Below are 72,089 nucleotides of genomic sequence, written 5' to 3' on the forward strand. Positions count from 1 at the left end.
ATAAATGAACATTGGTACAATACAGTACTACAAAATATAGCAATAGTGAAAATCATTTTTGGAAAATATCATCAAACCAAAAATACAAAAAAAATGATAAAAAATTTTAAAATCAACTTTAAAATATAAGAAAATAACAAATATTAACTTTAAGAAAAAAATTAAGGGCATTTCCATAACATGGAGATATAATGAGCAAATGAAATAGAGTTAAACCCATGAGAGACAACAAAAGAACGTGACGAAAAATAGGAATAAATGCAACATTGGTACAATATAGTGTTACAAAATATAGCAATAGCAAAAATCTCTTGTACAAAAGACCGTCAAACCAAAAGTGTAGAAATTTTGACAATTTTGATAAAAAGTCAAAAAAAAAAAAAAAAAATCAAATTTAAAGAGCAAATGAAAGAGTTAAACCCATAAATAGTAAAAAATATAATCTTGTTTATATTCATATCATCTATCGAATTGTATTGCACACAACATACTTAATAATGGATAAATAATTACTATATGGTCACAATACACAAGGCTTCAATTACAATATAGTTTATACAAAGTCAACTTATATAACTTATTAACCAATACAAAGCCAACCTATAAACTAAGTACACAATTCTAAAAAATCATATACAACCAATGATTGTTGTTATTATAAATAAAGCTATGCTAGAGGTCTATTAGTGTTGATGATGAAGCTCCTAGTTTAGTGCCAACTCATTCAACCTCTGACTATCCATGTTTGCCTCCAAGATCTCAAAATCTTTAAGCTCAAAAAGGTAATTAATAACAAAATCTTCCAAGATCTCAAAATCTTCTCGTATCATTAATTGTAAAACAAAAATAAGCTTATTCATATTGTGATTTCATCGTACTTGCAATTTCTTGAACATTGTGAAAAGAAACTATACTAACAATGGGAAAATCGAAGTTATATGACAAAAAAGTAATTACAAAGTTTAACATAATAGAATTTGAATTGAATAGCTCAAGATATAGTAATTGAGAATGCTTTGGAAGTAGAAATTTCCATCTCAAAAGACCATAATCAATGTTGGAAAAATACCATAATTGATGCTGAATGTTCTTATTGATAATGATTTTAGCAAATTTATAAGACAATAAAGAGATTTTAAAGTATTTTTCTTTTAGGTCCGTTTGGTTCCTAGAATATGACAGGAATTGGCTTTTTCAAAATCTGGATTTAAAATTTTGTGTGTTTGTTTCAAAATTGGCAAAATGGAATTAGCATACTGGACTTCCAATTTTGCCTCTAAACCAGGTTTTCCAACTTCCTACTAGCAAGTAGGAATTGAAAATCAAAACCTAGTTATGTTTTTTAAGGACTGTAAAAACAATATATTGTACTACTTTTTGAAATTTGTCTTCAACTCCAAGCTTACGCATAAAAATGTGTCTTCACGCGCATTTTTCGAGTGAAACAAATTGTTCACGTAAAATCCTGAAAATTGGAATGAAGATTTGCAAAACCTTGATTTGGCTAAACCAAGGTTTGTAGAAATCCCAATTTTTTTAATTCCACTAATCAAACGGACCCTTAGATAATAAAAACTTGCTAGTAGCACACCTATTAGAACCACAATATTAACCATTATTAGTTAAAGTTTTCCTTGCTTTTTATGCTACTAGAGCCACGATATTAACCATTATTAGTTAAAGTTTTAGTTAAAGTTTTCCTTGCTTTTTAATTTAGGTGGTTGATGGACCTAAAAATATCAAGACTTTGAACTAATAATTTGAAAGATTACTAGTACAAATTTCAAGAACATTCTCTTCTCTCTTCAATGGGATAAATGTTTTTTTAATCTATTTAGATCATTAAAGAGAAAATGTAAAGGCAACTGTTGTTTTAATCTATTTAGATCTATTTAGATCATTAAAGAGAAAACATAAAGGCATGCTTTGGGTGGGACAAACAGAAGCCTATAAGACTAGATCATGACTTCTACCAAACCATGCATTAGTTTTCCTAGTACCTAAAGAGCATTAGTTTTCCTAATACCTAAATAACATATGCTATGCTATATCTCTAAAGCACTCGTGAACTACTATTCTATCTGGTAGGCTCTTTGACCCTATGCGATATAACAAGCGTAAATGGAATGTGGTTCCCTAACAATTGCAAGGCATGCATTAAGTAGCAAATTTTACCTATTAACAAAGCATTAAACATATATATTATAGAAGGAAATTCCAAATATGCACTAAATAATCCCTCATTTTGATATAAATATTAGTACAAAATTTTAGCACTACAAGTTGTTTTCTATTTTTCTAATAGGATCTATTTTGTTTTCGATTATATATGATAACATTTTTTCTTTGAGTTCCATTATGTGCATACATTGTTATGTAGATACTTTTGTTTCCCAATTGATTATGCAATAGTCACTATCCTAATTGCTTGTCTTTAAAACTTGATTATTAGTGTCGAATTTGAAGCTCCAAATTTATCACACTTCATCCACACCTTAAAAAAGAAATTTGTCTCAACTTAACCTTAATAATCTAAACAACCACCTTGGTATTATTGTTGACAGTTGAAATCTTGAAATTCTTTCAAATATTTGGGATCACAAGAATTTCAAGAAAACCAACTCTTTAGATTGATATCAAGACACTAGAGTTCTGTGTAATGCTTTCTATATTTAGAGATATGTTTAAAATAATCAGAAAGTATGCACTATTTCCCACTAGATATATATACATAGAAAGTATTACTATGAGCCCAAGGCATATGGCAATAATGTCGAATTCTGAAAAAAACAAAAGCTTGTTTAGAAAAGTAATGAATCTGTTGATGTTAAAGGCGATAAAATTAAGCAAAGTCACCGCAAGACATAACCCCGAACATGGTGTTAGAGCTGTAAACATTAGGACCAAAAAAAAAAACTCAATTCAAAACTCAAGATAATGGAGGGGGAACTGAAAGAAAGTGAAATTCTCTCAGGGCCTTATAATTTACAGCTAGATTTTCTCATGAAGGATTTCAAGAGCTTCCAAAGAAAACAATTAGAGCCATTGCAACATATTATTCACTCCAGAATTGAGGACTCCCTTGGCATAAGCCTTTAAAAAATTATAGTCACACAAATAGGCAAGTCATGGAACATTGACTACATGCATGACCATCCAGAAAAATATAAAGAGATAAAGGGAAAACAAGTGAACTCAATCTAGACCAGGGAACTACTTCTCTCTGCATCTGGAGCAATATACTAAAAGAAAATCTGCATGACAAGTGAATGAATTATTGAGGTTCCCGCTGTTAATGGTGGACAGATGACCATCATCTCAAATGATAATTGAATTTTGAAAATAAATGCAGGGATAAAAAATAAAAGCCTCCTAAAAGGAATGAAGCTTTTATGTAATGAATTTGAGCAATATTGTTATTGATCATGAATCTGAATCTGATGCTTCTTCATTAGATAGCTGCTTCAACTGTTGAGGTCCACGCCTATTGCAGTTGGCTTCAAGTGGGGGCAGTCCATCGTCACTAGATTCTTCACTTCTGTGATTCTCTTGTTCCTTCTCGTGCGGCAGATCATTCTTTACAGTAACCGAGTGCTGTTTATCAGCATTAAAGCCTTCAGGCCTACACATCACAGTTGAGTATTCCACAAAATGTAAGAAGATGCCCTTCACATTGTTAGTTAACAAGTTGCAGCTCTAAGTTCCATTTATGTCGCATAATCAGACATTTGTGGAACAGCATTATATAAAATGTATATATTAATCTCCAGCTACATGAGTATCCCTAGGTGTTGAGATACATAAAAATGGTACTTCTTGAAGCTTTAATTTAACTTCTCTGGAGCTTCAAATAAACAAATTGCTGTCAGGGCTCAAACTAAAGACATCTCAAGTTACCCAAAATTAAAGTATAAATTGGCAATAACCGTTTTTGAAGAGGGTTGAGACTAGAATTAATGGCCTCTCAAGGTGCAATATCTTTGCAAGCACCTTTTGACCAATATTCCACACAATTTATACATTTTCACATCCAATGAAACTGCACTCATTCATCACAGCATGGACCTTTTTCTAAGAGAAATGATTGGTCTTCGCAGGATAAAGGCAGGGCATGAATATTCAACACATATCATACTGCAATTGACCGCAGTGGAGCCCCAAATTGAATAGACACCATCTAGATTAGTAGTATAAATGGGCTGTGTCCCATTAGATAGATATTTGTATAAGAAAAGATGTAATGTAACAGAAGATGAGATGCATTGAGAGAAAATATAGATAGTTAGACATAAAGAATATAATGTACAAAGGAGATATAAGAATCTAGTAAAGTGGAAGCCCTGCATACATGTATATGAATGATCGATGATAATATAAATGTATTGGAGTTCTATATATTATGTGTTACTTCTGTCCCTTTACTCTTTGGTTAAATTACTTTTTCCATAAACTAATAGAGACACCTAGCAGAAATCTGCAAATTTCCCAAGTAACAGATCTACAAAAAGACACCACAACCATAATACTTTTGAGAAATATTTATCCAGACATCATTGCCAAAAATAGTTGAAAATAGTGCGTAATCCAAGATCTTCAAATTTCTTTGCATCTTTTAATATATACCAGAAAACAAGATCAGTATACCACCAGTGATGAGACTTCCGAAGCATGCGCACATTCTCATCAAAAAGAACTTATACAATCATGCAAGTCACCTTGCTACCTGCTTCCATTGCTCTTTCTCTATCACTTCCCTCTACCAGAACATAGCTTCCTGAGTGAAAGAGAAAATACATGACATATAATCTAGGCTGAATTCAACTTCAAACATATATGCTCATGGAACATATGATACTAGCACTTCTCTGTAACTTTAAGTATATCAGATAGCACCATTACTCAAAAGAAAAGGAACAACTCAGATGCATATAAATCATCAAAACAAGTTCAAGTGAAAGATTTACATCTGCGTGGCATCTTTACAGAAAATTTAAGTGCCAACATAACATGCAAGGAAAGCCCCAAACCTCGCTTTATCCAAAGACTCTTGTGAAATTTGGCTGGAAACAATGCCAAAGTTTTTGAACCCGTACTGTCCATTACCTATAAGTTACCCAATAATTTCAAACTTAATTTTATGTAATCACAGTTTCAAATTGAAAAATAAACACCACACCTGTATCACCACAGTTAACTAACATGCCTCTTTGGATAAATAGATTCTAGCAAAAATGTATCATAATTCCTTGGCCCTTAAAAAAACACAATAATCACATTACAAATAAATTTATGAAATACTCATTCAACAATGATGCAAGATAAATGCACAAAATTTTGGTTGTAAATCAATGATAACAGTAATATTCAGCAATTGTGTGATGCTGATAACCTAGAGAAAACACTCGGAGAATGCAAAGTGAAAAGAATGAGTTTCCTAAATAGGTGAGCAATGGCAAAATTTCACTCATTCACCATTACCATCATTTAAGGAGAACTATAATATGCTCTATGTCAGAGGAGAACCCATCAGAACCTTCCGAATTCTCTTCACCGAAGACCCAGCCGGTTTCTGGGCTGAGAGTGATGTCTACAGAAGGAACTTTTGCTTCCTTCTGCACTTCTGTTCTCTGATTGACCCTGTGGAGGATGATTGGCTGGACAAATATTTTGAAGAGGAAAACATTCTGCAGGATAAGTCTTCGTGGGTTGCCGTGGAAGACCTCCGAGAAGCTTTCAGAGCTGATTAGCTCTTATTGGCCTTACCTGAACTTTTAAATTTTGTGTTTAAAACTCCTTTTTACTAACGATAAACTAGTGGACTGATAGTTTTATCTAGTCTTAATCTGTATCTTTTAATATTAATATGAAACTCTTCAAACATTTTTCACATTAAAGTTGCTTGATGGGATTAGTTCCTTTCTGCGACACTGGTTATGTTGTTTGGTGATTATGAAGGTTAAATCTGGACAGTAATGGCTTGCAGGCATTTAACTTTGTTTTGTGACAGGATATTTATGGGAGGTAATAGAAACTGAACATTGTTTCCTTGCTCATTATACTTGGGGGCTGCTAGTAGTGTGTTCTTATGATATCCCTTAATTATTTGTGTGTTTTCTAATTTCTTCAGTAGGCAGTGTATTTCTAATGCTTATCAGGGTTATTTGAAGCTTTCACTCAAATTAATATTTTTTGATAAGTCTTTACCCTATCTCTTTCTCTGAATAAGAGATTCTTCGTTCTATGATGTTGGCTTTGATTTATCAACCAGCTCTTTCACTTGCTGGGATGAATACTCGAACATAATCCTGATGCTTAGCTGTTTTATGGTACTAACTTCTGTTTTGGAGCTAGTTGGTTTGGTGTTGGTTGTCCTTTTGTGACAGGTGGTGTGTGCTTCATAGCTCTGGTATATTGTCACTCTTTCAGTGGAACGCAAGTTCTTCTTCAGTTTCCCATCGGCTTTGCTTATTTAAGGCTTCTTCTTATCTATTTAAAATCTTTGTAATATGGGGTATGCCCCTATTCTTCATGTAAAAGAGGGAATGCCCTCTTTCAACCCCTCTGTGGAACTTTTTGTACGTATAGAGGACATTGGTCCTGGGCTATACTGAGGATTTTCTTAACCTAGTTCATTTCCCCTCGGTGCGAACACTTGAATGGGGTCATGTAAATATTTTTGAATATAATAAAATGGGCAATTGCCTCATATTGATAAAAAAACATTTAAGGATCAAATATCCCTGCAATAAAGCTAATTCCTTAAAAACTAGTTCAGGAGAATGCAAAGTGATCATAAACTTATCTTTGGCAGCCTGTCAAAGGGCAATCTAAGGAATGACCAAGGTAACCTTTGTGAAAGGTGGTTTATTTTTTATGTGGGCCTTCCAAATTTCATAGCAGCAAATAATCGTTTGGGAAAAAGTTCAGTAAATCAAAAATAAAATGTTCTTTGAAAAAGTAAGGAAAAAATCAGATATAAAAAGAGCAAAAAATTCTAGAAAAAGATACAAAGGATTTTTTCTTTATTAGAATATTATAATGTTTCTTTCATAGTCATCTTAGTTAATCTTTAATTTATTAGGTAGTTTCAACTTTTGTCTTCAGTTCACGATTGTTTCTATTAGAGATGTTAACTCTGTAAATCTATATAAAGAGTTTTCATATCCTTTGTTTAATACAACTAAACATTGATTTACCATAACATGGTATCAGAGCGGGTCGACGGGATTTCATAAAATTTGGCAAAGTTTTTAAGAAAAAATCAAGCCTCTTCTAATCTGGAATTTTTTCAGAAATTTGTGTTTTCAATTTTTTTTAATTAAAAACATTTTGAGGCTTTTTATGAAAATTCTATGGTTCGTCTTCAAAGATTTTAGCTAAACATAGCAAACCTGGTCGAGGGTTTTGACTGCGCAATTTCTTGGTTTGAGCAAAAGTCTCTAATTTTCAAGGGTTGCATGGGCTTGCATGTGGTTTTTATGAATTGCATGTTCTTAAATGTGTTGTTTTACCATGTGAACTCTCGTATTTTTCCACATTAAGGCTTCTTATATGGGTTTCCATTAATTTTTTCATTTGAAAAAATTGTGATGGGTTTTCATAATTTTTTACCTTAAAAAATTTATGATCGGTTTTAATAATTTTTTTCCTCAAAAATTATCCAGTAGATTTATAATTTTTTCCTCAAAAATCATTAGGTTTTAATCAATTTTTCACCTCAAAAATTGTGTTGGGTTTTCATTGATTTTCCTCATCAAATTTATGCTTTTAAAAACTTCAGTTTCTGGGTTATTTGGTTTTTTTTCACAAAAACTATGGCTTATTGTAATTTGTTTCGAGTCATAGTACTATTCAGCAAAATGTCTCTTTAATGGTCATCTTAGATATTCTTTAGCTTATTAGGTAGTTTTGGTTTTTTGTCTTTAGTTCACAATTGTTTATTTTAGAAACATCATCTTTGTATATCTATATAAGGAGCTTTCATAGCCTTTGTTCAATATGACAAAAACATCGATTTACCATAACATTGTTTAAAGCTTAAGTGCATTTCCATACCATAGTGATATAGAGAGCACGTAAAATAGAGGTTTTCCATAAATTGTAGAACATGAAATTTGTTGTTTATGCTCATAATGCTGATTACATAAGAAAATATTTAGTTAACTATTTAAGCGGGTAATCATTAAATATGCCAAATAGTTGTAAAGTGTACGATCGTATATTAGCTTAGTCTATGAAGTAACGGAGATCAAAATTTTATCAAACAGCGATCCAGCTCTAGTTTAGAAAAAGTGGAAGCCATTTTGAACTGATCCAAAACTTCATTGTGATTGAGGCAAGGAGTTTTGTAGGAATATCTAAATAATTAAAAAATCATATCAAGTCACATTCTACAAATGTAATGCTTTATATTCCATAATAGAGACTGGAAAGTCCTTTATATGGAGCAGAATTGAACAAAAGGGAATTCTTAAGGTGAATTAGAGGATTAGCAAGCCATTGATTTTGGCAATACCTAGCTTGCAACCACCATTTCAGGTAGAGACAAATGTTAATGATTATGTGTTGGAGGCTGTTCTATTTTGAGTATGTAATAAGGTTCTTAGTGATCATTCAGATTTATTTCACGGAGCACTTTAGACATATTTCTCATCTAATGAATTATATCTCTATGTATGAGCAAACTTATATGTAATAATTATAAATAAAAAATCATATATATATTAAATAAACTAGTTATATAATACATTATAATGTCTTTGGACGCGTCAGTCATTGTTTAAACACTTTGTTGGTGAAGCGGACACCAAGGTTCAAACCCCTATTGTGCCACCGTGCTCGTAGGTTGTTAAGCATTGTGGCCCACCAATTAATAGCTCCAGGTCAAAAGCATTTCACATGGAACGAAGGTTTATCATGCCAATGTCACTAGTAACATTAAAAATTTACGAGGCATTCATTTATTATATATATATATATATCATTATAAATTTTACTTTATATTCCCTGCCCATGTATATTGGTGCTGGTGTGTTTGGATGCTCAAGATGAGCACATTTTGTCCCTATGGACGCATCCAAGCGCACTCGGGCACATCCTAATGCCCAATGCTTAGAATTGTTTTGATAATCCTTATGATGATTGATAAATCTTGAACTGAATTTTGTAATTGTGATGATTTTCTGATTTTCATTGGAATTGTGAGAGTAGAAATACATGATATGGCTTGTTTAAATATTTGAGAACTATCTATTCGTATTTAATATTTATCTTTGGGCCTTTGGTATTGATCAATGATGAAGTATCATACTATCAAATGCTTTAATTTTGTATATTTCTTGCATTTTTTTGTATTTAAATTTATAATATATATTTTTTTTTGTATTTAAATTTATAATATATATATATATATATATATATATAGAGAGAGAGAGAGAGAGAGAGAGAGTTGTATCCCAAAACCCCAACAGAAAATTTCATGTATCAACATACCAAGTTCTCGTACCCACATCTGCATCTGGACTAGAACCATACATGCATATATATGTACGTATGTGTGCATACATACATACATACTAGTTTAAAATTTAAAACTACTTAATACATACATACTAGTTTAAAATTAAAAACTACTTTATACATACATACTAGTTTGAAATTAAAACTACTTTATAATACTCGTTATAAACTATAGGGTTTTGCTCCTTCCCTGTAAAGGTGTCATCCATAAGGATGTATAATAGTTATAATTTCAAAACTAGTGTATCATATTTTATTTATATACTTGTTCACATCAGAATCCAAGGGCAGTACACAGAAAGCTTGAGTTATATCGAAGCCACGATTTAGGAAAGACCTATCAACTGCTTCAATATTGTCTCACGTGCCCCCCATCATATAGGGTGATTGAGGCCCTAAATTCGGTTGACAACAACCTTTGCTCCTCCTCTTTTGTTTAGGATTTTTCTGCCACCAAAAAGAAAACTGGCAGATTTGAAAACTACTTCAACACTATCTCACATGCCCCCCCCCACCCTTGATTTACAATGATTGAGGCCCTTTCAAATTCAGTTAATAACTTGCATCACTCTTCTTGCTCTTTTGTTTAGGATTTCCTGGGGCTGGAAAGAAAACAAAGGTAAAACTACTTCCACACCAATTCCACGCTGATTTCCATCACAGAATACCCAATTTTTGAGCAATTCATAAATTTCACGAGTTTTTAAAGGGTTTTTGGGTTTTCACAATGATTTTTTCATGTTTTTTTGTCATTTTAGATGAATTCTAACATAATTTTAACATAGGTAAAGTACAAAAAATCTTTGAAAATTGAGTCAACAATTTTTTCTGTGAATCAAGATCTTTTCAAGGAAAAGTTTGGTTGGCTCCATGATTTGCATTAATCCGATATAATCATGATTTCTTGCAGAGTATTGCTTCTTTGGTTCCAATAATGAAGTGGAATGGCTAGCTGTATTGGAGGCTGTTAATTCTTCCTAGTTATCTATTGTAGATAATTAAAACTCAAATGACAAAGGTCGATAGGCCAATTTGACATTTGAGTTATTCTATTGCTTACATTATTAAACACTATTATTGTTCTGAATTATTTACTTTCTCTCAATTAAATTTTACATGCTAATCATTATCTTAATCGCAGGAAACAAGTTAACTGTTTCTAACTATGAATTAGTTATGCAGCTGTTTATATAAAGGGTTGCCAGTTTAACCAAGAGTCACACCCTTTCAGCCCCTGATCAATATATAATATCGACAATCTCATTGCAAGAGATATACGAAGACTATCAAAATATATTCCTGATCAAATCGTGAGCAAAGATGCAGGTTATACAAGAATATATAGAGGATATTTATATCCCAGAGCATTCATAAATTATTGATTATATTGCAGAAGATAAACCCCAAGGTCGTGGCAAATATTATATTGCAGAGCATCAATTGTGATTGCTGTTCATACAATATATATCACACAGATCATCTTGGCATCATATTGCACATATCATATTGACATTGCAGAGTACATATATTACTACAGATACAAATTATAACATATATTGAAGAATACATATGTATTTTCAGATTATGACTTTACAGTAGTTTGAGTTTAATTATAAAGGAAGATATTTAGATGACAGTATTATTGTATAACTGTGTTAAATTAGCGTGAATCTGACTTATTTTAATCTGATATTAAAAATTTACATGGTACCAGAGCAGGCTTAAAACAAGAGATCCTATATGTCATGTCCCCATTTTGGAGGCAATGGATTTAATTAATTTAATTAATTAGGTTGTCCAGAATAATGAATATTTTATGAGGATGACTAATTAATTATTTTAATTAAATAAATAAGTGATATTAAGTTAATTATTTATAAAGTTATCAAATAAATAAATATTAAAAAGTAACTTTATATTTAATTAATTTAATAAAGTGACTTGAATTATAAAATATTTTTTATAAAGTCACTTAATAGATAAAATAAAATAATGTTCTAGAAGTTTCTGGAGAAAGTGGAGAAAAAGAATAAATAGGCACCCCGGGCTTCATTCTAATCATCCAGTTTTTATTTCTCTCTTGACATCAAATTGTGATTTAGTCACATAGTCTATTGTGGAGCCAAGTGGTTTCTGATAGTCAGTTGATCTTTGGGAACGAAAACTCCCTTGGATTTGCATAACTGAGGAAGTGAAATATCTTCTGAAAGGTTGCACATTTGGAGGTGATACTTCAGTCACTTCAGCTAGGGCATCATTGGGCCTAAGGCCATTTTCAACATTTCAGCATTTCATGGGGCATTTTTAGCAGAGCCGAACTTATGGAAGCTCATTTCTAGCAGCTCCGAAAAAGCAATCCGAAAAAGCAGTTCAAAAAAGCAAATCCGAAAAAGCAATCCGAAAAAAAAGCGGATCTGAAAAAAGCAATTCGAAAAAGCAAAACGAAAAAAAGCAAATCCGGAAAAAGCAAGTGGAAAAAGCTAAACAGAAAAAAAGCAAAGCAGAAGGGGCAGCATTGAAGAAAATTATTACAGCCATCTACAATCAGGTTCTTCACTTCTCATTTGGCATATTTTCTGAGAAATGTAGATTTTCAGCTGAGTACAAATTATAACTTCAGCACTTCACGATTTCACATTGTACTTGTCTTTGTTTGCCCTTTGGCATTATTGGTATCAAAGAAAGGCTAGGATTTTGCAGTTAAAAGAGCGTTGTAATTTTTAGACTATCTATATTGCAAACTTAGAGTTTGATGATCAGCTTATTTGTTTGCATGCCAATTGTTTGACAAAATGTCAATTGGCTGTAAATTCTCTTTTTGGCATAAATAATGTTATAATTTTGCATACTGAGTGTTTATATTAATGACACTTGGTTGTAAATGCATTAATGCCATCTTAGGTTGCATCCAAAGTATTTGTCATAATTACTAGTTGCTGTAGCTGCATATTGCAAGTAGTTAAGTCACATATTTGCATTGAATATTGTCAAAATTAGTTGCACATTCATGTTAGATCATTGTTTAGACAATCTGGAGTCTTTTTGTAAGCATTCTCTTTAATGCAAATCGAAACAAGAGTCGTTGCAGCAATCTAAAAAGTTATATCAGTCATATGACCCCTTGTATGCAAAGTTTTTGACAAATTTTTCGAGCCTTCAATCAGCATTTTAAGGTCGGAATTGAGCAGGACTATCAGAGCTTGCTTGCAAAGCGTTTGACGACATGTCAAACAACTCAAGTATAAAGATTTTTGGTGTTTGAAGAAGTTATAACCTGTTGGGGTCATTACACTATACCAGATTCTTAAGCATATTGTCAAATTAATATATTTAAAACATTAAGATGGTGACTGGATTGAAAGTGGAAGATAGACTTGATGGTGTAATAAATTTCACCTTATGGAAATTCAAAGTGTTGCTTACCTTAGAAGAAAATGAATTAGCAGAATTCATAAAGAATGATATGCCTGAAACAAATGATGCCAACGAATTATCTCAATGAAGGATAAACAGTACCAAAGCCAAAAGGATTTTAGTATATTGAGTAAAAGATAGCATAGTTCCCATTATTTTCAAATTGTCAACAGCAAAAGAAATGTTCAAAACCTTGGAACAAACGTATGAAATCAATAACACTAGGCCAGTATTAGCTTTAAAACAGAAACTCTGTAATGTCCCTTGTAAGAACCTCACACAATTTACTTAGATTCCTCATACTGAAATTTTTTTGCAAACCAATTCAATATATCTAATATTCTCTTCTATATCTTTTAGGGTTATGAATATTTCTTTATATACCTTGATATGAGAAAAGATGTCTCTTTTCATTTAATTAATTATATTATTTGTTAATATTATTATTATTGTGTTATTATTTATTATTAAAAGGTATATTATCAATTTTAGTTTTAATTTAATATTAATATCATAATAAATATAATGCATAATATATACACTTCACTTTATATACTATGATTATTACTCTAGATATTATATTTTATCGTTTTATATAGTAGTATTTAATTCTCATACTTTAGTATTAATATATTATGCAATATTATAATATGATTATAATAATTTATAACTATATCATTATACTATCATTATTATATTATTTATTTATTATTTATCTATTCATTTATATTTTAATTATATAGATCTTATTTTGACAGGGATATCACAAACTTCATCAAATAAAAATGGCAAAGAAAGAATCTATTACTTCATACTTCCTAAAGATCACTGAATTAAGAGACCAACTATTGGCTATTGGATATGTCATTGACAGTAAGGAATTGACCATGTTAGCTCTGAATGGAATTCTTTTGTCATGGGAATCATTTATTCAAGGAGTTGGTGCAAGGTCCAAACTACCAAAATTTGATAGATTAAGAACAGACTACATTGAAGAAGAATCTAAACGGGCTGCCAGGGGAATTGATCCAAACACCTCTTATGAAGAATATCAAGCCCTAACATTTAAAACCTTAAGAAGAAAAGGAAGATTTAATCAAAGAAGAAACTTCAAAAGAAAGAGGGACCAAAGGACAGATTTAAATTCTAAATCTTATGAGAAGACAGATTTATCAAAAATCAAGTGTGCGCTTTAGATGTGAGAAATTAAGACATTATGCCAGGGACTGCAGAACCAAATTCAAACAGTAAGCATTTACTGCCAGTGTACATGAAGAAGCATCTGAAGACAATGAATTCTTATTTATTTCAGCACTATCAAGTAACACATCAAACAACAGCACTACCTGGTTAATCAATAGTGGAGCCTCTCAACACATGACAGGGTTCAGAAACAATCTCTCAAATCTGATTGCAACAATCTGATCCAGAAGCAACTATTGGAGATGATGCTGGTTATCATGTAAGAGATTCAGGTACTGCCCATTTAAAATTAGAATCCAGTATGCCACTCCAATTGAGTGATGTACTATATGTACCTGGGATTAAAAGAAATCTTGTATCAGTTTCTACATTAGAAGACAAAGTATATGGGATAGCTTTTACTAAAGGAAAAGTACTTGCTTGGCCAAAGAATTCTCATATCAAAAAAGCACGCGAAATTCGATATAGATATGAATGCTTGTACAAACTATCTACAATTTCTACTCAAGCCGTGCTGATGGAAACTTCATATCAAAATGAACTATACAGAAGACTCGCCCATTTACACTATAAGGAACTATTTTATATGGGAAAGATGGTATAAGGTATTCCTCATCTCGACCATGAAAGAGAAGGCACTTACAAAGGTTGTGCTTTAGAAAAGAATACAAAATGTCCTTTCCCTAGTAGTGAAAATGGATCTAAGGAAATCTTAAATATTGAGCATTCTGATTTATGTGGCCCAATGTCAATACCATCCCCAAGTGGATTTTCGTACTATATAACTTTCATTTATGATTACTCTAGGAAAACTTGGATCTACTTTCTTAAGTCTAAAGAGTCAGAAGAAGTCCTAAATAAGTTTAAAAAATTTAAAGCCCAAGTAGAAAATTTTATTGGGAAAAGAATTAAAATCCTAAGATCTCCTAGGATGGGTGACCTCCCCGGAAGTCCCGGTGCTTCACCTCTATGAGCATCACCTAGATCAAATGAGTGCTAAGTGTTCCATTTATTCTCATGAGAGATGGATTCATGTTGAATCACTACTCATGAAACATGGGTTAATGAGTTTGACTCAAAAACTAAACAGTTAAATCCTGATAGCAATATCATAATCCTAAAATCTGACAATGGGGGAGAATACACCTCTAATGACTTTCAATTTTTTTGTAATGAAGCAGGAATCGAGAGAGAATGTAGTGTGCCCAATAACCCTAAACAAAACAGAGTGGCAGAAAGAAAAAATGGAACAATTGTAGAAGCAGCGAGAGATATGTTACATGATCAAAATCTTCAAACCTTCCTATGGGCGTAAGCCTCGAAAACTGTTGTTTATATTCAAAACAGAAGCCCATATCATATCCTTCGAAACATGACTCCTAAAAAAGCCTTCACAGGTGTAAAACCTGAAGTAAGTCACCTTAGGATATTTGGATGTCCTGTCTATATCGATGTACTCAAAGACAAAAGAACTGAACTTGAGCCTTTGAGAAAACAGGAATTTTTGTAGGCTATAGTGAGTCATCCAAAGCCTATAGAATCTACATCCTTGGACAAAAGAAAATTAAGGTTAGTAGAGATGTCATCTTTAAGAGGACATTTGCCTTCAGAAGATCAAAGGGATATCATATAGAAGCTGAAAAGGAACATACTCAAGATATAGAAGTTGATCACCCTATCAAGTCTCAGAGGGAGATTATTGAGATACAAGAAGACAATGAACCATCTAAACTATTGGCCCCACAGATCGCTCTAGAGATATTGTGATAAACTGGAAGAGACCACCATGGGCCATAGAAACAATAAAAGAGGCTGAAAATTTGAGTGCTCCCAAAGGATGATAAAATCCATCTCAAGATGACTGCCATAATTAGTCATTTATGCTAATAACTTTTTAATTTTCACCCGTATGTTGATAATACTTACAAGGCATAGGAACCCATTTCTAACACACAGAAAGCTCTAAGCATTAAGGGTTTACAAGCCAAAATAATTTGATTTCCTTCTAGGTGGCATCAGGAGTGTTCTTCCTTCTCTCATTCGAAGTAGTATACTCAGGAGATAACCTTGTTTCAAGGGAAGTTCAATGATCTAAGTTCCCTTTGGCAGCATGGATACCTGGAGCAAGTTCACCTGGGAAAACAAATATCCTATCAATCTCGATTATGGTCTATGTTGAAACAAATTAGTTTTAATGCAAACAAATTGGTAGGTTGCCTTGTTCTAAATTTGGTTGCAAAAAGTAGCAGCCACACACACAATTACATAGTCAATAAACATTTACAACATGAACTCCAAATTTGCATACAGAATGTTTTCTCTAGGAACTATCTTATGCTTAGTCATGTCTGTAATTTCAGGCCTACAGCTGAGTTCAATAAACAGCTAAATAAGGATGGCCACCTACAGATTGAAATTTTAGCAATCAGTTATCACTAATTAGTGCATCAAGGAAAGACTACAAAAAGTTTCTTTCTCAAAATTAGCTACAAACTCAAAAAGAAAAATACTGTTGACTCAAAAAGAAAACAAATGCCACAGAATGGCTTAACATTGCAGCACCCTAAAATGGTATCATTCAATCAGACCTCAGGAACTGTAAAATATGCCTTAACAAACATATTGAATTGCCAATCTATAATATGTTTCAAAGCAAAAACAAATTTCACGTATAACAAATATGTTAGTGTGAAAAATCAATAATCTGGAAGCTACCTCAATGAGATTGGACCCTCGAAGGGAAACTACTTGCATTATAGTTTGGCCTGCCTGTGGTTCAGAGCAACCTTGGAGAGCTTCTTTCTTCAAATTTTTCCTACCTCCTTTCATGATCTTGATATAAACTCAAATGACAGCTTCGAACAATTAATGGCTGCACAAATTAACACCGTGTTCTGTTACCTCTTAAGCCTTGACTAACTAGTTTCTGATATGCCAGTCAGCTCTGTGCTCCCTACAAGTAGTTAAATCTTATATTCATTAGGCATCATTATCAAGGGAAAAGATAAAAACAAAATGTCAAACTACAGCTTTGAGTTTAACTTTGAAAGGAATCAACTTAAACAAAAGCTGCCTGTGTCATCAGAATATGTGCTACAAAAACGAAGTCTGGATAAACCAAAACTATTAAATACTAGGAACCAAATACACATACAATATGGTACCTTGTCATTGTCTCATCAAGCCTTTATTTTAGTGCTTATTGGTTATAGCCGCTTTTATATTTTTTTTCCTAAGGCTTAAAATAAATATATTGAAACAAATTTAAAGAATGCCTATATTACCTATTATTGGTCACAGCTGCATCAAAGTTTTATTAAAGTTCAACCAAAATTATCTACAAATTTCGAAAATGTGTTTAAAATTAGACCCAACTCTTCTTAGAATAGCTCTATTTTTATTCCTTTTGGTTGGCAGTTTGGTGGCATTGGAGACCACACATGATGGATGGCTTCCATGCTTGGAAACCCTCTAGTTCATGGCTCTTCGTACTGTTGTGAGGTTTTCACAACATTGCCCCATTGTATTAGAATAATATCACCTTAATATCCTGTTTAATAGTTTATTATCATTTCGATGGTCAATATTGTAAATCCTGTAAATATTAGAATGTTTCTAATGTTGTAAACACTCTTTCGTTATTAGAATGCTTCTAATGACACGTTTGTTTCATAATAAAATGAGTGTCATGCTCATTCACTGATATTTTACCAATTACCTTTGTAATATGGTACCAAGCTGGATTATAATTTTTTCCGAATAATTTCTAATGTTTTAATTGAAATTATTTTCTCTAAATATTTCAAATTGATTTCAGGGTTTGTTCTTCATTGATTGTAGACATTTTTCACAATTTTTTCCAGATCTATCTGTAAATTCAGATATATTACAGTGCCTGTCACTTCCAGATTTCGCTTTTATTTCAGATTCATAATTGCAGATCCAAATTACTTAAGGTTTAATTCCCAATTTTCTTCATGCGAATTGCTTAAATACCAGTTTGGAATTGATTGAATTAGATTGAAAGTTTGATCTGAACTCAAAACTAATAAGTCTAAATCGAATAGAAGAAGTGAATTATCCAATTGCAAAGGACATAATTGCAGAACTTTTTCAATTTTCTCTAGCTAAAGGAAATTACAAGTTCTTTACCAATTCAAGTAAAGAACATTTCCTGTTTCCAGTTTACTGAGCATGCTACTATGAATCGATTCTAGTTTCCATCAATAACAATTAAAATCGACACCACTGAAACAAAACCAATAGAAGTTTTTCTTCAAACCGATTATTAAATTGGTTATGGTTTTAACAGTCTGGTACCATTCTCACCAAATCCTTTTTTTTTAATTAGCTAACATATCAATTCTTGATTGGTCCCAATTTAGACAAACTTAGCATGCTATTATGATTTGAATTTGGATTTCGGTTCACCCAAAAAAATCAGACACTTAAGAACCTTGATTCATAAATATAAGTTATAACTATGAGAATGGATCAGATTTCAATTCAACCAATAGCAAGGGAACTCGATACCTTTAAAAAAAAATCAGAATTTTAACTTAAACCATCAATCTATGCAATGACGAATTCAAAGGGCTCAATGATAGAATCATTCTAAACCGGTTTGAATCGGCCAAATTCACCGGACCCAATATTGTTCAAGAAAATCAATTTTAACTTATTTCATAACTGGTTCTTAAATGTAAACAGAAGCCGATACAGGCTTTGATCAGTCTGATTAGATCCAAATAAATGACCAATCAAAATCGTTCAAAAGTTAAATGCATTTCAACATTCATACTATTGCCAACAAATCGCATTTACATAGTCATTTGTAATCTTACAAAAACTTTATTAGTCTAACTGTATATATTACAAAATTTCAAAACTTAACAAACCGGAATCCCATACCATACTGGTTCTATACTCCCTCCCACACATGGAGATCTCTGGACTAATATTCCCTGCAGGGTGAGAGTCAGAGGGCTGCAATTTCAATTAAATTTTCATCCACTCTCTCTACCATGTAGCCCTTTATAATATTGCATTGGCAGTTACAAACTTATCTTTTTTCGGTTACATGACTCTTTGAATTCTTCATGAGCATAATTACAAAATTCCCGACTTCCATTTTGGCACATCTTGCAAGTTTGTGCTTTTAAACATATTAATATGGACTTACACATTTGGACACAAATAGACATAATTTCCCAATGCTGGGGTGCCCCTGAACCACAAACACATGCTGCTGATGTATTACAACAGCTTACAGAGGCAATACATCAGTTAAATACAAAACTGAGAAGACCTCAAAGTCATCAGAGCGAAGGTGGTAGTGGTAGTGCAACGGGGTCACCAAAAGGAGTAAGAGCACCTACACATGCGACAGACAGACCATTAAAGCCCTTTTTTGTTGAGAATACCAATGAAGTAGAAGTGGGAAAAGCAAGGGCAGCAGTAGCTATTCCAAAGGATGTCATGACCATGCATGCAGAATAGGATTTATTTTCGGACAACGTAAAAGCAGACTTGAGCTTTGTTTAGTATATGGGGCAGCGAAGAGAAATGGCAAGAGCAAAGCAAAATAGAACAGCCAGAGCTCTAAGCAAGATTTAAAACAAGCTATGAATAAATCAACAGTTCCTATATTTGATGGCAGCAGGAAATCTTCAGCTAGGGGTTGGATACACAAGTTTGACACATTCTTGACACTTAAACCCATGTCAGAAACAAAAGTAATTAAGTTTGCTACCATGTGCTTAGACGGAGCAGCGTACGAATGGTGGCATCATGGACTTGTTATGCAGGACCTTGGCATGATTAACTATTATGAGTTAAGCAACAAACTGATCACTAGGTTTGACAGGATTGACATAGAAGTATACTATAGAGAGCTTGCTCAACTGAAGCAAGGTTGGTGCATTAAACACATACATTGAGGAGTCTCATTGGATCTCTATCATGGTTTCGGATATGACAGAAAATAGGAAGGTGATGTTGTTCGTGGAAGGGTTGAGTGAAAGCCAAAGGTTCAAACTCCAAACGCTTTGTGAAAGTGTTGAAACCAAATACTCTTCAGGATGCAAATAAGATGGCCACAAATTAAATAGTTCATCATCTACACTTCAGCCCACTAAGAAGCCTTTAAGAGGATCAAAAACTAATCTTAAACCTACAAACCAGATTCTAAATTGGATTTTGAGTCCTGAACTGAGAAGGAAGAAATTATGCTTCATGTGCAAAGAACCTTGGACCCCAAATCATAGATGTCTTGAGAATGGTAAACTTCATTATATAGATGTAGTGTTTGATGGCGAAAATAAGGACAACGGGTCTAATGGCAGGGATGATGAAGATAACCATGACGAATCCCAGGAAGAATCTGTTGAGGGATATGTTGGACAGCCTCCTAACCTTGCCACCCTTTGAGGGGTTCCTGCGACTAATCTTATCCACCTAAAGGGGGTAGTGAAAGGGCAGCAAATTGTTTGTCGAGTGGATACAGGAGCTACTCATAATTTTTAGTAGTGCATCCATTGTAGCAAAAACGGAATAGCAAATGTAAGCGGTAACTGAATTTGACGTTAAGGTTGCTGGTGGAGATCTACTTAATTGTTCAAGGAAGGTTTCACAACTTAGTATCCAGCTGGGAAATTACATTTTGGTTGCAGATTTTTATGTGATCGAATTAGGAGAGATGGATGCTATTTTGTCTATAGTGGCTTTACACAATTAGTATTGATCATGACCTGAAACAGATCGAGTTTATGAGAGGAGACCAGCAGATTATTCTCAGAGCCATGACAGACAGGGGACCTAGAATTATTTCAGCTCATCTGATGGAAGCCATATTGAGGCATGATGATATTGAGTGGGCATGATGATATTGAGTGGGCAGCCCAGTGCTTTGTATCCACCAAATCTACTTCAGACCTAGTTCGAGCATGTTTGCTTCTTCAATGGTGTTGATTAGGAAGAAAGATGGAACTATTCAGATGTGCATTGCCTACGGGGCTTTGAATAAGAGGACCATCAAGAACCAGTACCTGATTCCACAAATACATGAGTTATTGGATGAGTTGCATGGGGTTTATTTCTTGAAGATTGATCTTCGTTCAGAGTACCACAAGATTCGAGTTCGAGAGGATGTTCATAAGACAACGTTCATATGTCATTATGGCCATTATGAGTTTTTGGTGATGCCTTTCAATCTCACTTATACACTAGCTACATTTCAGTCGTGTATGAAACACATTTTTAAGAAGCAGTTGTGTAGGGTATGTCTTGGTGTTCTTTGATGATATTTTGATATTTAGCAAGTCATGGAAAGAGCATTTACAACACTAGGATGAGGTTTTGAGTATCATGGAGCAACATTCTTTATTTGCTACAGAATCCAAATGTAAATTTAGCTTCACAAAGATTTTATACCTTGGGCATGTTATAAGGGCCAATGGGGTCAAGGTCCATCAAGAAAAGATACAAGCAATATCAGATTGGTCACCACCTAGTTAAGTTTCTAATGGGAGAGAATTCCTCAATTTATGTTCTTATTATAGGAGTTTTGTTATGAAAGATTTTCTTAGCTTGCAGCACCGCACACCAATCTCACTAAAAAGGGTGTTTTCAGGTGGTCAGATGATGCAAAAGTAATATTGGACAAGATTAAGAGGGTTAGGGGTACATGTCCCATGCTAGCACTACCAAATTTATCTAGACCATTTGTCTTGGAGTGTGATGCCTCTAGGGAGGGAATACATGTCATGCTCGTGCAGAATAGGCATCCCATTGCTTATGAGAACAAGAAACTAAAGGAGCATGAGAGGTATTCCACCTACGATAAAGAGATGTTGGCAATTATGCACACTTTGGCAAAGTTCAGGCAGTACTTGGTAGGTGGGAGGATCGCAATGAGGACTAATCACAACAATTTGCAGTGCTTTTTGGTACAGAAGAAGCTCAATGAGAGGCAGCAAAAGTGCATTAGCAAGGTTCAAGCTTATGACTTTGACATGGAATATGTCAAAGGAAAAAATAGTGTTGTTGCGGACGCACTGTCTAGGAGGCCAACTAGTGCTACTTGTGCTATGTCAGAGATTTCCACTGATTGGAAATCTCCACTTCTAGTTGAGTATTCCAAAAACACTTTTGCTTGTGAGATTATGGATGGGCAGATTCGGGATGACAAGTACAAAGTCATTGATGACATAATTTATTATAAAAACAAAATCTATCTAGTTTCTGGGTCTAGGCTTCATGACAAGATTATGCAGGCAGTACATGATACACCACCAGCAAGCCATCCTGGGTACTTTAAGACTTACAGACATATTACATAGAGGTTCTCTTGGAGAGGCCTCAAAGATGACGTCCCTAAGCATATCAAAATGTGTGACCTGTCAGCAAAATAAGTCTGAAAATATGCTTCCAGCTGGGTTGTTACAACCATTGCCTATTTGAGAACAAAAATGAGAGAGTATCTATGAACTTCATCATTGATCTACCCCGAGCACAAGGAAATAATAGCATCTTTATTGTGGTTGACAAGTTAACTAAATATGCACATTTCTATGCCATTTCAGCTAATTGGACAGCCTCGCAAGTAGCCGAGATAATTTTCAAAGAGGTTTTCAGATTGCATGGCCTACCAAAAGCCATTCTAAGTGACCGGGACAGCAAGTTTCTCAGTGTGTTATGACAAGAATTATTTAGATTGGACGGGACAGAGTTGACTCCTTCCACCGACTATCATCCTCAGACAAATGGATAGACGAAGGTGATAAATAGATGGGTGGAAGGTTACCTCCAAAATTTTGTTTCAAGACAGTATTGAGTGTGGGTCAAACAACTGTATTTGGGTGAATATTGCTATAATTCTACATACCATATGACTATTTGCATGTTGTTGTTCCAGACACTATATATGGATATGAATCACTATCCTTCTTGGATTTAGCTCTAGTGGACAGCAGGGCCCCATTAGCGAGAGATTGGTTACAAGATCGGTAGGATAAACTTAGGGCTCTCAAGGAGAACATTCAACATGCTTAGAATCAGCAAAAGATTTACATCGATCACCACAACACAGAGATCTTTTGAGGTGGGAGATATGGTGTTTCTTCATCTTCAGCCCTACCACCAGAGCTCCTTGAAAAAGAAAGTCTCGAAAAAGCTCAGGCCCTAGTTTTATGGTTCATACAGGGTAATGAGGAGAGTGGGTGAAGTGGCGTACGAGTTGGAGCTGCTGGAAGATAGCAAGACTCATAATGTTTGCCACGTTTCTTGCCTAAAAAGGGCTACTGGACAGCAGATCACACCTTCTCTAGGGCTGCCTCCTCTGGATGGAGGAGAAAAAATTAATCATGGTACCTTCTAAGGAACTCAAGGAAAGAGAGAAGCATTTGAGAAATAGGATGATTAAGGAATACCTAGTGCAATGGAAAGACTTACCCATTGAAGATGCAGTGTAGGAGAATGAAAGTATACTGCAGCATCCAGCCTTGCAATTGCTTGAGGGCAAGCAATCCCAGGAAGGGATGACTGTCATGTGCCCTTCCATAGTTTAGCCAATGAGGTGCACAATTAGCCTGTTATCCATCCCGATATGCTAATTCACATTATAAGGGATGCTAATGTTGTAGCTTCAATCGTATTGAATTGACCTAGAGATAATCCTTCTATGGTTATTGGTTAATCATCAATTAGACAAGCTCTTATATCTATTTATATGTGTGTGTGTGTGTGTGTGTTAATATTGTCTAAATGGTTATTAACTTATAAATTACCAAAGAGACATGGCTCCTCTACTCATATTTATACATTCAAATCTGCATTTGGAACACACACATAAAATGGAAAATGTTATTACATTTGCAGAGATCCTTTCTCTACATGGTATCAGAGCAGGCTGCAATTGTAAGAAATGATAAAAGACAGTCAGCAATAAAACTTGTACGAAAATAATAATTGGAAAAACTCGTCGAGACCTCAATAAATTAAGAGGATATCCTTAAATGGTGGATCTCCTCATAGAAACCTATGATTATTGGAGTTGCTATTCAATGGAGGATGTAGTGAATCAAGAGGAATTTCTATGATACTACTGTAGTAAGGAGAAACATTTACAAGATAGACTGCGAGAATAAAACTTGCTCCTATGCATGAAGTTATGCTATAATTTATTTCTCGCAAGCAACATGTTGATCATCAAGAGATGAGGCAATCGAGACTCATAGATCTTAAACATCTATTCAAAAGACTAGACCTTACAGTAACTTGAGGCAAAAAGTAATGTTTTGTTGCCGTTGTTGATGAAGGTGCCATGATCGCTATCTTAAGAATACAGTCACCTCTACAGCAATGTCATCCAAAGAAGTGCTTAGCCTGAAATTGCAAAATTGAAGAGAAACTTCAGAAGTGATTTAGATTAGTTTAGATTAAAACAAAGATGAAGACCCACTGAGTCCATTTATTGAACATCATTTTTTTTTTGGTTGATGCACATCAAAGAGAATGGCATTTACTCTCTTGTTCAGGAATATGAGAAACTTGTTTGACAAGTAGCATTTAAGAAATCAATTCCATTAAATTGATAGCGATTTTCCATGTAATAGAAACAAAATGGTTCTTCCATTAACTTAGAAATATCAGCCAGATCGAGCCTGCGAAGGCCAAATTTTACAATCTTTGTGATTATGGATGATCTCCATGGCGTAGATAAATAGAGAGAACCCACAATATTATGAATAAACTCTGGCATAGCTTTGAGATACGTGATGTTATTATGTTAGACTGTGGCATTGTCTTGCAGATCACAAACAGTTCACAGGAATAAAGACAGTGCAAAAGAGGTATCCGCTAAGTATCGTGACTGCAATCGGAGCTGGTTCAAAATATATTTGAAGTTTGACACAAATAATATAGAATGTTTTTTTCTTGATGAATCCTCGGAGATACATGGGAATATGTTAGTAATTGACCAAAGTGAGGAACAAATACGAGTTCCCATATCTGGATCGTCAGTGCACTTTTCGCTTGTGCAAATCAATTAACCGAGACAATCGTCCAGAGTTCTACAAGCTTTCCCGCATCCATTCTTCTGCGATATGGAAAGGATTGCAAACAATACAAGCACCACGCTTATGAGAAGAAGAAATTACAGAAATAAATTTGAGCTTTCCATTGTAAGACTCGGAAACCTTATGTGAGAGCAAATAGTAAAAGGGAAAGGCAAGTGGGACTATTAAAGGCAAAAGATTAGGGTGTCCTCTACTCTGGATGTTTAGATTGACTTGACTCAAATAAAATATATATTGTCAACATTACCATGCCGTGTCATTTGGTTCCAAACTTACGACTGACTTTGTTTCCTTACCACCTTCCTCACTTGCAGGTCTCTGTAAAGACGAGATATGTTAACAAGACACCATGGAAGATTACAGTCAATAACATCCCTGAGTGCTCTCCATGCCTGTGCCAAATAGTGGAAACATAGACACGACATGTGAATTATCTTATAGAATGTCGCACTTGCCAAATGGGGATTCCCTTCACCAAATCTTGGTATAGAAATGAATTGAGAAAAGTGTACAGGTCGGCTAGATTAGAAAAATGCACTTGGCAGGTGAAAAATCCAAGGACCAATTTCATAGCTTTCAATGTATCTTGCTTGCCTTCAAACATGATGAAAGGAACCTAGTCATGCTTAGTAAGGGTTAGAGGCATTTCTTGAAACTTGGGAGCCATCATTCTTTAAGGTAAGTATTTACAATGTATTATTTAAATTTTCTTTTTATAATTACTATTATGAAATATAATTATAAACAAGGAAAACAATTAGTAATGAATAAGGGAGTCATCAAGAGAGTTTATTCTTTGACTTCATGAGATAAGTATAATTTCTTAGTATTGCATTCCTAATATTGTAAATCTCTCTTATATGTATTTCTATACATATTGTAAAAACTATTTGCCTTGATCTTTTCCTCTCTCCAAGGATGTTCTTGCAAGAAAAGGAAAATTGATATCAGATTCAGAGGGAGTATGACACTTCATCAGAGGCAGCTTTAGATGAGGAGCTCAAAAGATTGATAATGATAGTGGACATGCAGTAAGGAATATCCATTCAAATAAAAGCTCCCTAGACCAAGTCAAAGGTGGAGGTGTGGCTTCACTAGTTGGAAAAAGCGAATGCGATTTAATGATGGACTTCCTGAAAGATGTTTTGGGAACTGGCAAGATGTCAAAGTGGAAGATAAAATTGGAGGAGAGGAGCATAATGCAGTTATACTATCGAATTCATCTTCCACATAGACCACTTGCATAGTTCAAAAAAGCGGAAACTCACCCAGAGTAAATATGAGAAGTAAAGTAGTTGCCCCAATATTCAAGTTAACAAAGTTGAAGATACATACAGTTTACTGGATGAGATCGTATACAAAAGTCTTATGCCAGATGCTTATAGAGGTTTTGGAATAGTATGGAGGGCAGAATTTTTTATTGTAATAAGAGGGATAGCAATGATCATGTCCATACAAATATACACTGAGATCACAAACAGATTACAAGTTCACTTTTAAAGAAAGTTGGAAGAAATGTTTTGAGTCTATCAAATGGAATGAGTGGGAATTTTAAATTGTGGGGGAGCAACAATAACAAATGTTCCATTCCTACTTGAATAATCTTTATATGGGAGATGTCATGGAAGAGACATCATCAAAGTTTTAAATCTGAATCATCTCTTATTTTGATGCATATGGGCCTTCATTGGAGCAATTTGTATCAAGGATGTTGATGTGCAAATAAGTATTTATTATTTTTTAGTATTCTAATTACTTTCTTATTATTGTATCTTTCTTATGTGAATTATTAGTCATTTGCCTTAATGTACTCTTGTTCCATTCCTTAGTCTATAGGAATATTCTTCCTGGAAAAGAAGAATGATGCATTACGAATGTTGTTGAGTGATAACATACGGGACAATGAAATAAAGACAACACAATGGGCTCTTCCATTTAGAGGGAGTAGACTACAATGGAATTTGTTCTAAGATCAAGATTGGTCATTCAGATGATCTTACGACAGTAGTTCAAGAGTGAGTAACTAGAGGATCTACTTCAGTTGACATCAAAGGATCTTGGACATTTTGTTTTATAGGAAGTCTAACAAGCAACCTTGGACGAAAAAGTCAACACACTAAGATCTTCTTAATGAGGAAGAAGTTTGGCATTCTTCTCTATGAGAGAGAAGTTAAAGGGAAAGCCACGGTATATCCACCCTCTGACATGGGTCATGGTGGATGTTGTGTGAGTTACTACATGATTCTGTTGAAAAACATCATGAGAGGTGACAGTCTTTCATCAATCTTTGATTATTGTCATTGTTGTAAGGTGAGGATCTTAACAATGGCTTGACTTGTTATCATGATGGACTACATTAAGTTGTTGTCCCAGAGGTCATTATAGCCTACCTGTCATGATGGACTACATTAACTTGTTGTCCTAGAGGTCATGACAACCTATCTATTATTCATGATGGACTACATTCAATTGTTGTCCCATAGATCATGATAGCCACTTGTTATTCTGATGACTACATTAAGTTGTTGTCTCAGAGATCAGATAACATATATCCATCTAGGATATGACATATTCTCTTGGTAGGCATCATGGACTTCGTGCCAGTGTACATACCAAGAGAATATAGGTATGATGAATATCATATGATTGATATTCCTTGTTAAATCATACTTCGGATGATATCGAAAGATAACATCTAATTTGATGGATATGTGTTGATATCCTTAAATATGCCATTCCAAGGAAAATCACATTGAGATGATATCTCTCTATATGCTACGTGTTCTATAACAACCCTCCCTAGCTAAGAGGGAGTGTTAATGTTGTCACTTCAATTGGATTGAATTGATCTAGAGATAATCCTTCTATGGTTATTGGTTAATCGTCAATTAGACAAACTCTTATATAAATAGATATGTTTATATATTAATGTTATTATTGTCTAAATGGTTATTAACTTATAAATTACCATAAAGACATGTCTCTTCATCTGCATTTGGAACACAGATAGAATGGAAAGTGTTATTACATTTGCAAAGATCCTTTCTCTCTAACATGTAGGTGGCCGCATGGGGTGCTCTTCCCCAAGATTGTTTATGTGGGTTGTTTTAATGTTTGAATTGGAGCAAAGTTAGTTGGCCTTTAATTAATTGTCAATATTTGAAAACTCAGATTTGTAGCTCAACAGTAGGGATGGGTGGGCCACTTTTATTTTATTATTGGCAGTACTAGTGTCACATCGCCACCAATATTTATCTCAAGGCAATGAAGGATGGCAAAGTTCAAAACCAATATATTCTTTTCCAAACGCTCTTGGTCTCTATCCGTCATTGGGCAGTTACAAGTTCTAATTTGGGCAACACCTGTAGCAGCATCTGCATTGTAACGCTCATCTCTTCTATGCGCAGTCAGAAGACTATGCAAGGCTATTGCAGGGATGGAGAGTGGCATTCTGAAATGATCTTTGCAAAGGTAAAACTCTGGTCTTAGTGTTTTCTATTGAAGTACGAAACCCCTTCATCAAGTTGTGATTTGGACACAAAACCTGAATCACATGTTCTTAGTTTATCATTTTTGGAGCTTGCAATGAGAAAGATATCGTAGTTGCAGACATTTGAACAAGCAAAAGACTTCAATGCTTTCTGAGACGGCAGAGTTTGGCGGAGGTGTGCATAGCAAAATCAGAACATTGGTATTTGGGCAAGTGTGGACAGCTTGGGTCTCCAAGAACAAGCTATGAGTTGCAGATATATCCGGTGTCGATTAGACTGGAAGATGCCAGGAATAGGAAGAAGTGAGCTGAGATTTGAAGAGTTTGCAATGATGGGAGATGCCAGGAATTAAAACTCTCAAACACACTGTGTCTCTTGGACAGGCAAAACTAACGCCAGTGCCAAGTTTCTTGTTACTTCGATTATCTATGTTTGCAAACAAATGTAACTTTGAGGGTCTCTCTAGATTCTGATATTATTTTCTGTTGAAAGCTGAAAAAAGTCTTTTTGGAATAGAAGGAAGAAATCTGATACTGTTATTCAGTCTATGTGTTCTTCTTGTTATTACTGGTAGTATCATAGTTTAAAAACTCGGTATCGGAAATATCTCGGCCGACCCAAAATTTTTGAAAAACTCGGAATCGGCAAAAACTCGGCCAAAAATTCGGCAATAAATCGGCACTTTTATCGAACATTTGAAAATATAATCAATTCAATCTTTTGTCTTAAATAATCATCTCCACATTCTATTATAGAATTGTACTATAAATATATTACTCCTAGACTATTTCATGACATTTGATAATATGTAATGTGTATATGAATGTCATGTTTTTTGAAGTATTTTCTTAAAGCCCAATTTTATATTTAAATAATAAAATTGTAAATTATAAGTAATATATATTAAAAATATAAAATGAAATGCAAAAATATAAATATCATAGCTCATTCTTAATCTTGGAGCACGCACATCAACCATTTGAGAGGTAACCTCAAAATAGATGTTACCTTATCCGACAATAATAACTTACATAGAATAAAATGATAATAGTGAATTCATAAAAGCATATTAACTGATAGGGTTTTTGAAGTTTTGAAGAAATGTTTTAGAACATAGACGTATTCATTTCTCATTCATGCAGAATTAGAGGCTTTCAGATAGTAAATTGGCCACATCAGAGCATGAAGAAAATGATTTGTGTTAAAATATATATTTGCAAAACGCTTTCCTTTCATCGGCTCTATGCAAAAAGGCTGCCGCTAGAGGAGGTCGTGGCCGCTGATTATCAAACACCACTGGAGGAAGTCGTTTTCGCGTGAAAATAAAACGTTGTAAACCTAATTTTTTGGACCTAAAATCCCGACGACCAATCAACGGGATTTTCAACCGTTTTTTTGCCGATTTCTGGGTTTATCACGCAATTTATTTCGTGTTTATCACCGCGGGTTTTTGCCATTTAACGGTGCCGATATATTCAGCGATATATTCGGCCGCTGGAAACTCCCGCGATATACCGCGTGTTTGGTGATATAACGCCGATTTTTTTAACTATGGGTAGCATAGCTTGTAGAACTTGATATTATATTCTTTATATAACTGTTGTGTTCCCAAGTTGCGGTAAAATCATAAAACAAACACCACATTCAATGTAAAATCCCCAACTTGGCCCAAATCATTATATTGATGCACAAACTGATATTTTGTATGTTTGGATGATTTTCTGATTTTTAATAAAATATATTCCACTGTAAAGAACCAAGCTGGCTACAAATCTGCAGTTCTTATTGTTTTGTAATTCTTTCAACATTCTCTAATTTTGTATGTATTATTCCTTTGTAAATATAAATCAAAAACTCCAAGTAATTTAAAATGGACAAAATAGATAATCCGACTGAAATTGAAGATATACTTTGCACTATGTTTATGACAAACATTTATCAGAATAACAATTAATTTATTGGCACCTGATTTTAATTTGCTGAACATTGGCTGGCATCACCACATGAAACTATCACCCTTCAATGTGTCAATTCGATCCCAATATGCAAGGTGCAGCTGATGAAACCGGTTATACTATGTAAATGCAGGTCACCAACTTCAAACTGGCCCACTAGCAACAGAATTCACCCAGCCAGATGTTACACGTGTTTCCAGGCTAGCCGCAGCCCCTTAAATTCCCAAACGCAGCTTCCAATCTACCCTGCGATTTTCTCAGAAAGCAATTGCAAATGGCTTAGAGATAGTCGTGCAGCCTTAAGATGAATGCAAATGAAGTTTGGATGCCAAAAGTTCCCTACTGGAAGCTAACAGCAATCCTCACACCTAATTCGATCACAATTATTGCAGTCTCCAGGTGGTAAAAGACTCAAATGAATTCTATCTCAAATCAGACAACCTCCATCGATTCAATTCTCCACAATACAGTAAGAGACAATAGGAGAATTTGTACATCTGCTATACCTCAGCAACAGATTACAATACTTCTTAGAACAATTCTCAAAAAACTTCTCAGAAACTGTCAACCGGATAATCAATAAGAAATATATTTTCTCGTTTATAATCAATAAGAAATATATTTTCTCGTTTATTCTCCTTAGCCATAGTAAATACAGTAGGAGATGTTGGCCAATTGTATACTTCAGCACAATTGCCAAGATCTTCTCAGACTCGGCCCTTATACTTCAGCAAGGGCGACAAAATATCAGAACTCAAAAAAAGCCACAAAGACAACAAAAGCAAATACATATTCAAGTGTGCTTTTTCCAATGAAATGATCTCTCATTTATAATCCTTCGTTGGCAAAAGTTTCCTAAAAGCTCTACTTCAGAAATTGTGGAAGTTTCCCAAAAGAACTCAACACTAGAAACTTTCCAACACACTTTTTAGAAATATCACTTAATGTCATTATTATTATAATATAAACATTATTATAATAATGCAACTTAATAATTAATGAATAAATAAGAGCTCATGCAATTATTAAGTTGATTTCCTACAAGCAACAACCAACTGCTAAAGCCACCCACTGCACTGCCAAAAATAGACCTACTAAAAATAGTAAATCCACAGCTGGGACTGACAAAACACCCTGTCAGTTCTCGAGGGTCGCTATGATAAGCTAACTCCATCAACTGCACAGACTTGCCAAAAACGAGGACATTACATTCAAAACCACAAACCTGGCTAGTGATCATCAATTTACAGTTAGGCAAGAATAATTTTGCAGTCAAAACATGGGTGGGATACTACAGTCCTGTGGTTTTATTTGTTTCTGTATTTATATATAATATTATTGTAACACCTAGCATTAGACCACTATTTGCTTTTTCACGTAGAGATCTTTTGAAATTTTATGTTTATTTGGTGGTTTTAAAAAAACAATCTCTTTCCACTGTTCTCGGGGTTATTTTTGTAACAATGTTCCAGATAGAATCATTAAGTTAGTATTGAATGGGTGCGGCTATTTTTTGTGGCAATTTTCCTGACAGAATTATGGTTTACAGAACTATTTACACACAAAGCAAATGATAGAGATTGGCCCGTCTTCATTTATTAAACAATTTAAACTCATTACATTCATCCTCACAAATCTTAATTGTACAGCATATTCCACAATTATGTGCTATCATACTGGCTTTTCTACTTTAAAGACTTAACGCCGCATGACAAGCAATCTGCATGATAGAAAATGACTAAAATTTTCAGAGAGTGTACTGAATAAGTGGCAAACAGCTTGTTTTCCAGATGAGTACATCCTCTCACATGGTTAGGACTAAATGGTACAATTAGGTACCAATAAGCTTTTTATATTATTACATTCTTTTCTGAAACCATTGCATTGACACAAACAAGGATGCTCTATTTGAGAGATCATCTCCCTCCAGACAAACACAGCTAGCATCTTTGCTTTTGCATCAATTTGCATTGATTCACCATCCTTTCAAAAGCAATTCTAGACATGATTGGTATGTCTAATTTTAAGTATCAGATGTTTGTAACTGCAAATAAGAATTATCTACTCAAAAATTGACTGGTCTCTTGTTTGCAAAACTGGTCTCTTGTACAGTTTAGCATTTATCTCTTGTGTTCTCCAATCATCCATATTTGTTCACCTAGTGTTGTTTTCCATCACAAGGACACAAAGAGTCACCTATAATCTACTTTTTATGTACCCCTTAAAGATTTTAAGGGTTTTTCATTGCACAAAGGTGCAGAACATTGTTATATTATTGATGCCATTTAACACAGGCAATGTCTATGAGCTTGAGCTTCTGCAGTCCTATAATAACTGCCAAGCTTTAATGGAGAAGTAATCATACTCAATTGGGCCCCTGCTCATTATTCGATTGGTGGAAAATATGAAACTTGTGTCCATAGTTGTACAAAAAATTAGTTGCTTAAGTAAAGATCCCTATTAAGACATCTTCAGTCACTCCAAATAGGCCCTCAAAACTCTATTTGCATTTTTGAAACACCTGGGAGGAGTATATCTGCAAGCACTGGAAAACTAGCTTATCCCCTGCTATGTGTTGTAACCTTATCACACATCACCCCATTGCAAATTGGGACACCCTCCTTTTTCTCTTGGTCTTGTCCTTTAGCTTTAGTTCTTGGTCATTTTAGTCTCGTCCCTTTAGGTTCCCCTGTTTCGAATGAGGATTGGTAAAATTGGCCAAGTCTGGAAAGGTGTTGTCCGACTGGCTCCTAGAATGGAAACTATTTATTTATCTAAGAATTGAATGTCTTGGCATACTTGCTATTTTCTGGAGTTTCTATTTTTAGTAAATTAAAAAAAAATTAGCTTGTCTATTTTTAATAAGTCCATTTTTAGTAAATTTCACTACCTCCTTGATTGACCTTATTTTGACTTTGGAACACCTGAGTTACCAGATTCTCTCCAACAACCCTCGAAGTCTGGTTCGATTCTGTACAAAGTCTGGTTGTTGTCAAATTCTTCCCAGATTCACCTGCAGAGCTACAAAATTTGCAGCGAATTATGAAGAATTTTCTGTCCAGCAACCGAACTTGGGCTGAATTTGGGCCCAAAACATTTTTTTAGACTTTTTCGAAGTGTTTTCTTATAGAGGAAGTCCAAATTGACAATAGGTGACATCCAAATTGACGATTATAGAGGAATATCTTTAAAAAAGATATATGTCTTTGAATCCAGGGCTTAAAATTTATATCTCAACTTTTGATCCAACCTGGTTAGAAGTCCTCTAAACAATAATACAAAATAAAAATTCAGATAAATACACTTATCTTTTGACAATTTCTTTCATTCTCAAACTGTCCCCTTGATATGGAAATATGTTTCATGCATGTGATCAAGCAAGTGTATCATGTTGTATGGCTAAATGATGCAATTAATATTCTATCGAACTGAAACATAGATATAGTGGTGTATTTTGCTATGTTGCTTTACTACTAGCATAGTAATGTATGGACTTATTTGTTGTTGCATATACACACACATTTTTTTTAAACGTATGGTTTTGTACAGATGAACCCAAAACAAATGCAAACCCAACCCCAAAAATTTGGGCGAATTTCAAACCTGAATCTTGAACCCACATCCATACCAAAATCCAAACCGGCAACTTGGTGGAACACGTTACTATTTTCGGCAAGACAATTTTGGCAACAAGTGAGCTCTGGTTGATAAAGAGACAAAAGGGTATCTATTTCTATATCTAGACGAATGAGTAAGCAAAGGCAGTCAATCAGAAAATGTTTAAGTCTCAGAATGATCTTGAAATATCCAAAAGTGGAAAGGCATGAGAAAATCAGAAAAAAAGATGAAAAATCTTGGAAATTTTCATAATCTTGGGAAGAACTGCAAATTTCAGAAAAAAAATGAAAAATCTTGGAAAGTTTTGAAATCTTGAAAAAATGGAAATATTGGAAAAAAATGAAAAATCTTGGAAATTTTTGAAATCTTGGAAAAACTAGAAATCTTGAAAAAAATGAAAAATCTTGGAAAATTTCAATATCTTGGAAAGACTAGAAACCTTGGATAAATTGAAAAATATTGGAAATCTTGGAAACAATGAAAAATCTAGGGAAATTCTCCTTCGTGGTAGAAAAAGGCTAAGGGTTGGATTGATTAGTTAAATTAAATATCGTTTTAATATTTGATTGATTAGTTTTCAAAAAACCCAAAATTGAAAAGATGGAAAAGAATTGAAAAGAAAAAGAATTTGTGGATTTAAATCAAGAAAATAATTAAATATTGATTTAAATTAATATTTAATTAATTAACTTTCAAAAAGAATCAAATTTGGATAAAGCATGGCCCAGCTTCCCTATGAAGTTAAAAGCACAAAAAAAGGTAATTTCCCAAAAGCAAGAGAAAAGCAATGACAAGTGGCAAAAAAATCTTACAAAATGGAATCTTGGAGGCCAACTAAAGCAGTTACCTAAAATTAGCTCGTAGTTGTGATAGCAACTTTTTTATGACAAGAAGTATATATAAGTGATCCCTTCATTCTTTCATTCTCACACGAATTTGAGGAGCGAATTGAGAAAGAAAAGTTGAGATTCCAAGAAGCTTGTGGGAAAGATTCTAAAAAGACCCATGATAGAAAGAAGGGAACCTTCTTGAAAATTGCGAAGGATTTCAAAGGATTATAAACTTTATCAAAAGGAATTTTTTTCAATAAGTTGAAAAGCATACAAAGCGAATTCTGGAGGAAACAGAGAAATTCCAACAAATTCCAAAAAATGTCTCACTTTGGAGAAATTAACTCTACTTTTTGTTTGCTCTTATGAAAGTTTGTTTTCTATTTTGCAGGAAGGAAAGATAGCAGAACACAGAGGAATAGGCGAAACCAGAGAAAATTTGATAAAGTATGAAAGAGAGGATTTTACCCATAATCAAAGATTGTTTCAAAATGGGTAGAAATTGAAGATGCAAGCCTTGGCGGCTCTATATGAACGAGCTCAATGGGAGAATGTTTGGATACAAAGACCATCAACCTATGCATTTGACCACTCAGATCCTGAACAGTTGAGAAGTTGTTGCAATCAGTTTCCCTCTAGCCTTTCAACATCCAAAGTTGATTGTGGAGTGTGCAAAACTTTACAGCCCAAAGTAGAATGATCAAGGATTCAGAAGGAAATACCCTTGCAGACTTCTCCCTAGCATCCATATCTAAAGCATTCAGATTCCCTAACCCCTGAGAATGGTGACAAATACAAAAGAGCAAGCAATCTAAGTCTACACTGTCGGGACAATTTTGTGAAATCATTCATTATAAATGGTTAAAGAGGAATAGTTCTCACCAGTCCAAGATTCCCAAGGAATTGACATGGCTTGACTTGCAAAGACAATACAGCGACATGGTCATGATGCTCAATTGGATTTTTGGGATACCCTGTCCTATAAATTTGAAGCTCAATTGTTGTGCTTCATTGAGCAAGTGGAGGAGTTCTTTCAGATGAATGTTTTTGAGAGAGATGATTTTTAGAACTTCTCCATTTTCTCAAACACCATGCATAGCACTCAAGACTTGTTAGCAAACTAGGAGGCAAATTTAGGAAAGGTTGAAAGGGTAGTGGCAATTCTAGAGCTCAAGTAGGAATCGGCACCGAGCATCAACACAGAAGAGTTGGAGACGATGTTGGATTGATTTCATGCCTTCAGGCAGCAGAGTGAAGGATAGATGCATTTAATGGATAGTGGGTGTGTGAGTAGCAATCATCTATTGCACCCCACTCTCTTCCTGAATGAGCATGCGTAGTGCACATTTATTACCCACTACAATAGTGGATTCCTTACTGCATTTATGTAGATTCCATTTTCTTTGCCCTAACCCTAATTGGGGTTGATGTGGCATGATTTGAACCATTGGTTAGTTATTGGTTTCATTCAGGCCACCCATTGTAATCGAGGACCTATATGAAGGCCTCACTTCTCATTTGTAAGGAGAGGATTTTTGAGATTGTTGCTATGAGCTACTTAGACAATAGAGTTTTCATTGAAGTTTGGTGAATACTTGATGTGTTTTAGACTTTTAATGCTTGCTTGTTCTTTTAATTCCCTCATTTTAGATTAAGATAGCTTTAGATGAAGTGCGGTGATTGCAATGGAAAAGATGATGGTGTTTTGATGAATTCCTTTGGTTCATACTTCTGACATTTTAGTGATTCTAAATCATTGTGCAAAGTTAGCTTGAACCCCTTTCATTCACATGCTTAACTTTTATCATTCATATACATTGTTCTTTATGATGGTGCTTGCAGTGGTATGAATTGTTTTGCATAACCATTGAAGATTACACCAGTTCACGCATAGTTGTAGTACAACTTGGCGAAGCAGAGCTTGGTAATTAAGGAATTTGTCCACCAAGGTACTATTCATTGTTGTCATTACCCTTAAGAAGAATAGAATTTCTAAACCCTATCCCCTTTCATTTATGCATATTCTGTGAAAATCTCAAAAGTAGTTCATCGCAAAACCTTTTAATAGCTCCCATATCCAGCATGACTTGAAATGAATTTGAGTAAATATACATAAGGCCCCTTGTGATCATCAGCAAATCGCATCAACCACTAAGCTTATCCACAGTCAAGACCTGGCATAGAAGGAACCTTGGAGTCATTACATGATCTTCTCGCAATCCTAGCATACACGAGGCTTTGTTCAAAAGAGCATAAGATACCTCGATTATTTATTCTATTGTTTGGTGGGTCATAAAACACGCATCAACACTGTGCATGTCATGTCCCCAACAAAGAAGCATTAGTACAAGCAGCAGTTCTTTTTAAGCTGGCCAACTTAGGAAGAGACAGTGATGGTCACTAACATAGTGAGGCTGACTCATATTGAAGGCTTCACAAAATCAAAAAAAACCTAACTTGAAAAGACAATTTCCTTTTGATCATCGAAATGAGAAGTAAGTCAAAATAAGGTAACCATCTGGTTGGCAATCTGAAGTAGTCGAAGGTACACGTGCTAGTAAAGAAAGTATAAGAGATGTTTTACAACTGGTTAACAGAAAACCAATCCATATTCAGATCGAGGCGTGAGGAATACATTAAGTGTGAACTAACATAACCAAACTAAACAGTGATTATTAAAGGAAACATAATCTGATAATTTGAAAGAAACTATTCATCATAAGCAAATGTGATGCTTAGAAAAGAAATACAAAGATGAGATTCTTAATAAAGCCATATAAATGAATGAAAGAATATGATGATCATTCCTCAGCCCCTTCTCAAGGAAGAGGAGCAGATTGTGAGAAAAAAACTATTAAACAAAATCTCCTACCAAGTGAGGAAAGTGTAGTTTCTCTTAATGGACAAACTAATAACAAATAAAGCATAATGAAGAAGCACGTATGAGAAACTAATTCCAAAGGGGTGTGATGGTGATATACGTCATCTCACATTAAAACTTGTCAAAGGATATTAAAGACCCTCAGGGGAATTTCTGAAGGCATTGAATCTGATTATTTTTATATATCATGGCACTAGCGCTCGGGGATCCTAACATACAAGTGGGAAAGGGTTATACCTTCTCATTGCAAGGTGGAAACACGGGGATTAAGAGCAAGACATCAGGCACAGCATGGATGATTGCATAAAGCTAAAGGAGAGATGACAATCAGAATTACAATCGCTGATCAGAACTATATGATTCTTCACATGTAACCAATTGAAGAATTCAGACAGGGCAACCTCTCAAAGAAATATTGAAAGCAACTATCTGATGCAATGTATTAATGTGATTTTAATTAGGTATAAGAGATGCCTTGAGATGAATTTCAATAATATGATGTTTGATTATCCATCTGACACTTTTTTTTTCAAAATCAGAATCTATCTTAATTAGGCCCTGAAAGGTAGTTAAGCCATATTTAAATTTGAGTTCACACGTAAACAACTTTAAAAAACCTAAATGACATATGGAAAAAGAGCATCCGCCAAAACATGTAACTAAAATTCCATTGAGTGAGATTCACTATTTCCGTAATTAACCATTTTTCAACTGGCAAATTGCTTCCTCGCAATAAACCCTTGGCATAGATGCCACTGTACCAATTCCAACAAATTCGCTCACATACACATAGTACCAGCTGTTGAGAAGTATCACAAATTAGATGCCATGTAGAATACTGCTCCTCTTAAGAAGCCCAAACAAGGAATCAGATGTGACCTGTTATCCATTTTAACACAAAAAGGCATCTTTCCGAGAGCTAAATGAGGAACACACAGTGAAAACCTCATTGATGTTCCACTTGAAATAGTTAACAGAATTTCCTTTAATTATATAATTATTATTTTAAAAATACAAATAAAGCAACAATTTGTGGCACCAGATTAGGATTTTATGACTGCAAATTAATCTTAAAATAACAGTCCTTGGTTGAGGTAATTTAATGTAAGAGACAAACCTACGTTGAGATCAATTACAATATGACTGCAGATAATTAGCCATCAGAAACGAAAATATTTTAAAATAAAATCTATGGGAATTAAACCCTAAAAGGCAAAGGCAATTGAGCCATATTTGAGTTAGTTTTCGAACACGTAATTTAGAAAACCAACCTGGATCGTACTGTTGATAAAACTCTTCCACATCTGCAAGAGAAATTAACCAGAATTTAAATATAATCAAAACAAATAAATTTAAGCAACCTTAATTAATTTTCAGAATTTTCAAATAAGATTTGGGTTACTTACCGGCGGTTAGGGCTTATTCCATCTCATCGGCCTTAAAATCTCTGAACACTTCTTCCTCTGACCTCTAATTGTAACCTCCTTGCATTATTTTGCTGATTATTTTTGTCTCTCTTAAAATAGTTTTGTCAGCTAACTGCCAGTTCTTATCGGCGCCAGGAAAATTATTGCAAGGTCAGCCTTACAAGTTTAAGTTGAAAAATAGTAAATTTTAAAGATATAATTGTTGGGTCAGTTGGGCCGATCTCCCAGCTGGGTGGTCAATTTTGCTGAGATTCAATCTTCACTTATATAAATACTGGCTCCTTTGTCTGCTCAAAATCGACAAAGTTTAGTTTTCTCAAGAAATTGAGAAAATTTACATGGCCAGTTTTAGCGGAGGTTTACAGAGGCATTGATATGCAGAGAATCGATTCTCCGTTTTGGGGATTTCCCTTTCGGTGTGGGGAGTTCTGCTCACAGACACCCTCCATTGCTAGATTTAGCTGATCTCGAGCCAAGATTAAGGGAAATTTTTACCGCTCGTCGTAGAATACTGGGATTGCTGGCAGCGTCCCTGGTAATTTGATTGAGCTGTAGTAGTGCGACAGATTATATGATAAGCACTCTGAAGCAGAAACATGTCACTGCACAAACAAATTTGTTTTAAAAAATTAATTACTAGCGCTTACATCAAGCTGCAAGGTTAGCAAGGTTAGCAAGGTTAGCGATAGGATATTATTTGAAAAAATAAGTCGTTATATGAACATGTTTTATAAAATATTATTAAAGATACTTTTAAATTAACAAATATTATACGTCAATATTTCGTAACTATGACATTTCAAGTTAATATTTCGTAATTAAGACATGTCAAGTTAATATTTTATGATATATGATATTTTAATTATAATTAGAGTGAATTCTTATAAATTACAATAGTACTTAGTTCAATTCTACATTTAGTGGAACACCAAATTTGCTTCCTTGCCATCAAGAAATCTAAAGAATAAAAAATATTTGTACAAAGACATCCATGGAAACTACTACATATTTTACACAGATCAAATGCTCTCCTTTCAAAGAAATATGACCTACAAGTAGAGGCTTCCTAGAGGCTAAAGAGGGGATTCAGGTCGGTGGAGGCATTGAACATATTTGTTAGACAACTAATTGAACAATGGCAAATAAATGATGGAGGCTAAATTTAAGATCGAGAGTTTCAGCTGCATGGGCCTTGAAGTATGTTGTCTCCAACCGAAAAACCCCTCCATCTTAGAGAAACCTGTTGTTATTGTTAGATAAAACTACGAAAAAAAAATTGCAAAGCATTAAATAAAATGTTTCTCCCGATAGCTCATATTCATTATTATATAAAATAACCCAGATCCAAGAAATGTTTGCTTCAAACTCAAATGCAGCAGCCAGGAGTCCATCACCCAAGCAGATAAATAATGATTTCTAATTGTTGTGTGCCTTGTCTTGCCTGGAGAGCTCGCCAAGCATGTTGTTTCTAAGGGCATCAAGGTTGTTACTAAGTTTACCAGTGTTTGAGAGGGTTAGGCCTTGTAAATTATTTTAGGGGTTGTATTTGTAGTATTTGACTTTTTGGTGAACTTTGTGGTAATGTCAGGTATGTTTTGTTGTAATGAGAGGCTCCGATCTAGATTGACCTATTATTACCCCTCTTTTCTATGCATTTTTGCCTTTTCTGTGATGGATGCATGTTTAGGGCTTTTCACTGTGGTCATATAACCTGGCCAAGCCAAAATCCCTTACACAATCATTCAAATCATTGTCCAATAATACATTGTCATATTTAATGTCCCTATGTACCACACATTTTCCCTAATGCTTGTGTAAATAGAGCAACCCTATAGCAACATCAATGACAATTTTGTATCTTTGAGCCCATGTAAGATTCAATCATGGACTATATAATTTTTTTCAAGGCTTTTGTTGGACATGTAGTCATAGATGATGAAGAGTTGTATTTATTTTTCTACTCCACAGTCTATGCTCAAAACCCTCAAAAATCCTAAGGATTGTTTATTCCATTGGTGACGAACCATTTCCAGAGGAGTCCATTCTAGAATCAGTTTTGTTGAGCCAAATAGATTTAGAATAACAAATCTAGAATTAATTGTGTCGAATCAAATTAGTCTAGAATAACAAATGCAGAATAATAGGTGCCTATTCACAATTCGTATTCATATGGCCAAACAAACCCTAAAAGAAATGGATATTATTGCGACATTGCTTTGAACCATATGATTTCTAGCATAGAAAATTGAAAGTAGAGATGTGATTAACACACTAAGCTATTATTCACAACATTTCAAATTTTGTGTTATTAACTTATTAAAAAGTCTAGACATTTTTTTTGGGTTTCCCATTGAGCCATGTGCTCTTAGTATTTCCTTCAACCACTTTATTAATATTAGTGCTATATATATGTCCTATGCAACCAGTCTTCACACACTAAGATTTAGTTTGATATTTCCATATTGAAAGAGCTTGAGCTTCAATTTCTCTTCAAAATGATGTCAAAAAGTTACTCAACGAGGTTTAGGATAGTGTTGCTTATATTCATTGTCTTGTTTGATTCTCTAGCATGCGCTAATTTGCATACCTACAAATTTATCATAAGTAGATTTTTAGTATATGATTATGTTTTTACATAGTTAAAATCGATTATAATCTTTTGAAAAACTTTGATAATTCCTTGTACTTATTGGTATTAGAGGTAATTCCACATCCACAACATGTATTTCTATTAAAGAGTTCTAACAAAAAGAATTGTTTCTAATTTGCACAGCTTGAAGCAATGAATATTACTTGATTGTGTAAGAATTATACGATAGTTAGTGTAAATAGATTTCTTTTGGGCACAACTCTACATATGTGAAATGGGGACACAGTTGATGTTATAGTTCATAACAAAGCCAAGCACAATGTGAATGCGACAATCCATTGGTAAATATATAAGTTCTTGAAGACATGAATACTATATAAGAAATATGAATGTTTTGGTGTATTTCGATAGTTATTTTCTTTATAGACTCTAGTCTATTAATGGTATAGTCCTTAAAATTGCTAATATAGCACCATATTTGATGTCCCAACCTAAATTTCTATATAAGATTTTGAAAAATATCCAATTAAAATACTCAACTGCTAAATCGTCTCTTAAACAAATCAAGCTTGAAATTAATGAAATCTTATATATATGTGTGGGAACAAAAAAGTTCGGTGTACACCATGGAAAAACCTACCTTCTTTGCATGGTCAATGTTGCAGTCAATAATCATCTCTTTTTCAAGATTGCATCACACAATCTCAAAGTGATGACCCTAGATGCCACAACAAACATTCTCATGTTAGCATATGGTCAAAATGCACAACAGACATTCTCATGTTAGCATATGGTCAAAATGCAAACATTCACAAAAGAGTGAAAGTGATTGAATATAATGCCATAGTTCATATTGTATTACAAGGAACCAATTTCCATCAAACTTTTTTCGTTTGTGTGAGACTTTCATGGTGGGACAGGTTTTTAACCATTTCAAAATTACCAACGGCTCACAAGCAAGAACGTGAGACTTTTCTAGCGGGCTTTACCCCGATGTAAAAGCCTATCCTATATATCAATAATTTTTAATCTAAAACTCTTGGAAATTGTAAACTACTTCTTATCATTTCAATGTTTTATATTCTTCCCAAATCTTGCAATTGTTAAACTACTAAAAATTGACCTAGCAATTTTTAACTTTTTTTTATTATAATGCTAAGTTTCTGGATTAGACTGCGTAGAGATTTTTCATTAACGTTATGAATCACACTACGTGATCCATCATCAGGATGAGAGAGCAAGAGGTGTCAAACAATGTGAAAGAATAATAGGTAGTTCAAAGAGAGATGACAATTTTAATAAAATAGGTCATTATTAGCATTAGAAGAAACATGATAAAACATTTGCAAAGACTTAAAGATTCTTCTTAGATAAATCTGAAATGAGACAACAAAAAAAACTTAAAAACAATATCAGTAAGATATCCTTTTCTTAATTATTTGTCCCTTCCTAACTAATATTTTCATTAGTTCAAATTATTTAATTTTTACAATGAAAAGAGTCCAATATACTAAGGTTTGATATGTTTTATTTTTAAAATATATTTGTAAACATTAATTTCTATTTTGTTATTGGTTGACTCTAATTTTGTTGGGGTTTTATTTGATTTTTCTAGTAATTTTTAATAGAGTCTTCTATTTTTTAAGTTACCATGCTGAAAAACTATGCAAAGAGTTCATGAGGATACAAGATTTGGAAGGTGCACAAATATTAAACTATTTGATTCTATCTTTCACTACATTGAAAGGGGGTCTGTCTAAGCTAGGACTGATCCAAGTGATCTTCACTAAAAAAACCTCCTCTTTATTTTTCCCTAAAAAGCATCTTTGCCTGCAAAAAACTCATTATTGCTATTAAATCCACCAACCATGGAAGCACCTTCTCTTAGGGAGTACATTGTGGACGAGAAGATGTGAGGCCATTACAGATGAGAGAAGATGTTATTCTTCAACACTTTTTGAGGGAAAGAGTGGAGATGGGGGGATTGGACCTAAATCTTTGACCCAATTCAACAAAGAAACTATGGACAAAGGCAAGTTGAGGACCTTGTGCAGAGGATTGGAAGTAATCCAACAATAAAACCATCTAGAATTGGTCATAAGTTTATATCCAATGAATTTTATTTTCCTTTGTAGCAATATCATTGAAAGTAAGAAGAAAAGCAGGCAAGCAATGAGACCCATTATTAGAAAATGACAAAAATATGAACATGATACTTTTTTGGGGTCATCTTACAATTGTCAAGGTTTCTTTTTATTATTATCAATATTTTTGTTTTTTTATCAATTAACAAATATTGACAATAATCTTGAATCTAATGACCAATAAAAAATTAAAAGCAAGACTAATATTTTGTGTTGCCTTCCAAATATCATTTTTATAATATTTTATTAGCGTATTTTTGTGAGAAAATATGTTACTTCATGTGCTTGGCGATAAATATGTTACCCAACTCTTCTTTGCATGTCCAGCTAGCAAATTGTGTTGTATCTACTAGCCATCGGCATTCACAAAGTGTAAATCTTACTTGCTTAAAAAATATGTATATGCCCAAATTACACAACATATGTTGTCATGTCCCTTTGTTGGAAGACATTCACAATATCCTCATTGTATTGAGTGAAATCTCTAAAGAGAAAATTATAACAATGAAGTTAGACAAACTTAACATTAGAGATAAATATAATACTAAATATTATTATATACTGAGTTGTCATATATTATCATCAATTATTATATGTAATACTTAAATAAATACAAGATATATTCAGAGAAGAATATCAACCTTATTATAAGAGGGAGTTAGTTATTCATAAATGATTAAGCCAAATTCATCTATGAATTCATTTTGATGTGAGTGATGTTTGATCAATCTATTACTCTTTCCCATCATTCTATTATAAACAAACCCTACATAAAATAGTATTTACAATAATAATATTAATAGTTAAACGACATTCAATTTCACAAACACTTTATTAAATAATATTAAACCATACAAATAACAAAATATACTAGTTAAAAAATAATTATCAATATTCAAATAATAAATCATTATTATTAATATCTAAAAGTAATAATTAGAACATTAAAAAATATATGAATTAGTCTATCCAAAGGAAATTGATTAGTCCAAGGAAGAGGTTTAAAGTAAACAAATCCCAAAAAAAAAAAAACCATAAACCATAACAATTAAAAATGTTAACAATTTTGAAGGAAGAATGAATCGTCATTTTAGAAGCCAAACCGTTTGTTGGGCCCAAGGTGGAGTATTTGATCAACAAGCATTGGGAATCTAGAAGAAAAGGGCAAGCATTACTAACAATATATATATATATATATATATATATATATATATATATATATATATATATATATATATATATATATATATATATATATATATATATATATATATATATATATATATATATATATATATATATATATATAACCATAATACATTTTCAAAGAAGGAAACAACTAAGGTGACGGGAGTAACAAATAAGTAATATTATAAATATGAATTTGCACTATGATCATTAAATAGGTTAAGGAAATAGGGATAAGAAAGAGACATAAGAGGCCACATGAAATATAATAAAAATGATTTCCAAGGTGGGCCTCCATTTAAAGGGAGTAAGTAAAGAAAATATAAATGGAAAGGATAGTAGCCACCAAAACAAACAAGGATGCATTGTGTCTAGTTCCTGCCATAAGTTCTTTATTGGTTTTTATACACAGGTGTTGTAGCAAGTAGTTTTTTATTGTTTTTTTAGGGAGGTGTTGTAGCAATAATATGGAATATAGTTATGTGCTTGTCATTGTATTATATGGACATATAATTGTAACAATACATAATTTAATTTTTTGAAAAAGAACAGTGATTTTGAAGAAAATGAGGGCAAGGAGAAAGACCATGTGTTCACATTAGCATCTATTGCACCAACAATCAATTTCACTGAAATTACACTCTAAGCAAAAGATTGTGAATATAATGATCAAGTAAATGACGCAAGCAAGATCTACAACTTCCTTTGAAAACTTTAGAAAATAAATATGGACCGGTGTTACTTCAAACAACTAAACTAATTAGCAGTCACATGGTACTTAAATATGAAACTGATAGGTTGTTTTAGTCTCAGAGTTTCTAATTTGGCATTGGTAAAGTAGAATAGTACCTCACACTTTAATTGTAACTATTATGCATGTAAAATAGAATTTCTTTCATAAAGAAAAATTATAGCCAATTCCTAGCAAGATCTGCTACTTCCTTCACAAATGTTTGAAGTAAATATGGAGCGCTGTTACATTAAACAACTAAAGTGATTTGCAGTGTTGAAATTGTAATCTGAGAGTTTTTGATTTGTAATTTGTAAAGCGGAGAAGAGTACCCTCGCACTGTAAAGGTAACTATTATGTGAGTAAAATTTAAAAAATTCCTAAAAGAAAAATTAGAGATGACCAAGATCTACAACTTCCTTCACAAATTTTAGGAAATAAACATGGTGCAGTATTACCTCAAACAACCAAATTGACTAGCAGTCACACAGTTCTTGATATTTGGAATTGAAAGGTTATTTTGATATAAGACATTCTAATTTTAAATTTTGATCACAAATTTTAGAAATTAAAGATAAAGCGATATTAATTCAAACAACTAAATGAATTCGCAACCACACAGGACCTAAAATTTGAAATTGAAAGTTCTATTTTGATTTGATTGCTTCTGGGTTAAATTTGATGACAAAATAAACACACAGTTTAAATTAGCACACAGATCAATGACTATGGACTATATTGGAAACATCATATGTCTAATTTAAAGATTTCTCTAAAAGAAAGCAAAATCGACGCTCGCACTTCAATTTCTGGGGTTAACAACTTTCAAGTTAATCAAGGCTTGATTTCGCCATCAAGTATTGGCAAAAATAAAATGCGCAAAAACAAAATGCCAGAATCAATTTTTTCAGAGCTTGGATGAAACTGAAGAGAGCCAAGAGGAACTTCCCCAAAAATAACTCGGCACAACACAACATAATATTCCCCATTAATGTCCAATTCTGAAAATGGAACATTGTAAAGAATAAGCAATAATAGCTAGTGAAACATAACATCAAAGTTTTCTAGGCAAGATCAGCTCATTTATTGATTACTTTTCCATGTTAGATTATACTAATAACACTTCATCAATTATTAAAAAATATCTCATTTTAAATCTTAGTATTAATATTTTAATATGACTATGTTTTAATGGGAAATTAAACAATAAATATCTTATTATGGTGCGTTATTATTATTATTACATAATACCATTCTAATTCTGAAATCTCTTTGCCAAAAAGACTATAATTCTCAATAGCTAAATTATTAGAATCAATCTCAATTAGGAATGAATTTCATTGTTCTACAGTTGCCCAAGATCTAAGGTCAAATTTGTAATAGTCAAAAATTCCCACAATCAACTGAATCTAAATCAAAACTTGCCAACATATATAAATGTACCATGCTATGAGAGAAAAATGGAATTCAAATCCTAGTAACTACCTACAAAATGCGTATCCATTAAAAAACAAAAGGTGAGAAATTCATTACTCGGTAGGGAGACCTGAATTTCTTGACTCTAAAGCAAAGAAAAATGCACAAATTTCATTCCATAGATTTTGTGAACATGGACTCCAAAAATTTCTAGCTCTAAAGTTTCCAAACCAAAAAAGGCCTTGCCTGTGTAAATAAGAACCTACGTCTTAAACAATATTTTAAAATTGTAGTGCCTACCCTTGTTCACATCTTTTCTAGACTTATTGTTGCTATTATTATCAGACTTTGATGGACTAGTTTTATGTTGATGGTTTAGTGGTATTGTTTTGACACTATCAGATATTATGATATGGATTTAGTGTTATGTGATGAGATCATTTAGACTTTACATTTCATGTATGTATGATGATCATTACATTATTTTCAGTTATTGATGATGATTAGTTAGATGGTTTATTATCTCATGTGTTTTATTATGGATACTTACCCCATACTTGCATGTGTATGGTGTGCGTGTTTTCTTATTGTATGGCGTTTTTGATGTGGTTAGGGAAGGGAGTCGTAGTCACCTGCTTAGTCGGGATCTACACGATGCACCACTTCCTGCCATTGTCTGTTTAGCTTAGCATTATATATTGTATGTACATGCATGGTTTTTCTGCAGGTTGCAGGTACCGGGTATCGACTTCCCTAAATTGCCAAGATGAGCGTACCCTATTATACTATCTCAATGATAAGAGAAGGGAGATAAATTCTCAAGTCCAAATCCCAAACCCTAAAACCATTTGTCCTAGTGAGTTAGGACAAGTATCAGAGTTGAATACCCACCGAATGTGTCGGATGACATATTTCGTGATTTTTAAACCCTTTAGACTGATTTTGAGTGATTTGCTCTATGATGGGTTTTCATATTTTATCTTGGAGGTCCATGGTGAATTTTCTATTAATTCAGTCTTAATAAATAGATTTAATTAATAAATTATTTATTTGAGAAAATTAATAAAATATCATGATCTTTGATATTTTGATTATAAGTAATTAAATGGGAATTAATTGAGAAAAAAGAATTAAATAAAAGAAAATTAAAAAATTAAAATTAATAATAATAATAATAAAATAATAATAAAGTAATAAATAAAATAATAATAATAAAAGTTATAAAAATTAAAATGAAAGTTATAAAATTTAAATAGAAATTATTTAAAAAGTAAATTGGAGTTATAAGCTTGCATGGGAATTAATACACTTTTCTATTTCTCATGTGTCAACAACACGGGGGTTAGTGCATCAATTAAGCACATGGTGTCTACAATCCTATGACTCATCAAAAAGGTTGGAAAAGACCCATGCTTAGTTGGTGACACCTTCTAGCTGATTCTAGAAGCATTCTAGAGATTTCCTGAGAGCCCTTTATATTCAGGCATTCCTAGAAGCTTAGAGATGAGCGTTTGGAGTGCAATTGGAGCATTGGAGTGTAGTGCCTGCCCCTAGATCACATTTCTGTTATCATTGTCAATTTGCTTTAGGTTGATTTTATGCTTTGATTAGTTTAGAGATACTAGATTTACAATATTATGATATTATTTCATGTTTTGGATTACATATATATATACTTGTTGATTTCATTTCACATGACGTTAATGATGTCTTAATGATCCTAGTTAGTAAATATGGTTTCTTTCATAAAAATGTTAACATGATGTCTTTAATGATGATTATGTTGTATTGATAGAGATACATTATTATATGTACGCATTTGATGTTAGACTTATGATTTTTACAATACTTACCCCATACTTGCATGTGTATGGTGTGCGTGTTTCTTTTATCTTTCTGTCTGATGTGTTTGATGTGGTTAAGGGAGGGAGTCGTAGTCACCTGCTAGTCGGGATCTACACGATGAACCACTCTCTACCATTGCTTGTTTAGTTTAGATGTATTATATACATGTACATGCTCGTCTTTTATGCAGGATGCAGGTACCGGGCATCGACTTCCCTGAATTGCCAGGATGAGCATGCCCTATTACAAATACTCAAATGGTGAGAATGGGAAGATAATGATCAGGTCCAATCCTAGCCATAAGCCTATAATACTTGTCCTGCAAGGAGGACTCGTAACAGACTGTCTACCCTTTTTAAACCCGTGAGTATTTTTGTGCGTATGTTGTTTTGTGAGTCTTTGATGAATTTTCTGTTAATTAAATTAAAAGATTAAATTAATGATTTAATTTAATGAAAAATTATTATGATATTATGAATATTTAATTATATTTAATTAATTGAGAAATTAATTAAATAAGAGAGAATTAAATATTGGAGATAAAAGTTAAAGTTTAAATTTAGAACGTGATTATATTTATTTAATTTAATAATAATATATTTAGAGTGCATTTTTAAATAAATGCTAAATATTATTGTTATTTAAGTTAATAAATATTTTATCAATTAAGTTTCTAAAAATGAAATTAAAAGTGAAAAGATATTTAATTATCATAAAGATTATAGTTCACATGATTTATGCATGAGTTGAAAATAAAAGAAATTAATTGAAAAGATTAAACATGTGAAGTTAATAAAGATATTTAATCGCATTAAGTGCGCATGAGATTTATAAGTTGTAAATTGATTAAAATAGAAGTCAAGTGGAAAGTTAAATAAAGTAATTTAACAATTCACTTAAAGTGCATGAAGGAATAATAAAAGAATATTTTAATTTAAAAAGGAAATTAATTGTGCATGAATGAATTAATTAAATAAAGTAATTATTATTTTAGAGTTGTGGAGATAGAAACCCAAAAGGGTAATTAGATTCTATATTAGAGGTTTTTGGGGTCATTATTAGGGACAGGTTTTCAAGGCACACACAGGTTTATGGAGAGCAATTCGAAGGGTTTGGAAAGAAACAAATTTTATGTGGTTTGAAAGATTTTGCTTGCGGTAGGAATTTTGCAGAGGTTAGCATCAGATCCAGGTAGGATCTCGTGGCTTAATTGTATAGTAGTTTTCCATTTTTCAAACTTCTGTCTGCTCCGTGTCTTTTGCTTTTGTTGTTTTTTCTGGTATGCAAATATTTGTTCTTGATTGAGAAATATCTGTATATGGACCTAGATGGATACTACGTTGAGTTTACTTTAGAGGATTGTATCTTAATATGAATAATAATGAATAAGAAATCAATCAAATACGAGAATCTATTAGATATTGAAATCAGGTTTAAGATTTTTAAAGATAAATGTTGTCATTTTTCAATAGATTTTAAGAATGGAAATTAATTAGGGAAAAAGGGTTTGAAATAAAAGAAATTTTTTAAATTAGAAATTTAAATGGTCGAACCTTATTTTCCAATCAAATTAATATTGAAAACGTTATTAAAAAAAAAATATTATATATACTTTAAAAAAATAAAAATAAAAAATTAATTATATGTTAATATGTTTGAATTAATTTTATTAAATTATAATTAAATTTAAATTTAAATGTATTTACATATTTTTTAAAAAAAATGATGTTAAACTTTAGTAAACTTTAACATATTCAAATTTAAAATAATAATAATATATTTTAAAATATATTGAAGAATGTTTTTAGAAAAGTAAATGAATTATAAATATAATTCATAAATTTTTATTTTTATTTTTAAAAGAGAGAGAAATGTAATATATATATATTATTTGACAAGGACATTTTATAAAGTTTTTAATAAAACAAAAAAAAATTAAAATTAAAAAAAATAAAAATAAACTAACACTTACCTTTTTCCACTTTCCTACCATTTGGCGGCTCTCCCCACGTGACTGTAGAAATTGCAGTGTATTGTGATGAGCTTGGGGGCGGTGTATTTAAAACTGCCGCATGACTTTTATAAAAGCCGTGGCTTTTAATTAGTATGCGGCATGTTTTAATAAAAAGGTTTTTTTTTTGAAAATTATAAATTTTATAATGTTTTTTATTAAATAAAAATGTTTTATTAATAATTTATATTATAAAAAGGTTATTATCATTATTATTTAATAATATTATAATTGATAAGTTTTATAAATAAATTTTATTATTATTTAATAATTGTAATTTATTGATAATTTTATTATTATTTAATAAATTTATTAATATTTATTAATTTAATAAATCGTTATTAGAAGAGTAAGATTATTTTATTTCTAACATTATTAATTAGTTTAATTAAATGAAATTTAATTAAGTCTAATTATATATGAGAATATTTGAAATTTATATTTATTTATTTTTAATAAATAATGATATTGGCTTAATAAAATTGGAATTTTTGTATGGAAGAAAAATTACTATTATTTTAATTAATTATCCTTAAGTTATGTTGGGGAAATTGACGTAAAATAAATGGGAATAATTTTTTTATATTTATCCAAATTAATGAAAGAGTTGACTTGTGGAATAAACTGAGAACTCATCTACTTTAAACGTACATTAAAATGTAAACTGAAACTTTGTTTTTTTTTACTCTATTGTGTACCTTCAGAAACAAACCCAAAACTATAAAACTGTACTAGTTGCTTGTACTATCTATGCTTTTGGATTTTGAGGTTGATTAGATGTTGACCAGTCTAGGATGCACACCAGAGGTTTTGTGAGATTTCTTTGATACTATTTTGTGGTTGGAAGTCATGATGTGCTTTGTGATTCAAAATTGAGATTATATTTATGAGGTTTACTCTATGGAACATTTATGTGTACTTGGTTTTGGAGAACCAATTTGCTTTCTGGTTGCCTGTTAAGGAACCGAGTTTGATTTTTATGGGTGTTGTGGTATGGGACACAACTGTGTTTTTATGTGCTTAAGAGAGGTTGTCTAGGTACGTGACTTGGGAGTGGCTTGCATAGGGGTCCGAGACTCAAAGTGGTCAGTACCAGGGTAACCTAATGCAAGTTATGTAATAAGTGATAATCTAGTAACTAAAATTTATGGGGGGAAAAATACACTAAAAAGATAAGTTAGAGATATTTGATCTACCCATGCCTTTAGTGCTTGTATAGACTAAGGATGGGAATGAGATGAGTGCCTCGTCTTCTTGAGAGGGCTTTCTAGTTTCCATATGTGTGATGTTGAGGGTCCGGGGTTCATAGTAACCAGTCCACGGTAACTCAACACTTGAGGGTCTGGGGTCTCTTAAGAGATCAATCCAGGGTAACTCAAGCAGCCATGTGATGACACTCCCTAGTATGTAGCCTGAGTCTCCTCTGTAGATTTTGTGTATCTCTGGTGGTGTACTTATTGTTGGATGTGGTCTATCTATTGTCGAATGTGTTTATTATGGCTATTTACTTTCATTGATGATGATTGGTGATTCATGGATGATGTACTTTTGACATGTGGCTTTTGACTTGAGATGATTATCTTTCATTGACTTTATCTTATGATCTTGGTATTTGGTTTACACTTGGTTCGTGTATGATGTTTGGTTATGTGGTGTCGGTATTGGATTGAGTGTTCTTACTTTTGGATTATTTTATCTTCTTGAGTAGCATGTGTTACCTTTGAGGTAGTTTTGGCTATTAGGGGTACCTTGCCTAGGCATGTTTTATGTTTGATAGCCGTTTGTGGATCGTTCATTATCTTCCCTGCACGGTGGGAGTGGAAGCCTGATTAGGTAACCACGCGGTCGGGAGGTAGTGCCTTCTTACCATTTGAGTTCCCTTCACATTGCCAACTATTGGATGTTCGTTGCAGAAGATGTACCTTTATCATTCTTATTTCTTATCTCAGAGACTTCTTTTCAGATGATGTATATATGTTATCATGTATTCCGATGTGTTATATCTATTCTCACATACCTTGCAACATGTGCAGTGGATGTTATTTAGTGGATGTACTTTCATTGTATTAGATATACTTATGCTTTGCTTATGCGATTATGTATCTGTTATTTCTTTATGATCATGAGACATTGTACTTGAAACTTAAACTAATTAATTTAAAATTATTAAATGTGACTCAACGTAAAGGAATCCTTGAGGAATTGAAACTATATCTATAATTGCAAATGTGTATTTGATATGTATGTTCTTATTGCTTCCGCATTAATGTTATCTTGATGTTGTTTAAACTTCAAAAAAAAAATAGTTCAGTAAACATTGTAACATGTTAGGTTTATTTCTCTTGGGTTCTCGAGCAGGGCGTTACATGGAGGATTCAAGAGTTCTGAAGAAGGGAGCTTGCTCTGTAGGTTTTCTGAGGAAGAGCGATTTAGCATTAGAATCCGGGTAGATTCTTGTGATTTTACTTATGCTATTTTCGCATCTTGCTTTCCCTATCTTCTTTGTGTCTTCCATATGTCTTCTGAGGAATTTCATATTTTTATTGTATGCATTCTCAATTTGGGCAATTAAATTTATTTGAGAATTTTATATGCATAGATCTAAAAGGAAAACGGGGCAAGGGTTGAAATTCATAGTCAAACCCATTAGAATTAATTATTGGAAATTTTGGAGATCAAAGGTCTATGGGGGAATTCTGAAAATTAGAGATTTTTAATAAACTGTGTATATACATGTTTATATTGGTCAAATCTGCATACAGAAAACATTTATATATATATGCTGTAAAACTTGATTAAAGTCTGCGAATGCATATATACAAATACATACATACATACATATATATATATATATATATATATATATATATATATATATATATATATATATATATATATATATATATATATATATATATATATATATATATATATATATATATATGCACACACACACTGAACAAGGGCATTTTATTATTCAATTTTGAACCGCATCAATGGGGAAACGTTTTATTAAAAACGTTATATTTTATTAAGAAATCGCATCGCGATTTATCTCTGCGAAAAGCATTTTAAAAAAAAATGCTGTTTAAAAAATAATAAAAAATAAATATGTCTGGGCGGGTATGTACCCCCCCCCCCCCCACCTTTATTTGTCCACCGATATTTATATTGGCGGGTCGCAAGGTACCTGCAACGCAATGTACCTGCGACAAAAGAACAACCATACAGTAGTGGTCGCAGGGTACTGCGCGACGGGTATGATCGCACGTCATCGACGACGATTCAAATATATAAATTGCTTTCGGCTTTGGTTATAAATTGTGATCGATTTTTATATAATTTTTTAAAAAGTTATTATCAATTGATATTAATATAGAAATATATATATATATATATATATATATATATATATATATATATATATATATATATATATATATATATATATATATATATATATATATATATATATATATATATATATATATGTATGTATGTATGTATATAAGTATATGTACAATAGTTATAAATAATTATTTTATTTAAAATGATTTATATAGATGGATCATTTTGTAAAGATAAAAGATTAAAAGAATATGATTAATAATTATAATGAAGAGATAATAATAATTAACTTAATTTAGTTAATTAAGGTTAATTATTAGAATGTGATATAAGTTTTGATATATACAAATTTTGTTCAATGGAAATGTAATTTTTCAAACAAAGTTTATATGAATAAAATATTATTAGATCAATTAGAAAATTGAGTCTAATGGAGAAACTTTTTATCTATCAAACAAATACATGGGTTAGGTAAAATGTGAAATTTCTCCACTTGATATAGTTTGGGAAACGTAAACCGAGACTTTTGTATTTGAATTCAAAATTGAAAACTTAGCAAAACCAAAACATGTGTTTACATTGTGTATTCTTTATGTTGTTGTTTTGGGTTTTGGGTTGACTAGTGTTGACCAGTTATAGGACGTCTACCAAAGGCTTGGGGGTTATGTGCTTGTGATGTCATGATGATGTTTTAATCTCGATCTTTATAAACCCAACCATGGTTATGTGATGGAATGCTCTATGTATTGGATGTGAATACTGATTGTTATAGTTGAGATTTTTTTTATTTATGAGACACTTGACTTAACCATTATTTTTGGTCATCGATCAGTTATCCTTGGTTATTTTCTAGTCGCCATGATGGGACTGAAATGTGGATATATTCTTGATGATGTCATGTTGTGACATGTTTGACTCAACCATTTTTGGAGTCTTCGATCAGTATGATTTGAGATATATTTTGGTTATTAAGAACCATTGGATACTTTTGATTATTAGTGATACTTCAGTTGCCAATAGAGAGTTGTTGTGTTCATGATTTTCTATGGATGTTTGCTCATGGAGATTTGATGCTTTTATGCATATTTGATGATTTTATGGATTATCTTTTGTAATTTTGAGATTTATGAGTCCATGAGCATTAGGGTAGGATATCTGCATGTAGTGACGGGAAGTGACGGGAAGTGGCTTGCAATGGGGGCCAGGGCCTTGAGAGGCTGCCAGGGTAACTCATTGTAAGTTGGATTAATAAGTGATAACATTCACACCTAATACTAACTGAATGAACCTACAAAGGTAAGATTTTTGGTTCTCGCCCATGCCTTGAGTGCTTGTATAGGCTAGGATGGGTGTAGTGAGAACACATGGTTGCGACCTTGCATTCCATAGTATGCCTTGTCAGTATGAGAGGATACTAGTGGCCGCATGAGATCAGTATGGACCCGTGGAGTTTAGCTAACTGCTAGGGTAACTTGTACGTGATAAATGCGATGACACTTTCCCGCTTGCATAGTAGGTTCCTACATGTCATTGTGTGCCTCTGGGATTAGATGTCAGATTTTGTGTTTGGAACCTTTGAGTTAGTATACTTTTAAGATTCCTAGACTTATAGAGATTTGTGCTATGTGATTTTGATAGCCTGTTTGGGACTTGAGATTATCTCCTTAGCACGGTGGGAGTGGACCACTTAGGTACCACGCGGTCGGGTGGTAGTGTATTTTCCACTCTTATCATTTGAGACTCATTGAGACATCGTGGCTGATGCATCCTTCGTGATGGTGGATATGTATCCTTTCATTAATGATTAGCATATGTTAGATGATGTTATCTTATGCTTATATTTGCATGTTAGATTACTTTCTACATATGATGTTGTATATGTTAAGAGTGACATTCCTACTGTGTTAATGCCGATGATCTCTTCGGTGATTTGGGATGTTACGCACGGAGGGATGGCTAGGGCCCACGATGGTCTAATGATGCTATTAATGGTTGGGAGGAACCGTGCACTTAGTTTATTATGTTTGAACTTTATGATGGATGTATATGTCTTCTATGATGATGTATCATGTGATTATCTCTACTTTGATGTATCATGGATTGGAATAGGATGATGTACCTTATTCTACATATGTATATTCTTTGAGCTTGTCATACCCTGTGACATGTACAGTGGATGATTGAGCATTTGGAAATGTAATGTTTAAACATTGGAATTATCATTATTATTTCATGTGGATGTTGTACTAGATGGATTCTTGTATGTAATTCAACGTTAAGGGATCTTTAAAGAATGTAATCTATTATGTATGTTATGTTTACTTTCAGATGGACATTGCTATTGCTTCTGTTATTATGTATAAGTTATGTATGGTATTTACTTTCATGTAAAAAAAAAAAAAAACAATGTTACCAAACTTAGTGAAACTCTAGGTTAATTCTTTGGATCCCTTGGTGGGGCGTTACAAAAATCTTGAGGATAAAAAAGAACACAACCTTTTCTCTCTGCACAACACGAAGCTCCTAAATTTTTCTAACTTGCTCTTTAAAGAAATAGAAAATATCAAATGAAGAATTTTCTAGCACCAAACATATTTAGATTTTTCTAGAAGAAGCTGGGATTTTTTCGAAAATTTCTATTGTGAAAATGGAAAAAGCCTAAAATTGAGGGGAGAAGATAAGATATGTCAAGATATGAGAAGATATTGTTACATATTGTCAAACAAATTTATTTGAGTTGGCTGATCATATTAATAGTAGCTGTAATGTTTGGAAAGTTGTCTTATCATATTAATAGTAGGTGTAAAGTTTGGGAAAAAAAATAAAAATTTAAGTAGAAAATTAAAAGGCAACTCATGATTGTAGCAAGGCTACAACCAATAAGGCTAGAAATAAATAATTTTTTTGAAATTTGTAAAATATCAAAATATATGAGAACTATATAAAATAAAAAGTTTTTGAAAAATAGAAGATTCTAATTGGACAAATTAATTTAAAAGTAGCATTGCACTGAATGCTATAGTATCATGCTTAACTGGCATAAAGAGAGTATAAAGGTAAAATCATGTATAAGGAAAACTTATAATAGTCTAAAGGTAGGTATAACTTGTTTACATTATTTGATAACATTGATATAATGAATTAGTAAAGTAATAAACAAGTGAAATAAAATATAATATATTTTAAATAGAAGATATGGAAATTAGTTTATGATTGTCAAATCAACTAACTTTATTTGTACATTAAAAAATATTTTTATTTTTATTTTTATTTATTCTTATGAAGAAGAAAACAAAGACATTCTAAGGGAAAATTTAAAGTAAGATTAAGTATTATGAGAAATTATTTGTGGAATAATCAAGGAGAGACACATGGACAAAGTAATGATAAAGGTAAGGAAAGTAAGTTTTGAATTATGTTTGTTTATTTATGAATTTATTAATGTTCTTGAATTATGATTATGAATGAGTTATATATATACATATATGCATATGTATATATGTATTTGTAAATATGGAAATCTAAAAGAATTATACACATTGAATTAATGCTTAAAGATTTAAGATCAAGAGAGTCCCTTTTTAGGGAAGAGAGTGATCTTAATATGGTTTAAGGTTGGAATATTCTGTTGATGTTAACATATGCATATGTGATAAGGGTCCTGGATAGATAATGTCTCTTCTAGGAAGGACCTTAAAGGGAGCACTTCATAGAAGACAGAGAAATAATAGGGGACCTAAGGATCCTCAATAGGGTTATTGATCCCGATATGAAGATGCCTTTAAGGTTGGGGTTAAGCTAAATGGTAGAATGGTATAGTTAGATTTATAATTATTTAAATTCTAACATTTATTTTGCAAGTATTACATGTCCCACACTAACCCTAGTAGTGGGAGCATTACAGTAGTATCCGAGCATGATCTTTCCATCTTGTGGGGTAAAATGACCAACAATAAAACTATTGCAAAAAATGTGAACACATATACATATATATTTAAAATTGTCAATGAGAATATATATTTAAAATAAAGGATCAATTATATAAGTAACCCCAATTAGAAAAACATGGTCTCGGAAGAACTCAAATATGAATCATTAAAGTGATGATATCCCCTAAGGATAAATATATCCTAATTCAATTTATCATATTTTTAAACATGAAGAAGATAATTTCTTGTGGACAAGCAAAATTGGGAGGGGTGGAGAGTCATGTCCCTTTAATGGAAGACATTTGCACTATCCTCATCTTATTGAGTGGAATTTCTAAAGAGAAAATTATAACAATGAAGTCAAGTAGAACATAACATCATGGATAAATATAATACTAAATGTTCTTATGTACTAAATTGTCATATATTATCATCAATTATTAGAGATAATAAATTGATAAATACAAGATATATACATAGAAGCATACCGACCTTATTATAAGAGGGAGTTAGTTATTCATAAATGATTAAGCCAAACTCATCTATGAATTCATTTCTATGTGAGTGATGTTTGATCAAAATATTATAAACAAATCCTACATAAAATAGTATTTGCAATAATAATATTAATAGTTAAACAACATTCAATTTCACAAACACTTATATTAAATAATATTAAACAATACTGATAATAAAATATACTAGTTAAAAAATACTCATCAATGTTCAAATAATAAATATTTATTATTAATATTATATCAATTTCATCATAAAGAAGGATAAAATGCCTATTAAATGGCATAGTTGTCCTCAAGGAATTTCAAACAACATTATGAGAAATACAAAAATACAAAAGCTTTACCAAGTAGAAATATTGAATGTTGATGAATATATTGATATAAACTAAGAAGGAAATGACTCTTTGTGTAAAAAAAATTATAGGTTTTACAAGACTAAAAGAAGATATAAGTTTTCTTGAAGATGCAACTTAGGTCCAAAAGAATAGGATGAATACTAAAACTGGATCTTATCAAGAATTTAGGAAAACAATAGGCAAGAAGATATAAAGGCATTAAAACCAAACCCTCTAGAGAATCTCAAAAGTTCTTGAATGTCTGTGTCTTTAATAATAGGATGTCCGAAATTGAAATTAAGATTAGGGTATGCCCCTTTTACCTTTGTAATGTTGTTAGGACCTTGGTCTTGAGCAAGATTGGAGGTTTTCTTTATCCATTATTTCCTACTAGTGCTCGTTTGAACAAAGACAATCTAGATTTTAATTCTCATATTTAGTATAAGTTATATGGCCTCAACCTTTTACCAATAAAAAGTAATAATAAATTTATTATTAATATCTAAAACTACTAATTAGAATATTTAAAAAAATATGAATTGGTCTATCCAAAGGAAATCAATTAGTCCAAGGAAAGAGGTTTAAAGTAAACGAATCCCAAAATAAATAAATAACAATAAACAATAGCAATTAAAAATGTCAACGATTTGGAAGAAAGAATGAATCATCATTTTAGAATCCAAACCATTTGGTGGACCCAAGGAGAGGTATTTAATAAGGAACCATTAGGAATTTAGAAGAAAAGGGCAAGCATTATTGCCAATATGTGTGTGTGTGTGTGTGTGTGTGTGTGTGTGTGTGTGTGTGTGTGTGTGTGTGTGTGTGTGTGTGTGTGTGTGTGTGTGTGTGTGTTGGAAGCTATAATTGGAACAATTTTTATGTTTTCATCGATGTCAAACCTCATTGGTGAGATAATTGCTACCTAAGTAGAGTGGTATATTAGTTGCTTGATGAAGATGATTTGAAAAGAAGAGATAACAAGAAGACCTAGTGGAAAGGTTGAGTTATGTGGAACTACAACGAGTACTTGATTAGTTGGCACATTGGAAAGATAATGTGTTGTTCAATCATTACACTAAGTGAAGAAGATAGTTGAACTGAAGCCTATTTGAGGTGATCAATGAAGGACCAAATGTATAAGCTAAACTGAACAAAAGGGCAGAAGATTAAGGAACTTATAGTTGAAGCTAAGTTGTTCTAGTATCGACTGAGTGAACAATAGAAGCTGAGCAAATATAGTGTTGATCGAGCACCAATAAAGCCTAAGTATTAGAAAAGTCAAACTGAGTGGAAATGATATAAGCCAAGCAAGATAGTTAGTATTGACCTTGATTTATCTAGCAATAATCGAGGCCGAGGAACATAGTTTTGGCCAAGTGTTAACATTTGATAGTTTGTGAGGGAATTGAGATTCCTAGCTGACATAGTTGAATTTTCAGATTGGTCAAAGCATGTGAAGGATAAGTATTGATGAGCTAGAGAATTTAATGTTTAAGAAACCATGTTTGAGCATTTCTAGGCATCGATTCTAAGAGAATATTTGAGAATTATCTAGAAGGAGAAGGAGGATACAAAATGATGGAAGGATTCAATGAATCTAACATGGCCCTAAGAATAACATTGATGTTTAAGCAAAAATATATATAAGCTACCTATTTAAGGAGGCATAAGGATTAACCTATAGAGGTTAGTAGCTTCTAATTTTGTTGATTAAGGAACCTGAGCAAAAAGTTGTGAAGTGTAGAGAAGAGATGAAGTGAAGAGTGATTGCTTGATGGATTTTACAAGCAAATCAGAGGCAATGAGAGAGACATGAATGGAGTATAGTCAATGAATTAGTAGATGAGCTACATTGTGATTTGTATTTGCAAAGTGAGTTGTATTTATGAGATCAACCTGTTGTTACTTTATAACAATTGTATTAGTTAAAATCCTTTAATCAAGGTTGACCTAATAGCCATTTATAAATCATTTAATCAAAGTGACACTATAATGGAATGTTCTTAAGTCCTCTAACAATGCCACTCCTAATAGGGTGATTAAATCTTTTAACAAGGTCACACCTAAAAATTGTGTATTATGACCTTTAATAGGGTTGGCTCCTAATAGAGCTCGCTTTAAAAGAGTGAAAATTTGGTAGCATGTTACTAGTGGTTCCCAAATTGGGTTTCCATGTTAAATCCTGGCGCTAAACTTATGTGAATGTTATCTGAGATGTTCTATTATTTTATGTTTTACATTCTGTAAGTAGGTTATTATTGGGACAATGGACTACAAGTTTATGATACTGATAAGTTGCTATAGAGACTGAGAGAACTAAAGAGTAGATCTAAGTTGTTAAAATAAATTAAAAGTTTAATTGGTACATCTGGACCCGAGGATAACTGATTCACCACCCTATCAGTTATTCTAAATCATTCTAACAATATATGCACTATATTTGACCATAATACATTTTCAAAGAAGGAAATAACTAAGGTGAATGGAGTAACAAATAAGTAATATTAAATATGTGAAGATGCACTATGATCATTAAATAAGTTTAAAAAATAGGGATAAGAAAGAGACATAAGAGGCCACATCAAATATAATAAAAATGATTTCCAAGGTGGTCCTCCATTTAAAGGGAGTAAATAAAGAAAATATAAATGGAAAGGATAGCAACCACCAAAAAAAAAAAAAAAAAATTGATAGTAAAGAGAGTATATAGGTGAATTCACATTTAAGGAAGACTTATAGTAGTCTAAAGGTAAGTATAACTTGTTTACACTATTCGATAATATTGATGTAATGAATTACTAAAGTAATAAAAAAGTGGAATAAAATATAATACATTTTAAGTAGAAGATATGGAAATTAGTTTATGATTATCAAATCAACTAGCTTTATTTTTACATTAAGAAATATTATTATTATTATTTATTCTTACAAAGAAGAAAACAAAGACTTTCTAAGGGAAATTTTAAAGTAAGATTAAGTATTATGATAAATTATTTGTGGAACAATCAAGGAGAGACACATGGACAGGATAAGGATAAAGGTAAGGAAAGTAAGTTTTGAATTATGTTTATTTATTTATATTTATGAATTTATTTATGTTCTCGAATTATGATTATGGATGAGTTATATATATATATATATATATATATATATATATATATATATATATATATATATATATATATATATATATATATATATATATATCTAAAATAATTAATACACATTGAATTAATGCTTAAAGATTTAAGATCAAGAGATTCCCTTTTGAGGGAAGAAAGTGATCTCAATATGGTTAATGGTTTAAGATCAAAAGAGTACCTTTCAAGGGAAGAGAGCAATCTTAATATGGTTTAAGGCTAGAATATTCTATTGAAGTGTGTGTGTGTGTGTGTGTGTGTGTGTGTGTGTGTGTGTGTGTGTGTATATATATATATATATATATATATATATATATGGGAAACAAGATACTGAGAGGGGGGTGAATCAGGATCTTAAAATTTTGACTTCAAATCAATTTCATCAAATCATATCTAATTCATCATTAAAACTATAATGCCAAAACATAAAATAAGTCCATCACATCCATACTAATTCAACACATAACACAATGATTCGGTCACCCAGAAACACTTCAAGCTGAAGGTAAAATTGGGGTAGGGATGAAATATTGGAAATAACACAAGGAAAATTAAGTTTTGAGAGGGTGAGTGGGGGTGAATCAACACTTAAAACTTTAGCCTTAAAAACAATTAACCATGCATCCATCTCATAACTTAGCATGTAAACTAAAATAAGTAACCATACATCACACCCATAGCATAAAGAAAATTCAACACATAACACATGAGATTTTGGTTACCCAGAAACCCTCCAAGGAGAAGGTAAAACTAGGGTGGCGATGACACCCACAAATCTTCACTACTGTAGTTGTAAAGTGTAGCCTATTATGGCTACAAAGTTTTGATCATAAAATATGATCTACCCTGTGAAAGGTATTCCCTATTAAAGGCTTACAAGACTATTAGGTCTCACCTTGATTAAATGATTCAAACTCATAATTAAGTAAGCACTCTGTTAAGAGATTTACAACAATCTGTTAGTAATACTCTATTAAGAGATTTACTTTGTATCACCTGTTAGAATGATCCAACACCTGATCCTTCAGTTAGCACCTTGTTGCTTAATGTCAAATATCCTCTTTACTATTTATACCTTGATCCTCCTAATCATATATGTCTTTTCTATCCTTTCACTGCTTCACTTTGTTCTCCTTAAACTGATTCTGCCGTGTATAACATTGTTATAGCCATCTATGCCACCATGAATTCCTTATGAACTCTTAGCATTCATCTCATCATACATGGATAAACTCCCTCAGGGTTTACCTCCTTAAATAGACATTGTGGATATGGGCTAGGTCATAATCAATGGTTGTGGTTGATCCTTATTACTGCCTAATTTCTTCCCTTTTTTGATTAGTTTCATGTATTGCATAGGGATTCATAATATGACTCAATCCATATCTCTCATGAACGAAAAATCATGTTTGTGTTAGTCAAAAATGAATTACATAGAAGTTTGTGCCATAACAAACATCTATGTAAAAGTCTATTCACTTGGCATCACTGTGCTCTTTATGCTAATGCTTGACTCCTGAATAGCTTGACACTTACTGTTGCTTGGCACCTAAATCACTCAGGACACACTATTTACTGGACACCTTCTATTGGCTTGGCACCTAAGTGACTCAGCACACACTGACTGCTCGACACCTACTAGTGCTCAACATGAATTGTCTCTCTGCTAGATAATGACTAAGTGTTTTGTCAATGCCTTGTCAAAACCAAAATGAGATCAAGAATCTCCCCCTTTGACATGAGTGAAAAAAATACTTTTTCAATTATAGGTTTATTTGCAAAAGTATATGAAATATCAAATGCATCTATAAAAATATCTTTGATGTCATGAAGCACCTGTTTCTTCTTGTGCTCTCTCCTCAAAATTTCTTGCCTTTTCTTTCTTTGTAGAGCTTCTTGAAGAATGCTCATTTCTTCAATTATGGTTGTTGCTAAATCAAACTTGGGTAGAACAATTACCTCATTTAAACTTACATCCTCAAATGATGTAGTTTCAACACTCGACAATGTACTCATACTCGGCCTTGCTATCTGCAACGGTGTTTCTTGTGAACTCGGCCTTTGAAGAGTTTGGCTACTAGCAATATGTGTAGAGACTGGTAAAGTAACCAATGTCTATATGCCTACCTATTCCTTTGCTCCAATAGTCATCTTATTCGCTTCTCTATGTGAATCATCCTTCTGATTCTCTTCTTTGTCCTTTTTCTCTTCATTTCTCTCTTTATCTATTATCACTATTTGTGGTAATCCAGAACTGTGTAGACTAGGCAATGATGTAACTTGTGTTTTTGCCTCTATCTCTTTCATCTTAATGGCTATAGTAGGCATTGCGGATGGTGCATTTGTAATCTCAACTTTCTGTTCTATAATTACACTTTGATTTGTTTGATGTTATTGTGATTTCTTCTCTTTGCCCTCTGCAACATATACTGGAATTGATGATATGTCTTGTTGTTGCTCATTTCTAGCGGATGCAATCTCAACTTTCTAAGATTCATCAATCCTCACTAATATGGGGTTTGAGCATGGGATTATTGTATTGATGGATTCCAGTTGCAGTTTCTTAAAGTCTTCCTCACTGAAAGGATTTACATTTTGAGTGGTGTTGTCAGGAATGTCCTCAATGGCTATTGAGTCCTATTGGCTCTCCTTCTCTATATGTGGAGGACTGGTGCTCAACACATTAGCATCCTATGTATCCTATTTCTCTTCCTTAGTTGTGTTAACATTTTTTGTCCCATATTCTTTCTCCTCCATTGTACCTTCCTTTGTTGTGTCATCTTTTTTAGTTTCTCACTCTTCTTGGTCTCCTTTATCCTCTATAGCTTTTGTTGATAACCCATAAATACATTTCCAAAGCAATATGCTCTAGGTTACCACCTCTTTTACTTGCTTCTTCAAAATATGAAAGGCTCTATATTTTGGGGAAAATCTCCCTTTGTATTTCTCTATTGCCTTTGTAATCATCTGCTTATCCAAAGAAGGTGCTAGTGAACAGTTTTTCCCTTTTAGTCATGCAAATTAATTAACCAAAAAAAACTCTCATAAAAATTGAGTTCCTTCAATCAAACTCTCTCTATTTTGAGGCACAACTCCCTCCTTAAATGATGAACATTATTTTCCTTTATTTTAAAAGAATTTATCAAAAGAGATCTTTTAGCCAAAAATAACTAAGGTTTTTAGAAATACTTTTCCATCTCTTATGCCGAAAGTATTGTGAAGATAATATTGATTTAAAGACAAGCCAAAAGACTTATTTAAAATGTACCAAAGAATAGTTGAAATAAAGATGATTGATTTCTAAACAATAAAATAATACCATTCACAAAACAGAGAATATCACCATTGACCATAACCATAAAAACACTCCATATGAAATGAATCCCAATGATTAATACATATAACTGCAAATGACTAATAACATATAACTAGTACCAATAGATTCTTGTATATATTTCTTGTTCATGTAAAAAGCACAACAAAATTGGTTCAGTCTGAATCTACTTAAATAACTTAAGTTACTATAGTAAAAAGTACTAGAGTATCAATACCAAAAACATTAAAAGTTTCACAATATATAGTTGCATAGGGCCCATAAAATAGTTATAAAACTAACTTGCCAGCAGAGTTGTATATACTAAACTTAAAAATTGTAAGACAACTATCTTAAGAACTAAGAAACTAAAAGGCCAAAGCCTTGGTTTTTAAATTAAGTAACTAAAATATTGGCTACATTTCCTAGCTTTCCTTGCTCCATGTTTGCATTGCCACCTATAGTTTTCTAGTCCTTGTAAGCAACTTCAAAATCCATAATCTCCTTTTGTTGTGGGACTCTCAACTGTTCTATTCTTAGCTGCTAGATGGTGATAACTTGTTGGGCATGCTCTATCTTCTTGATTTGCATCATCAAATGATCATCACTGATGACAATCATGGAATTTGTACGAGCGACGACTGCTAGGCTAGAAGCTGATTTCTCTTTAGCTACTTTGAGAGCTAGCAACTTATCCTAGCATTCAACTTCTACTTTCTTCAAGTCCTTGTTAGACTGGTCTTTGTTGCCTAGGATTTCAACATTGATGCATTTAACATTGCTCTATAGGATTTTGTTCAAGCAATTAAGCTCTTTGACTAGTTTTGAACATTCATCTAGGCACTGCTTGATGACCATGTTCTTCTACTCTAGGTTAGTCTGGGAAATGTACAAGAAATTTGTATCCACTCTAGAGTTTTTCTTTTCAGCTAATAAATTCTCCACTCCATATTCTTGAACTTTTATGATGTGGGACACAACTTGCTTCCATCTTTCTTTCTCCTCAACCCATGCATTTAACTTTGCCTCCTGGTCATCCATCATTTGTTTGGCTTTCACTTTTGTCTTTGTTAGGCAAGAAATGTAGTTGAATTCATGGGAAACCACTAGTTTGAGCCACTCATCAAAAGCTTTAGAAAACCAACCTATCCCTTTTTACTTGGTTTATGAACTATTGGTTTGTCAGGGAGGTCACATCAATCATAGAAATCACCTGGGGCTATTCAAGTTTTGCATTTTGTAGATTATGAATGTATTCTACTAGCATGTGAATGGGTTGGTTTAGTTCCTTCTTCTCTTTCTAGTCCTTCCATATGTAGCCAGTGACTCTCGCATGCCCTACATCAAGGATTTTCATGTTTGTTGCTCTGGAGGTTGGCCCGAGGACTCTTTTCTCTATTGCATAATCCTGAGGAGTGATGTCTTTAAGAGTTTTGCCCTTGGATGACTTAAATACATTGGCTACCCAATCCCTTGTTTGTTCATCAACTCCAAGCATGGTCTCTATCTTTGGCTTTTTGTTTTTTGATGATTTCCTAAGACATTTCCCAACCATATCTTCAACTAAAATGCTTGCTGGCACCAAACTCCTTTTCTTGCTTATAGACATATCAAACTAATTTGGTGTTGAAGAAGTACCTTTGGACGGGGGTGTTTGTAAAGTAGGGGGGAAATAATTGGCCATTGTTGACCCAGAAGTATTGATGTTGCCTTTTGTTGGGTGGAGACTCTGATCCATACCTTCTCGTGCTTTTTCCTTAGGAGGTTCAAGCTCAACTTCTATTTTGATTAGGTCTGTACCTACACTCTTTTCAATACCTTTCTGAATCCTTTCCTTCTTAGTATGAGAATGGGTCCATCTTATTGGCTTGGCCTATTGAACTGAACTTTGAACTTTGGATTGAACTTCAACTTCAGGGTTCAAGATACCTGCAAAGGAAAAGGTGACATATTTATTAGTATTAGTATCATGGATTGCTTGCTCTACATTTTTCGCTTTTGATTTCCTTTTCTCCTTCAACCAACTTTCGGTCCTCACTATGACTGGCTTAGTCTGGGATCGTAAATCATCTCCTTCAGATGAATCCCAATCTATCTCAAGGAGGGGAAAGGCTTCAACTTGTGTTAAATAAAAGGGATCAAAAACCTCTTCACTTTTGTCTTCTCGAATGCCTTTCACGTTCATTTGTAATTTGAATTCCTTTATTTGTTTTAGGGTCAACCTAGACCACCACCTTTTCCTAACTTCATAGTCATCATCACAGTCGACCCTAAAATAATCTAGCTGAGGAACATGTGAGAATTCTAGTTGTAGTTAAAACAAGGGGTGTGAAAAATATTTAACATCAAAATCTAGGCAGAAAGTATAAGCCTCCAAGTTCATTGAACTCAGTTCATGCTTAAGGGCCAAGGTGTCTTGAATAGTTTTGCATCTGTAGTGACCAAGTTCTATGGGAAAAGTAGAACCAGAACCTTTCCTAGCCTTGCAATTGCCATCCACTTCAACTACCTCTCTGTAGACTTCCATCAAAACATACCTGTCTAGGCAATGCCTTGGTAGTTTAAGTGGTCTTCCTTCATATCTACCGACTTAGATGTAAGTGAACTTTGTGAACTATGTGAAGAAACTATTGTAGATTGATACAAATTACAGGACCTCCTCTGTGAACCTCCTCTGCTCTTTCCCTTGTAATTCAAAAACCAACTTAGTGAGAAATGTATCTTACACTCTTTTGAACTCCTCTCTATTCTTTTCCTTTTTTAGATAGGTACAATATTCATAAATAGACATGTTATTTACCCAATTAGTGTGTGGCAACCCAACCTATTCTTTACAACATGCCAGGACATAAAACAAATATGAACTCATATGAAAACCAGACACTCTAGATGACTGGGAAAGTTCTTCATGTAGCCTTCTAGCTATGATTTCTACCTAATCAAAGTGTTTGTTTTTATCACTCATAATGGTTTGAACGAAGAAATATATCTAGTTCTCCTAGTGGAAGACATGTTGATTTCCTTTAACCCTATTGAGGAGGGTGATCACATCTTTGATATGAGGGATCATATGATCTCTTGTCAATGGGTGAGGAAGGTAGGAGCCCCCTTTCTATGGCTTAAGCAACTAGTTCTTAGCGCTAGCATTATTGAATGTGTTTGGGTCGACTAAAAGCTTAGTATATGAGATGCCAATCGTCCAAGCTTCATATACTTTGTGTGGCAGAATCCTCAAGGCACCCATGATTGTAACCCTATTTATATAAACCATAACTTCTCCTAAATATATTCTTATGCATCTCTAGGTGACATTGTATCTATTCCTACATTCTAAAACTAGTTCTAGACATAGAACTGACTCTAGGAAACCAACAGCTTGTAGCAATCCGCTATTGACAACCTTCTCAGTAATAGAACCAGGTTTGGGTTTGGAAAACCTATCCAAGAACTTATTCATATCTTCATCGGAGAGGAAGGTATCCTTTAGTGTGGGCAAGAAATAGGCAAGAGAAGAAGCAAACTTTTCTTTAGGTAACTGTAGGTGGGAGCTAGCCATGAGAATCAAACTCAATAATCTCTTCTAAAAAATAGTTAAGAATAGTTGGAAACAAAGTCACCTACCTTTAAGTGAAAGAAGGAATAGAAAACATTAAGAGAAGGTAAAAGAAACCCACAATGTAGGAGAAACAATAATGTACTTCCATGATCAATCTAGTTGCAAACTGCCTACGACTCCATACAAGGGTGACTTTTTACCTTTTTTTTGATATCATAATGAAAAGGAAAACAACTTGGAAAGGCCTTTAAACAGATACTAACATCATGACTTTACATGGAAAGTACCAATTTGATAGGGACACTAACTTTATTGATGAGAGTATTTTCCCTCCACATGTAACAAATCCTTTTGCCACACTTAGTACTAATCATTTATTGCAAGGTGTCACATTAGCTTTTAAAGGGAGGATCTTGGTGCATCTTTGTACTGTCATATGTTGATCTTCTTGAAAGTTTTGGGCTCATGAATTGAACTTTGAACTATTTAGAAGTCCAAGTTCAAGTTCAAAGCCACTAATATATGAAAATCAAGCTCATGAAACCATCATAAATAGGGTATAATTTAGTGGCTAATATTCGTAAATTGGCTAATTTTAGAATTTTTTGGCTAGTAATTTGGCTAATAATTTAAAATTTGATACAACCTAAGTCGCCATAGTTTTATAAAATTCAGTTATAGAATATTTAAAATCGCTTAATGATTTATTTTATTAAAAAATTTAAACTCAAATATTTGCCACAATATTCATTAAATTGAATAGATTTGAGTTACCTAAATATAATATATTATTGGAGAAATTAAATTGAACTGACCAATAATTATCATAATTATTAGTTACTTTAGGGATATATCACCAATAATTATTTTTCACTATTGATTTAAAGTCTATGTAACGATTCTCATAATATTCCACAAGGTAAAAAAATGTTCAATTTTGATTTGTAATATTACATGGGGATTAATGAACTTCCTATTAGTATTGAGATTCATCAATATTTTATACAAAAAAAATTATGATTAAAAAATAATCGCCAATATTAATCATATTTAGAATAAAAAATTGAGAGATTCGCCAATAGAAATAATTTTGTTTTTTCAAAATAATGAAAGATTCGCCAATATTTTATTTCTTTATTTGGAGGTGGCTTTCTTAAAGTTTACCCTAATCATAAACTTCATCAAAGGGGAAAGAATAATGAATATTGAAGTTTGAAAAGAAAAGTGATTTGAAGTTAAGTCCCAAAACACGCTGTAAGTTCAGAAAAAAGGCTTAATGTTAACGTCGAACCCAATTACTACTTAGATAAGTTGGTTAAATGTTTAACTTTGAACTTAATTAATTTAGAGTTCAAGTTCAAGGTTGAGGAAAAGGTTTTATGTGGCAGGCCCGGCGAAACAAGAATAAGTGAACTCAAACTTTGAACTATTTATGAATTCAAGGTTCAAGGTTCAATAACTTGGACTGAGGTATGGAGCTATTAAAAAAGAATGAGCAAGAAAATGTGGGGCTTTTACATGGGTAATAGAAGTTATGACTTGGGCTAATGTAGCCTCTCTAATTTGTCTTTCAATTGTTAAACTAAACTGCCACTTTTGCTCAACTCTATTATATAGGCTTTTTGGTATTGAGTTAGCAATCTCTAGTGGAGTGCTCTTGAATGTTGCCATCAAATTATATATGGCCTCTTCTACATTATTCTTATCTACACTCCCTACCTTATCAAAATCTATATGTGAAAAACCAGATAAATCTACATTTGATTTTACATTCTCACATAGATTATCAATATCAGATGAAGGATTGTGGTTTACCACCTTGAATTGACTTAAGTCATTAGACTCCATCTTCTCCTAATCTGAATCCTCCTTAGGTTTTTATTTCCTCCTCAATTTCTTAGTAGGCTTGCTTGTTTCTATTGTGCCACTTTCTCTTTTTCCTTTGGCCTTTGTCTCCTTGGCTTGTGTAGTGGCAACCCTCATGCTTGACCTTATCAAAGGTACAATTGACTTCTGTTGTGACTTCGTCAGAGTATTCTTTGGTTTATCCACTACCTTTTATTGTTCTTTTCTCTTTTTCTTAGTTACCTTGGGTGCTTCCTTAGCTTCTCCTTCCTCAATACCCTCAGCATCAACATCTTTGTCCTTTCCTAATCCTTGAGTTAGTTCTAGAGGTGCATGACCTTCTTCTTCTTCATCTCCTTCACCAAATTTCTCTTTCAGTTTGTTTACCATTTTGTTCTTCTTTCTGATTACTAAGGCAATCTACAAGTTAATTGTAATTCTAGATTTTGCCTCATCATAATTCCCAAAGGATGTGGCATCCTTATCAATATCTTTTGCTAGTAGTGTAGTAATAGTTGTTGAGGCTTCACCAACATTATTTTCATATGGTAAGGGTCTCAACCATCTTACCCTTGTGATTGCTACCTATACATATGTATAGTCATTATCAACTAGGAAACATACATCATTGTAATATTGTTCCACTATTGACATAGTAATTATGGTCCTTTGCTTCATAGACTTCTTAAAGTCTTCAAAATAACTAGTCATGACCAATTCAAAATTATCTCCAAGTTGTTCAATAAATTCTCCAATTTTTTTGTG

At 32.9% G+C, this 72,089-nt stretch overlaps 1 pseudogene across 1 annotated transcript; it reads right to left on the reverse strand.

Annotated features, from left to right (window-relative positions):
- Positions 1–2,938: 2,938 nt before the first annotated feature.
- On the reverse strand, positions 2,939–40,038 carry LOC149570870 (uncharacterized; annotated as a pseudogene). Its single transcript, XR_016359727.1, has 6 exons — positions 39,396–40,038; positions 39,261–39,293; positions 16,852–17,008; positions 5,028–5,103; positions 4,648–4,774; positions 2,939–3,622 (listed from the first exon to the last, which is right to left on the reverse strand). The product of XR_016359727.1 is annotated as an uncharacterized LOC149570870 (transcript).
- Positions 40,039–72,089: the final 32,051 nt, after the last annotated feature.

The sequence above is a fragment of the Cupressus sempervirens genome, chromosome 2 (genome assembly GCF_028749045.1).
Source record: "Cupressus sempervirens isolate cs-2001-9-10 chromosome 2, ASM2874904v1, whole genome shotgun sequence".
NCBI lineage: Eukaryota > Viridiplantae > Streptophyta > Pinopsida > Cupressales > Cupressaceae > Cupressus > Cupressus sempervirens.